Source organism: Geotrypetes seraphini, chromosome 7 (assembly GCF_902459505.1).
Source record: "Geotrypetes seraphini chromosome 7, aGeoSer1.1, whole genome shotgun sequence".
Taxonomy (NCBI): Eukaryota; Metazoa; Chordata; class Amphibia; order Gymnophiona; family Dermophiidae; genus Geotrypetes; species Geotrypetes seraphini.
The window spans coordinates 50,634,609-50,706,697 of record NC_047090.1 but is presented as its reverse complement, the minus strand read 5'-3'; the positions used below and the strand labels follow the sequence as shown (position 1 = coordinate 50,706,697).

The 72,089-nt window shown below is 42.7% G+C and overlaps 1 protein-coding gene across 1 annotated transcript; it reads left to right on the top strand.

Annotated features, from left to right (window-relative positions):
* Positions 1-32,925: 32,925 nt before the first annotated feature.
* On the top strand, positions 32,926-33,825 carry LOC117364034 (barrier-to-autointegration factor B-like). Its single transcript, XM_033952783.1, has one exon. The coding sequence runs from the start codon at positions 33,008-33,010 to the stop codon at positions 33,278-33,280; it is 273 nt and encodes a 90-aa protein (XP_033808674.1). The 5' UTR covers positions 32,926-33,007; the 3' UTR covers positions 33,281-33,825.
* The last annotated feature ends 38,264 nt before the right edge of the window (positions 33,826-72,089 follow it).

Here is a 72,089-nt window from a genome sequence, read left to right as displayed (position 1 = left end):
CCACAATATGGAGAGAGAGAGAATCCATCACCTCCAAGGGAAGTCGGTTTTCAGGAATAGTTCAAAATTAAATCACATTACAGAGTACAATTGGATTCAATTAACTAACGGCCTGGCTGAGAGACTCCATGGAAGCCTCTGAAGTTCTTCCAGTTGCCTTACCCTCAAAAAAAAAGTTCAACTGATCAGGTTCATAAAATATATATCTAATACTCTGATAGGTAATGCAGCATTTACAAGGAAAACGTAACTGAAAAGTTGCTCCCATACTCAAATTTGACTGATGATAAGCTAGGAATTTCTTCCGTCTGGCTTGCGTCCATTTTGAAACATCGGGAAACATTGAAATTTTAAATCCATGAAATTCCACATTATCAGTCCTGTAGAATAGACGGAGAATTGCCTCCTTATCAAGGTGAAAAATGAAGGTTAAACAATAAGTTAGCTCTAGTAACTATTTCTTCTTGGTGAGATGTTTCCAACATACCAGTGAGATCCAAATCTCCTGGTACTGTTCCTTTGCCTTTATCCTCTTTAGGAATATTCAAATAATATAACTTTTGTAATGGTGGCATATTATTTTCAGGAAATTTCAGTACTGATTTTAAGAAGGAATGAAATAGATCTCTCGGTGTTTGAAATCTGAAGACAGGAAAATTTAAAAGTCTAAGGTTCAAACTTCTATCTGCATTCTCCAAATTTTCCATTTTCCTAGTAAGCAAACACTTTTCCTTCAATTGTAAATTAGTGGAAACCTTCACTTCTGCCATTGATTTTTCTAAATTGTCCATTCTATCGGACTGTTTCTGGAATTTCTCTTCAAATGTTTAAAATTGAGTTTTAGTATTCTGTACTGAGGTAACATATTGGGAGCATACCTTATGAAGAGATTCCAAACCACTCCAAATCGTTTCCATGTCGATCACCTCAGATCTTGTTAAAGGAGCAGGAAAAAATATTACAGGAAATTCCCCAATGGGTTCCACCTCCTCCTTCCCTGCTTCAATGCAGGTTTCGGTTCCTCTGACCTCCGGTGTTGGCTGTGAAGAAGTCGGCAAGCTGTGGACCATATCCAGGGTCAGGGGTGAAATCTGCAATGCCGACAGAGACATCAACTCCGGTGCCTCCTGCGCTGCTGATGGCATCTCCGACATCATCCCAGGATGTGGAGGAACTCCATGCCCCAATGGGTTAAGCGACACCTCGCCCTCCAAGACCGAGGTCTGCCCACCTCGGTCAGCGGATATACCTACTCCAACCGGGACCGTGTAAGTTGTTATTGCCGCTGCAGCGTCAATGAAGTGGCAGAGGAGGCTGGAAGAACTCCCCTCTATTTGCCCCTGCGCTTAGGTATAGCAAAAGGTAAGAGTATTTGGTAGAAATGTAAAATCGCCAGTGAAGTACAGGAGCCACTTGCAGATGCGACTCACTCTGTCGCCATCTTAGGTCCTCTATCTTGGTTTACTTTTTTATCACATGGAGTCCTCCTTCATTCAAAGGGAGGTTTTTTTACCTCTCTCAATGGTGCGCGTTAGCGATTCTTAGAATTTTTGCATGTGTTTCCCATGTGCTAAGTCCATTCCTAGTGCAACCATCAAAATGTATTTTGTCCATTTTTTAGATTTCTTGCTGTGCACTGTTAGGATTTTTAAAAATTTAGGAGACGCTAAGGGGGAAATTCTGTATAGGACTCCGGTCTTAGCAGCCACCTATGAAGCTGCTGAAAATCACACACCAGTGTCCTAAACAGAATTGTGTCTGTCCTAAGGGACAGAAGCCTAACCCTGCCTAAACGTCCCAGTTCTCTAACCGCCATCCATGTCACAAGCGCCGGTTAGAGAATCTCTGAAGAATCCCTTGCAATGAGCTGATCACGGCAAGGAAATTCTTCTACTATGATTAGCTGAGCGGCAGCAGCAGAGAACCCCTGCCCCCACCCCACTGTAAGCTGGCAGGAGGGATGTTCACTCCCTCCTGCTCCAAAACCCCTCCTCCCTGCTGAAGACCACTAAACAAGTCCATTAGGAGAGATGCCTACTTCCTCATGCCGCCACCTCCTGAACCCTCAATATACTACGCAAAGCTAAAAAATCCTAAATACCCCTACAAGTTGAATGTTTAGCTGGAGGGATGCTCACACCCTCCGTCTGGCAGGCCCGCCACTCCAAAATGGCGGGCCTCCCTTCCCTGTACATTCTGGAATGCACTGGGGAGGGACCATGGTAGTGCCACAGGAACAGGAACCACTGCATGGTAATACCGCGGCAATGGGGACCCAAGGCAACCCCCCTCAATGCTGACCTGACCCCCCCTGTTCCATACCTTATTATCCCTGGTAGTCTAGTGGCTTCTTCACGAGCATTAAAGAGCTTAACTCTTTCCTGCCTCTGCCGCTGCTAGAACGCTGCCGGTCTGAAAATCTTCAAATTGGCTGCTGAGACTTCATGGGGCAGCCTTAAAAGACTTTGAGTTGGGCTCTTTCCTGATCCCAAAGAAGCCACTAGACCACCAGGGATGATAAGGTACAGCACAGGTGGGGTTAGATCAGAGTCGGGGTTGCACCACAGGGGGGTAAGCAGAAGAGACAGATGGTAAGGGAGGGGAAAGACAGATGGATGGCAAGGAGGAAGGGAGGGATGGTAGGCAGAGCAGAGGAAGTGAGGGCAGGGATGTAGCAATGGACAGGCCTGGCAACTCAACCACACGCCCGCCCAGCAGCAGAAAACATTGGGGAAGCAGACTTGTAAAATCCCTGGTGGTCCAGCAGTGAACTGGGGCAGGAGCGATCTTCATACGCTCCTGCTTTGTGCAGAGCCTCTAACTGAATGGCTACCGCAAATTCTCGTGGCAAGTATGAGATCATTGGAACTCACGTGGTTGCCATGAAAACTCATGGCAGCCATTCAGATAGTGGCTCTGCATGGTGCAGGAATGTACAAAGATTGCTCCTGCCCCGGTTCACCTATGGACCACAAGGGATTATAAAAGGTACCATTTTTACAATCAAGGAGGCAGGAGGGAGGTGAGAATTGTTAGAGTTGGCCGGGACAGGAGGCAGGAGGGACCCCTCCTGTCCTGGCCCACCAGGTCTTAAGGCAAGACCAGTGGAGGCCTGTAACAGGTCCAGGAGGGGGGAGTGAGAGGACACTAACCCGAATATAAACTGAGACCCCCTGTTTTGGGGCCATATTTTGGCCCCAAAATCTTGGTTTATATTCAAGTATAAAAATATAGAAACATGATGGCAGATAAAGGTCAAATGGCCCATCTTGTCTGCCCATCAGCAGTAACCGTTATTTCTTTCTCTCTGTGAGAGATCCTACGTGCCTATCCCACACCTTCTTGAATTCAGACCCAATCTCTGTCTCCACCACTTCTTCCAGGAGACTGTTCCATGCATCTACCACCCTTTCTCTAAAAAAGTATTTCCTTAGAGTTCTCCGAAGTCTATCACGTCTTAACTTCATCCTATGCCCTCTCATTCCAGAGCTTCCTTTCAATTGAAAGGTATACTCCCAGTCTACTAGAAAAAAAAAAAAAAAAGAAAACTTTCCCAACATTGGTTATAGTTAACAAAAATTGCTTAAGTTAAATTATGTAGCTTGGATCTCTTATATAAAGAAAATGCTGATGCCTGATCCTGTACCGTCCTGATGTTAAATGCAGAAGGTTTTCCTCACACAACAGTGGGTACAGAGCAGAATTAGAGTATATCCCCATAGAATTCACAATATACATGGCCTAAGTCACATATGCAGAAAACAAATAAATCTCCAAATACAGGATAAGTGAACACAAACTAAAAACAGAAATATGTAAATAAAAATTAACCTAAACCCCTAAGAAGCCAGACTCTGCATGCAGCACAATACCAGAGAGTTAGAAATAGATGCATTTCCTGCTGTATTGTGCAAAATATAAAAACAGCAGATGTCAATTCCCAAAACTGGCATATTTCAATCACTAACTGAAAAATAAAATTATTTTTTCTACCTTTGTCATCTGGTGATCTCATTTCTCTAATCATATTGGTCACAGTCTATGCTTCTTTCTCCCCACTATCCTCTTAGCTTCCTGTCCAGGTTCTCCTACCATTTGTCATATATTTTTTTGCTCTCATTTTGTCTTCACCTCCTTCATATTAGACATTGATCTTTCACACTTAGCATTCTTCTTTATATTTTTCTGCCTCTCAATCCACTCAAATTTCACCCCTCTCTCATCACCCAATCTTCAAACTTCCTCTTTTTACTGCTTCTGTCTATAGCTTTCCATCTTTTCCTTTCCCTTGTGCCCAGCAACTCCCCTCTCTTCCTTTTCTATCTCCTTATCATCTCCCTATTCCATCTTCCTGTGTTCAACATGTTCCCCAATCTCCTCTTCCATCTCCCTCTTTGGATAGTAGCCACCTTGGTAGGTGCCAGTGAGTGTTGAATACCCCCAACATTGAACATGGTTAATAATAATAATAATAACTTTATTCTTCTATACCGCCATAATCGTGAGACTTCTAGGCGGTTTACATTGAAGAGAGCTGGATAGTCAGCGAGTTACAATATGCAGATAGTCAGTGAATTACAGTATGCAGAATCTTTAAATGCAGCGAATTACAATATACAGATTTTTAAAAAAATTTCAGACTTATAAGCAGGGGTGGACATGTTAGAAATAATAGAATTTGATTTAGTGTTTGGTGTAGTTACTGTTTAGGTGATATATCTGTTGAATAAGGCAGTTTTTATGGCTTTTCTAAAAGCGTCATAGGTCAGTCTAGCTCCATTAATGTAGTTGTCTAGCCAGTGTTGTTGTGTGTTTGCTTGGTACATAAAAATTCTATCCAGAAAGTTTTTGTATTTACAGCCGGTAATGCTTGGGTATGCAAATAGATTGCAGTTTCTGGTTTGTCTTGTAGGGCTGTATAGTATGAAGTGAGGTAGCAGGTAGGTAGGAGCTAGTCCTCAAACCAGGAAAAGGAAACATTGCATTAAGTTTGGCATCACCAATCATTTGTAAATGGTGGCACCTATGATCCTGTGTCCAGCATCTCCCCATAAGCTCCCCTTCTACCTCCCCATGTCCAGTATCTCCCCTATAATCTCCCTTTCCACCTCCCCCTTGATTCAGCATCTCTCCTGATCTCCCATCTCTTTTTGAATCCAGTATTTCCTCTGATCGCCCACTTCTTCTAGGGTCCATTACAGAGGCATAGCCAGATCTCAAATTTTGGGTGGGCCAACTCAAAACATTAAATACCTGAGCTGGCAAGGATCTCCAAGCCTCACCAGCTAAAAACATACTTGAACATGACCAGGACTCTTTTCAACACAGCTCCACAAGCATTGGACAGGTGCCACTATCAGGTGGCAAGGGAAAGCTGCCACTAACTGTTGACGTATGTTGAAGAGGGTCTTGGCTTTATTTAAGGAGGTTTTCAAGTGGTAGGGCTTGGGAAACCCTACCATCTGCAGTAAACGTATACTGCCTCTGGGTGGACCTGAGTCCAAGTGGATGGGCCCCAGACAAACCAGGTCTATGCCACTGTTCCAATATCTTACCCAGTCTCCCTTTCCACTTCCTCCTTGGTCCAATAGCTTTCTCCAATTTCCCCTCTTCCTGGGGCCAACAGCTTTCTCTGATCTCCCCTTTCACCCATTCTGGGTCCTGCATTTGCCCCAGTCTTTCCCCTTCCATTTCCCCCAAGTCCAGCATATGTGCTTAATGCCCTTTCTGTGCCACTGCCACAATTAAAAAAATGCCCAGAAAGGGCCTTAGAACCCAAGCACATGCTCAATATCTTATGGTCTCTTCTCCTTTGACATGATTTCTTAGGTTAGAGGAAGAAGTATTGACAGCACATGGGTTTCAAAGTCCTTTGCTGCTATTTTCATATTGCTCCATCTCTGTCCATTTCTGGTTGGGGGATTGAGAGGAGAAATGGGTTTAAGCGGTAATTAACCAAGCCATTTAAAATCAATTAAAAACATTTTTAAAAAGTAGGTGCCACCATTTTTCTAGGCAACATTTTTCTAAGTTTGGGGCCCGTTGACATCTTATATTAATTTACTATAGTAGGTCTTTGGTTATGAGTCAGTTTTTGTTTATTTTAATACACAACCAGGGAAGGGTGGGGTGGGGGGCTATTTCTGTCCGAATTTTGACCTTTGAGTATTTACACCTGGGGTGGGAGGATATTATTAATCTGAATAGAGAAAGGTTATTAGAAAAATCTATATTTCTGTGTTTTATTGATTAATCATTGGGTGGGTGGGATAAAATGGTTGGTCATGTATATTTGTAAGATGAATGTGCTTTTATTGACTTATTATATTACTAGTCTTTAAGCCCGTTACATTAACGGGTGCTAGAACATATGTGTGTGTGTCTGTCTTTATTTCTTTCTCTCTCTCTCCTTAGCCGCTTTTTTTCTTTCTGCCTTTCTTTTTCCTTGGCTGTCCATCACCACCCCTTGCCTGCTCCCCCTGTCCATTTTCCCTTCCTTTTACCTCCCCTGTGTCCACCACCACCCCTTCACTGCTCTCCTTATGCAGCAGCAGCCCTTCTCCCTTTGTTTTACCTCCCCCCTGTCCAGCAGCACCTCTTTCCTTCTCCCCCTGTCCAACATTAGTCCTCCATTCCTTTTCTTCAACCCCCTGTCCATCAGCATCTCTTTCGTTCTCCCCCTGTGCAACGGGTGCTAGAGTAGACGACTGTTTTTTTTTTTTTCCTTTCTCTCTCTGTGCTTGGATGCTGTCTGTCTGTCTGTCATTCTTTCTGTGTGTGTCTCTGTCTTGCGCCCTGCCTGCCTGTATTTCTCCATTGCGCCATGCCTGCCTATCTCTCTGTGGCCCCCTTCTCTTCCCTGGCATGATTGGTGTGTGCCCCCAGAACACCCTTCCCCCCAAAGCAGCCCCGTTTCCCAATGCCCCTGCCCCCTTTTGTGCCATGCCTGCCTGCTCCGTGGCCCCCTTCTGTTTCCCCCCTATGATTGCTGTCTGGCCCAGCAAACCCCTCACCCCAAAGCAGCCCCCTTTCCCTCTCCCCTTGTTGAGCCATGCCTGCCTGTTATGTGATCCCCTGTCCATGACTGCTGTGTGCCCCCAGCACACCCCTACCCCCAAAGCAGCCCCTTTCCCTCTCCCCCTGCTTGCCTGCCATGCCTGCCTGCTCCCTGTGCATCAGCATCAGCATTTCCCTCCCCCTCACTTGTTCCTTCGTAGCAGCATGGAGATAAAACGGCTCCCTAAGTTCTATGCTGGATTTTTTTTTTTTTTTTAAGTTTAAAGATGCCTAAGCGGCTCCTCTCACGATCCGGCCTGCGTCGGAAACCTTCTCTGACACAGGCCAGGATCGTGATAGGAGCCACGGCGGCAGTTTTAAACTTAAAAAAAAAATCCAGCGAAGAACTAAGGGAGCCGTTTTCAAAGCCGCCACCGCGGTTGTGGTCGGAGTTGCTAGGCTGCAGCGGTGCGAGGTGGAGAGCAGGCTGTGGTGACGTTGTAGGCGTGCATCGCACTCGTTTTTCCGCGACGGGATCAGGGAACACGATTTTTTAATGCGCATGCATGGCCTATCATTTTAGTATATTAGATATAATAATAATAATAGTTTATATACCGCAGAACCATGAAGTTTTATGTGGTTTACAATTATTAAAAATGCTACAAATTGAGTAGAACTGACAAGTTAAAACTAGTGAATAGCGTCTGTAGAGATCAGTTAATGTTGGAAAGGTTGTACAAATCAGTTGCCTAAGTACTTCAGGAACAGATACGTTTTTAGGTGTCTCCTAAATTCCCCATAAGTATTAGCAAGCGTAAGTAATTGTTCCAGGTCTTTACCCCCTAATATTGCTTGATGTGAGAGAAGATGTTGATGATGACTTTTGAATTTACATCCTCTTACCGGTGGAGATACAAAATTCAAATGTGAGCTTCTCTTATGTCTGTTGGTTGGGAAGGAGAAAAGGTCAATTTTCTATTTGTGTCTTGCACTATTGACATTTGGAAAATCAATAAAGAATTAAAAAAAAAAAAAGAATATGGCTTTCAATCTGCAAAAATTGGATGTACAGAAAGCACATTGCAATATTTTTTAATGATAGAAAGCATTTTAGATTCTAAAGGAGTAAAACGCATTACATAGACTAAGCAGGTATCTTCAATTTCGTGATTCAATGAGGGTTTCAATAACCAAATTCTACCATTAAACATAGCACATCTCATTCTAGCAATTTATTCATGTTTCTTCGACTGATATTTGAATTCAGGCTTAGAAGAACAAATACGTCTATAGTTCAGCATTTGAGAAATTGACGGCTTACGTTGAGCATAGGCAGATGACAGCTCCCATAACTTAAAATTACATTAGAGATTACATTAGAGATTTCTATTCCGCCTGTGCCTTGCGGTTCTAGGCGGATTACAATATAGAAGATATCTGGGCATTTCCAGTAGAATTGCATTACAGGAGAAGAGTAAATTACAGGTAACAGTAAAGAATTACAATACATTCAAGATTACAGAATATGTTACATAACAACAGATTCAAGTTATATAATATAAAATATTTGTGGGTTTAGTGTAAGCAGTAGTGTTAAACCTGTCTTGATCCCAAAGTATTGCTACATCAAAAATAACTCTATATCAGTGCTGTGATAATGCATATCAAACTGACTGGATTTACTTTATGTGAAAACAGTTAGCTTAGCAGGGTTTTTAAAAAAAGTTTGTATAATTTCCCAAAAGAAAAGTTCATAAGCTGTTATTAAGATGGACTTGGGAAAATCCACTGCTTATTCCTAGGATAGGCAGCATAAAATCTGTTTTACTCCTTGGGATCCAGGTACTTGTGACCTGGTTTGGTCACTGTTGGAAACAAGTTATTGGGCTTGATGGATCTTCGGTCTGTCCCAGTATAGCAGCTCTTATGTTCTTATATGCATGTATATCACAACTACACATCCTTTAAATAGCACAAGCTAAGTCCAAAAGATTGCAAATAACTTAGCACTCTTTTCTATTGAGAACAGATAAGCTAGAGTGTAGTACTGGCCTCCGTAGTGGCTAATCATCCTATTTTTTGGCCCAAAATCTTTTGTAGGTAAGCCTCCATCCTCTTGGGATAAGAAAGGAGTGTTTAGATTTTGTCAATATTAATAGAAATTCCAAGAAGGCATCATTACACATTAGAAAGAACAGCATGTTCAACTGTTCCCTCTAATATGTAATCACTCCTTTCTGGAATTTAATTTCACAAAGACAGATGTGAATACCCCTGAGGTATCCATTATGCAAAAATAGGTAGCTAAATCACAGATCTGAAGACAACCATGATTTTAGTAAAGTTATGAAAAGTAGAACAACTCATCCAAATGCTTTTATATTCAGTAGGGATAGTACTTGCTGAATGCCTAGCCAAGCTTTAACACTATGCTACTAATAGCCTTTTTCACAACAAACCTTTGCAGCAGTAACAGTCATCAGACATTCAAATTCTGACGGAGATTTCAGCAGTTGGAACCCAAGCACAGTATCAGGTAGAGCTTTGGATTCTTGCCCAGAAATAGCTAAGAAGAAAAAATTTAAAAAAATTTAAATTGAATCAGGTTGGGCAGACTGGGTGGACCATTCGGGTCTTTATCTGCCATCATCTACTATGTTACTATGTAGGATAAGTACCTACTAACTCAGTACGGCAGAATAGCTGAAGCTTTTTCGAGTTGGCTGGGGATCATTTGTAGACTGCAGTCTTTAAGTCTTGTTATAGAATTTCTCTTGGATTTGTCTGTGCCACTAAAGCAGGGGAAGGGAAGTCCGGTCCTTGAGAGCCATATTCCAGTCGGGTTTTCAGGATTTCTCCAATGAATATGCATGAGATCTATTTGCATGCACTGCTTTCAATGCATATTCATTGGGGAAATCCTGAAAACCCGACTGGAATACGGCTCTCGAGGACTGGAGTTCCCTACCCCTGCACTAAAGGATATTCACTTCCTTCTTAGTGTGTCCCTCCATTGTTGTTTTTGCTTTGTTCTTCAGATTGATCAATGTTCTGCTGCAAATGAATTGTATCCCCAGTCCATGGTCTATGGCAGACTAGAAAGTTTCTCCAGGATCTGCCTGAACTTTGCACCATCCATCTTTCCCTTACACTTCATAAACCTCAATTTCCCTATTGCAGCAAAACACCTACATATTATAATGCTGCCACTACTAATCTTTACTGGTGTTACCAGAGTGATAGAAACATAGAATATGACAGCAGAAAAGGGCTGGCGGCCCAACAAGTCTTCCCAATCAAGATCCCTCCCACCCTCGAGAAACTATCCTCTATTATATCTTTGTAGCGACCCCATCTGCTTGTCCCATCATCTCTTGAACTCTAGCGTACTACTGGCCTCGACCACCAGACGTGGAAGACCATTCCATCTATCAATCACTCTCTTGGTAAAGAAGTACTTCCTGGTGTCCCCATGAAATCTTCTTCCCCTAAGTTTTAGCGGATGTCCTCTTGTCACTGTGGGACCTGTAAGAGTAAAGATTTCCTCCTCCTCCTCGATGCGGCCCGTTATGTATTTGAAGGTTTCTATCATGTCCCCCCTTTCTCTGCGCTCCTTGAGCGAGTATAAGCGCATCCTGCTCAGACGATCTTCATATGGAAGATTTTTGAGTCCTGAGACCATCCTTGTAGCCATTCTCTGAACCGACTCAATTCTTTTCACATCCTTTTGGTAGTGTGGCCTCCAAAATTGGACACAGTACTCCAGGTGCGGTCTCACCATGGATCTGTATAACGGCATTATAACTTCGGGCTTTCGGCTGCTAAAGCTTCTTCTGATGCAGCCAAGCATTTGTCTAGCCTTTGCTGAGGCTTTTTCCACCTGATTTGTAGCCTTCATGTCTTCATGGATGATTACTCCCAAGTCCATTTCTGCTTCAGTTCTTGTTAATTTTTCTCCATTTAAGGTGTATGTAGTGCAAGGATTCCAGCTGCCAAGATGCATCACCTTACATTTTTTGGCATTGAAATTTAGTTGCCAAGTACTGGCCCATTGTTCGAGTAAAAGTAGGTCTTGCTCCATAGTATTTTGCGCGGTTGCGCAGTTAGGTTCTGTTGCCCGGCCAACAATGTTACACGGTTTAGCATCGTCGGCAAATAACGTAATTTTGCCTCGAAGTCCTTGAGTCAGATCACTTACAAAGATGTTAAATAGCATCGGTCCCAAGACCAAGCCCTGCGGCACTCCACTGGTTACTCTTGATGTTTCTGAGAGAGTACCGTTTACCATTACCCTTTGAAGTCTGCCGCTGAGCCAATCTTCTACCCATGCAGTCAGCGTTTCTCCTAGTCCCATTGCGTTCATCTTGTTCAATAATCTGCGGTGTGGAACACTATCAAAAGCTTTACTGAAGTCCAAGTACACGATGTCAAGGGACTCCCCCCGTCCAGTTTTTGTTATCCAGTCAAAGAACCCTATCAGGTTAGACTGACAGGACCTATCCTTCATGAAGCCATGTTGGTGGGGGTCCCTTAATTTTTCCTCATCCAGAAACATGCCTAATCTGTTTTTGATCATCGTTTCCATTAGTTTACACACTATTGATGTGAGACTTACCGGTCTGTAGTTCTCAGCCTCTGACTTGCATCCCTTTTTGTGAAGCAGGATAACGTTGGCGATTTTCCAGTCCAAGGGAACTCTTCCCTTGCTAAGGGAAAGATTGAAAATCTCGGCTAACGGCTCTGCCAGGACATCCCTCAATTCTTGAAGCACTCTGGGGTGTAGATTATCCGGGCCCATAGCTTTGTTAACCTTTAATTTTGACAGTTCTTGGTAAACACTGCTCGAGGTAAATTCAAATTCCCGGAATGGATCCTCCAAGCTCCCCTTTGTCTGTAGCAGAGGTCCAGATCCTGGTGTTTCACAAGTGAAGACTGAGCAGAAGTAGTTATTGAACAGCTCTGCTTTATCTGCATCCGAGTCTGCAAAATTTCCGTCGGGTTTCTTTATGCACCCAATACTGTTTGTGTTCTTCTTCTTGTCGTTGACATACTTAAAAAAGGATTTATCCCCCTTTTTAACCCGCCTAGCTATATCTTCTTCCATCCGGAGTTTGGCCTCCCTGACCGACGTTTTGACTTTCCTAGATTTCGTCAAATATGTTTCTTTTGCTTCTGGTAGTTCTGACTGTTTGTAGGTCACGAAAGCTTTTTTCTTTTGTTTTACTAGTTCTGAAATTTCCTCGGAGAACCACTGTGGTTTAATTTTGCTGCGTCGCTTGCTCACGGTTTTTATATATATGTTGGTTGCTTCTTGTAGGGTTGATTTTAGGTCCGACCATAGTACCTCCACACTGTCCGTCTTGTTTTGGGTTTGTAGTTTTTTGCGGACATAGTCTCCCATGCTCTGAAAATCGGTTCTTTTAAAGTTTAGGACCTTAGTCGATGTATTTGATCTAGTGGCTCCTTTCTTCAGGTGGAATCACACCATGTTATGGTCGCTGGAGCCTAAGGTTTCTCCCAGCGCTAATTCTGTGACGCTGTCTCTGTTGGTGAGTAACAGGTCCAGGATTGCCCGATCCCTGGTGGGTTCTAGTACCAACTGCTTGAGGCTTGCTCCTCGCATGGAGTCTAGTAGCCTTTTGCTGCTGCTCGTTGTAGCGTTAAGTTTGTCCCAGTCTACATCAGGCATATTGAAATCTCCCAACAGCACCGTGTCCCCACGCAGTGTGATGTTCTCAATGTCTTCGACTAGTCCATCGTCCGCATCATCCCCTTGCCTTGGTGGTCTATATACAGCACCAAGATACAGGCATTTATTAGTGCCCCTGGCAAGGTTCACCCAGAGGGATTCTCCCTTATATTTGATGTCTGTGATTATAGTAACCTTAATGTCTTCTCTAATGTATAGAGCTACTCCATCTCCTGATTTGCCTTCCCTAAATTCAAACATCCAGGCACAGGAGTCGAACCCAGGACTCTTTGATACAAGGTAATAAAGCTTGTGACTCTAATATGAGGTATTTGCCTTTAATACGTATTAAAGTTTAATGATGTGCTATATTACTGTAATTCATGTTAATATTTTGTACTGCAGAATACATAGTAATGAAATTCAAAGTATGCATATGCATGCGAAATACCTCATTATTATGCAAACTGAATAATTTAGCTTGAACTGAATAATTTAGCTTGAACTGAATACTGCAAGCAATAATATTTTTGGAAAAATGCTACCAGGAAAAAGTTGGTAGTCATACCGGAAGTCACTGGCCATACAGCCATGGCTTGATGCTCCTAGATCTCTTCTTGAAGGGGCCAACAGTAGTATTTCCCTTCCCCTGATGGTTTCTCCATCCACTCCATTCTGAGAATCACCTCAAACACCCCCTCCAACTGATGGCTCTCCAACTGAGGCTCTCCTTGATAGCCCCATCTAAGCAGTCCACTTGATAGCTTTCGATGACCCATGTGTCTCGGCCAAGCGGTAGGCACAGCTGTGAGAGGAGGCAACGTACTGGCTCAGCTTGGCAACAATCCAGGTAAAACACACTCTCATAAGTTTGTTCACACTTCAATGCTTTAAAGAAAGCCGCTAAGTTTGGCTTCCAATGAGAGCTTCTAAAGTACCTTCCCACAACTACAGTATAGCTAGCAGCACAAAGGGATAAGCAACAGGAAAAATCCAATTCTCAGACTTACTGGATTTCCATGGACAATGGCTGGGTCTCAGTGCCTGCGTGGCTTGCCTGTACTTCCATCGCTTCTTCCTCTGGCTGCTCCAAAGGCTTCCTGGTAAGAGACAACTCCTCTGCCTCTGTCATAGGCCAGTCTGAGAGAGACTGATTCTCTCCAGCTTCCCACTCTCCTGAATGCCTCTCTCCTGTATGCCCCCTTCCTGTTCTCAGGAGCCACGTTATATCCTGTGGAGAACCACTCCCCCTCTGAGAAGGTGGGGGAAGGGTTTTCCACACACTAGCCTGTTTCCTGCTATTACAGGCAGGTTTCTCCCTAGTCCTGGTTTTAACCGGCTGTTCAAATTGATTCAGACTTTTGACAGGGGCAGGTCTGCATGGAGTGTAGCTTTTTCTCTTGATCTTATCCTGCCCTGTTTCTTCTACCTCCATATCTTTATCAGAGCAGAAGTCAGCTTGCTCAGTTAATTGGTTAGTCACCTGATCAGCTCTCCTGCATCTAGGTGCACTGTGTTTTCTCCTGCTCACTGGGGCAAATCCCAGAACAGATTCAGGTTTGTTATGAGAAAACCTGAAGTGGACCTGGGTTTGTCACAACAGACACACAAGGCCAGATCTCTATCTGCCAATGTATAGGTCCCTGTGGACCCTCCCTCCACCAGGATGTTTACTACTACAACAACCCCTCTTGCCAGGACTGGTCAGCCTGGCCACTCTATTCCAGGGCATTAGGTCCCACGTTAGCACCAGTCAGCAAGAGCCTTCCAGTTTTACCAGGAGTTAGGCCAAAGCCAGCATTCCTTTCCCCAAAGGCTCTTCTGGCTTTCTGAGCTCTCTGTGCTGAAAGCTGTTCTTTTCAGCACCACTATCCACTCAGGGTGAGTGGACAGCTCCCAGCAACACTTGCAGCTCTATGCAAATTAGCTTTCCACTCAAGCTCCAAGAACTCCACTTCTTGGGCTCCCTCCGCTGACCAGTGACTAAGGTGCCTAGGGAGTGTTTATATGTGATGGGTATACCACTTGGCCCTAACACATGGGTCACAGGGAGCTGGCCACCCTGTCATACCCCCCCAAATGATACTCCTACTAATGCCTCCCACCAACTGAAACCTTGAACTTCAGTTCAGAAAACCCTTGAACTTCCTTCCTTTCTCCCACTCTCCTGTAGGTCATTTGGCTATACTTACCAAAACCTGGGGTGTGTTTGAGAATGGAGAGAAATAATGAATTCAGAGGGGGGAATCTGAGTTGAAGGGCCAAGGGGATTCTCATTTGAGGGCTACTGGAAGAAACTTGAGTTGAAGTGGTCCTCAGGGAGTCTAAGTTGTGGGTGCATTTGGAGAGGAGAATAGTTCAGCTTGATCTAACAGTTCAGTCTGACTTTGAGGTCCAATGGACAGGGACCAGAAAAATTGTGCTACTTCTAAGGTTGATGACAAGCAGCATTATTCTTGTTTTGCAGGAGTGATCATGTTTCAAGTTTTCAAGTTTCAAGTTTATTAGGTGACTTGATTAATCGCTTAATCAAATTTCTAAGCGATGTCCCCTAACAAATTTACATTTGTTAGGGGACAACACAATACTTACAAATACTTAAATAAAACTAAATTGCACTCAGTTTAACATATTCTAAACATTGGGTAAGGAGGGATGAAATACAATTCATAAAGTAAAGAAGAAACATTAAGGGAAAATACAAAAGGGAAATAAATAAAAAAGGTATAATAAAGTAAAGTAGAGTAATAAGATAATAAAATTAGGTTGCAAAGGCATCTTTAAAAAGGAAAGTTTTTAAGTTACTTTTAAATTTCCCAAATTCCTTCTCCTCCCTTAAATCATCTGTGGTACAGACTGGTAACATACCTTTCCTCAGAGTGTGCCCCCATTTATTACTACCCGCTGCCTCCTTCCACTCAACTAGTTCCTAATCCACTCCGTCACTTTGGGGCCCAAATTGCAGCATTTCCCTCCCCACTCCACTTCCCTGTGCAGTAGCAGCAGAAGAATACCCTCCCCCTCCATTTTCCTGTGCAGCAGCAGCATTTCCTTCCTCCAACCCACTTCCCTGTGCAGCAGCACCTCTTCCGTGCTCTCCCTGACCCTCTTCCCTGCTCCCCTGGTCCCTCTTCCCTGCTCCCCCTGTCCAGCAGCACCTCTTACGTACTCCCCCTGCCCCTCATCCCTTCTCCCCCTGTCCAGCAGCACCTCTTCCCTTCTCCCCCGGTCCAGCAGCACCTTTTCCCTGCTCCCCTGGTCCAGCAGCACCTCTTCTTTGCTCCCCCTCACTGCCTTCCAGACTTTGTCCCACCCCCACCCTCTGAAGCCAGCTTGACTGCCTGCCTGCCATCCCCCTGTGCAGTAGAATTATCTTCCCCCCTCCCCCCACCAGCAGCACCTCTTCCCTGCTCCCCGGGCCCTCTTCACATATTTGTAAAATGGCCTAAAACAGAAGTCTGCCATATTGCATTGCAGTTACAAAATGATTTGCAGTGGATCTTTGTACCTGCCTGCCAGCCATCCCCCTATGCAGTAGAACTCTCTCCCCCACCCACCCACCCCCGCCACTATCGCCGCCGTGCAGCCGACCCCACTGAACCTCTCTCCGCGAGACGACTGTCAAATCTACTGGCTCCAGCAGTGGCTGCGTCACACGAAAGACGCTGCTTCATGGCCTTCCCATACTCTGATTTCCTCTGCCGGCGTCTCCGATGATGTCATCAGAAATGCGGCAGAGGAAATCAGAGCATGGGAAGGCCGCGAAGCAGCGTCTTTAGTGTGATGCGGCCGCTGCTGGAGTCGGGAGGTTTGTGCATCTCACGGTGGGAGGGTCAATGGGGGTTTGTGTGCGCGGGGAAAGGGTGCACGGGGGGAGGGGGCAATGACGGCGGCGATCTTACAGTGAGGGAGGGAGTCGTCGCGCGCATGCGCGCATGCGCCTGCCGCGGACCTACAGATTATGGAAAATGTAAAACGGAAGCACGCAGGTAAGAGTGCGCATGCGCACTTAGGGTTTTATTATATTATATATATATATGTTTTAAACAACTTCATTTGAGTTATATTTTAGAGACATTTCAGTAGTGGCAATGAGGCTTTCAAAAAAATATGCAAATCGATAGATTGGTGGCATTCCACGTTTTCTGCTGGAAAGTTCTCAGCCCAACTAAGAAAAGAATGATGTGGACCCATGAAACATGCAAGTTATTCCACACTTTTCTTGGCACTTTTTGTTTCATTTCATATCATTGAAACGAAAAGTGTCAAGAAAAGTGTGGAATAACTTGTAGGTTTCACAGCTCCACATCATTCTCTTCTTTGTTGGGCTGAGAACTCTTCAGCATAAAACTTGTATAAAACTAGCAACTGAAGATCTCTCCTGTCTATTAAGCAGATACCAAAATAAGTTCTGGTTGGTGATAGGGAGGCAATATACAGTAAGCTTGGGATGTTAATGAAGGTCAGGTCAGAATGTGAAAGAAGATGCACGATTCGAGGTTTGGGGAATGGGAGTATGGATTACTTTTTTTTATGGCCCATTTAAGAAGCTCCCTAGATTTTCCTTTTTGGTGGGCGAATTTATGCTCCAGTTATAAATATGAAAAAATGAATGCTGATGTATTGGGGCATAGCAATATATTTAAACTGGTTTGGGGCCCGCTGACATCTTTTATTACCTTATTATAGTTGTTTGTAAGTCTTAATTTTTATTTCCTCATACACATCCAGGGAAGGGGGGAGGGTGGGGGGGGGGCTTATTTATATCTTAGTTTTACACCTTTGATTACAAACATACAGTGTGGGTGGGAGGTGGGTGGGATTGCATTCTTATTCTGTATAAGGAAATGTTAGTGTATGATTATTTGTATTATATGTATTTGTGTTTTTATTGATTAGGCAGGTGGGTGGGTTAAGATGCTTGCTTATAGATGTTTAAAAGATAAATGTGCTCTTATTGTTTTATTAGATGTTAATTTGATTATTGTTTGCACTGTTCATATTCAGAAAATCAATAAAGTTTAATAAAAAAATTAAAAAAAGAAGCTCCCTAGACACATGCCATCTGGCTGTACATTAGCAACACAACACTTCTTAATGCTTTGAGATGGCATTATCTTTCAATGAGTAACACACTTGTGAAGTTCAAAGTAAGTTGTATAATTCAATTTTGCTTTGTGTGTATTTGCATGCTTTCTGTGTCATTTATTTTATTTGTTTGGATTTGTTTACCATCTTTTTGAAGAAAGTTGTCCAAGGCAGTGTATAGCAATAATAAGCCAGAGATCGTCATTATTTTGCTCATGTAACCTTAAACTAATGTGCTTTAATGACACATAGGGGTTCTTTCACTAAGGTGCGCTATCCAATTTAGCACGCGCTAAATGCTAACATGTCCAAAGAATATAATGGATGTGTTAACATTTAGCACGCACTAATCATTAGTGCGTGCTAAATTGATTAGCGTACCTTAGTAAAAGAGAGGGATAATGCAGACTCTTGCCATTTGAAGAGTTATTTGGCTAAAACTGTGCATTATTCTTTTAATAACCCTCTTTTATTGATTACTAAAGCATTAGTATATTTTTGAACATTGATTTCTATATCTTACATAGCTTTTAGGTAATTGGTTCACTTTTCAGCATAAACACAGAATAGAGAAGTAGGGATATGCTTTTGTTTCAAACAATATGGAAAATGTTAACAACATTTCTCTTGCTGTTTTATGTCATTTTTAACCCAAAATGACATTTTTTTTAAAAACCCTGAAACTACAGGATCTTCTTTTCTCTTGTATTATCAATAATGTGCACTATTTTTTTCAGCAGTGTGCAGAATTTGAGCAAAAAGGTTTTGCAATAACCAAATAAGAATGAAACTGAACTTGATGAAAAATTCCATAAACACAAGAAACTAAACAAAAATGTCTACCCTGCACACCCCTAGTTAGCTTAGGTAGGCTTACAGAAAGGTTTGGACAAGTCCCTTGAGGAAAGTCTATAAACCATTATTAAAGAAGACCTGGGAAAATCATTGCTTATCTCTATTGGTAAGTAGCATCAGATTTTTATTCCACTTTAGAATTTTGCCAGGTACTTGTGACCTGGATTGACCATGATTGTGTACAGGATACTGTGCTTCATGGGCCTTTTCTCTAACCCAGGATGACAGTTCTTATATGTTCTTAAGTAAAGTATCCAAAAGAGAAAAAAAAAACTACTTTGTTGAAAAATAAAAAACAGTGGAATGGCCTAAACAAGACCCTGATTACAATTATGGTAGTTTGATCAGTTGTCTTAGAATTTGTTATTGTTGTTCTTGATAGTCAAATATAAAAGATAGTGTGGATCCTCTGGTGGTGAAGCAGTGCAATTACTATTAAATACAAATATGATGGAAATGACATCTAGTAGGGTTTTGAAATAACCCCACACAACCAAGGGATTCAAAAAGAAAAGAAATTTTAAATTTTTTACATAGAAATAGGTGAAGAATGTTGGGTAAGCTCTTCAGGTAGGTACCAATTTGTATGGCTAGGTGGTATTTAGCAGGTGGTAAACAGGTAGAAGTTAAATACTATAAAATCAAAACCATTTTGCACATTTACACACATACTTAATTATTTCTTCATTTCCCTCAGTGGTCCGACTACTGGATCTTAATTCTGCAACCATCAACCTTTAGGACTATAGCATCAGATAAGTACACCGTTATTCTTCTTCACTTATAGAGTCTAGATCAGGGGTGGGGAACTCCAGTCCTCGAGGGCCAGAATCCAGTCGGGTTATCAGGATTTCCCCAATGAATATGCATTGAAAGCAGTGCATGCAAAAAGATCTCATGCATATTCATTGGGGAAATCCTAAAAACCTGACTGGATTCCAGCCCTCGAGGACCAAAGTTGCCCACCCCTGGTCTAGATCCTTGGCATTAAGACTATGATTCTTTGTCCTCATAAATTTTTTCTCTTCTTCCCCTACAGGTCTCAACAGGTTTACATTCAGGTAAGTATCATACAAAGAACTTCTACAGATAACTTGAGTACTCGGATCTGAGTGTGTTGTGTTGGAATGGATCTGGCCCAGTACCCTAAATCTGTGTGCACACTGTTACTGGTCTAGGAAAGTCTCTGAAAATGTTGCAACTGTTTACATATTGGGTTCCATGATCCTTCAGGGTCTACATCTCTGCAGGCAGGTGAAATCAGTTCACCCACTCAGGAACTCCAAGGTAACTACTGACCTAACTTAAACAAATCAATAAAACAAAACCCTAACTCCTGGTCCTCAGTCAGTGAAGAGGGTTTCTGGCAAAGGGTCCATGTAGAGCAGGGGTGTAAAATTCAATCACATAGGGGGCTGAAATCTAAAACATAGGCTAAGTCGCGGGCCAAATTGTTTTCATTAAAATACTTAGAGGTCTTTTTATTAAAGTACGCTAACCGATTTAGCGCATGCTAAATGATTAGAACACTTAAATAAAAGAACCCCTTAGTATCTTAATAAATAATTTGGCCCGCGCCTTAGCCTATGTTTTAGATTTTGGCCCCTTATGTGATTGAATGTGACACCCCTGCCCTACATGGTCCCTTTTCCAGAAACCCTCTTCACTGACTGAGGACCGGGGGGGTAGAAGTATAGGGTTACAACCTCTCCAACCCCATGCCGGCTCTGTGATGTAAACAAAATAAATAAAAAAGACTTTTCCTCTCTCTTTTAGGTCCTAGTTCACGCTTGCTTTCTAACACCAGCTCTGGCAGGATATACATTTCAAATCTGACATATTGTAATCACAAAACAGAAAATACAATTATTTTTTTCTACCTTTTGTTATTTGGTCATTATTCAAATCATGTTGGTCCCAGGCTCTGGTTGTCTTCTGATAACTCACTTGCCAGGGTCTCCTGCACATTTGTCATTTCCTTCTTTCTCCGTGCTAATCATCCATCTTCCATCTCTGTCCTCCCCTTCCATTTCCCTTCTCTCCCTTGAAGGTCTGGCATCTTTCCTGCAGCGATGGACCCCACCATCCCCAGATCCACCATCTCTCCTTTTCTCAACTACCCTTTCATCCAGCATCTCTCTCTCCCTTCCCCACCACCCCAGGGTCCACTATCTCTCCCTTTCTCTTCCCAACTACCCTCCTATCCAGTATCTCTATACCCCCTCCACAACATCCCTTGTGTCCAACTTCTTTCCCTTTATGCTCCTTCCTTCTCCCCATCACATTGTCCACCATCTCTCTCCCTTTCCTCTATTTTAGACCCATTATTTCTTCCCCTCCCCATCACCCTCAGTCCAGCATATGCACGTCTCTTTGGACCCCTCCCTCCTTCCCTCCCTCCATGTATTTCTACACCAGGGGGGCCTGCCCCCCCAAAGGCCTAGTATTCTCTGGCTTCCCAGTCTCACTTTCAAAGCAGTAAACACAATAAGGACTTAATACGTTGTCAATGAATTGAATATTAAGCAATCTCTTAGCTCTCAGATGCCTGCGTTAGCCTTAGCATGTTGTTTTAAGCTAACTTTTTTGCAGGAAGTATGCTATCTTTCATCGAGCTTAGAGTTCTTAAATCAAAAATATTTTTTAGGATTTTTAAATGCAAGTTAAAATATATAAAAGCAAAAACCGGCACTTAGCTTTGAATATGTTTTTTCATAGCCGGTATGCTGCTGTTGAACCAGACCCAACGGGCCCCGTTTTACCCAACTTTGGGCTTCCTCATGGGTCAAAACAAAATCTGAAAAATAAAAATTATAATGAGAATAATATAACATTCTTACTTAGACAAACTAAGAAGAAAGCCCATGGGTACTTACTGAGCTGTTAAAACCCAAACCTTCATTCAGAAAAAATGGCGCTGGCAGCCGCCGAACGCCACGCATGCGCTTTAAGTATCATTCACAGCTGATAAGGCAGCAAATCACGCATGCTCAAAATTGTGTCACAACGATCTCTTTTTCTATATATACAAATCCAATGATTGTGAATATGGAACACTTTAAGGAATCACTGCAGAACTATGATTCCAGAAATAATTAGAAAAATGATTAGAAAAATGAACTCCATTCAACTGTGGTGTTAAGTCCCTTGGGTTTCAAAGATCTTAAACGAAATATCCAGCGGGACTCTCTTTGTTGTAATCTGCGTTATCTGTCTCCTCCTCTTGGGTGTACATTCTCTTTGTCAATGCAGAAAAAACGGAGATCTAAAAAATCATGTTGTTTTATTGTGCAATGCTCAACTAAAGGTGCATTTTGCCTATTGCATTTGAGGCTTGATCTGTGTTCCGTCATTCTTACCCTAAAAGAACGGGTAGACATGCCCACATAAAACAAATTACATGGGCATGTAATCACATACACAATGTGATTGGAATCACAGGACAAAAAATGTCTGATATCATATTTCTTTCCATCTTGTGGATTAGTGAACATCTTTTGAGTTGTTGTTTGATGACAAATACTGCAATGTCCGCATTTATAAAAACCCAAAGGTAACACTCTAAGAGGCTTCTCCACCTTAGTTGTAATTGTGGGAGATAAAATATCCTTGAAATTACTTCCACGTATTAATTCCCTCCATGTATTTCTACACCAGGGGGGCCTGCCCCCCCAAAGGCCTAGTATTCTCTGGCTTCCCAGTCTCACTTTCAAAGCAGCCTTCAGAGGACCTCTGGTAAGCTTTAGTGATCCTAGCAGGCTGTCGTCGGCCTCTGCAGCATGTTCCTCCACGGTCCCGCCCCTCCTCTGACGTACAGGACCTTGGCAGAGGGAACGTGCTGTGAAGGCTACGGCAGCCTGCTAGAATCATTACAGCCGACCAACAATCCTCTGCAGGCTGTTTTAAAAGTGAGACCGGGAAGCAGGGAGAGAGATAGTGGACAATGAGATGGAGGGAGGGAAGGAATAGGGTATTTTCTTGGCCCATGGGCCTAAGTTTGACAACCCTGATTTAGTCTGTGCTTCCAGGATGGTATTTTTAAATAACATCCATTCCTGATGCATATTTTTGACCTTTGCAGCTGCACCTCTTTCTTTTTTACCATTTGCCTCATGTTATTATAGTCTCCTTTTTTAAAGTTAAGTGTTATTGTATTAGATTTCCTGTATAATCTTATTCCAGGTATTTTATCAAATCTGATCATGTCATGATCCCTGTTATCAAGCGGTCCCAGCACCATTACCTCCCTCGCCAATTCATGTGCTCCACTATTACTTGGGATCTAGCTAGGTACTTGGGACCTGGGTTGGCCACTTTTGGAAACAGGAAACTGGGGTTGATGGACCCTCAGTCTGTCTCAGTACAGCAATTCTTATTCCAGATGGGGCCTCACCAATGACCTGTACAAGGGCATCAACACCTTCTTTCTTCTGCTGGTTATGCCTCTTTCTATACAGCCCAGCGTCTTTCTGACAACAGCCATGACTATGTCACACTGTTTCACAGCCTTAAGATCTTAACACCCCTAGGTCCCTCTTCTCATCCATGCATATCAGCATCTCACCTCAGCACATATGGTTCCCTCGGATTTCTACTCCCCAAATGCATCACTCTGCACTTCTTCGCATTGAATTTTAATTGCTAAATATTAGATCATTCTTCTAACTTTTGCAGATCATTTTTCAAGTTTTCTACTCCCTCTGGGGTGTCCACTCTGTTACAAAGACACAAAGGCAAACCTTACCTTCTAACCCTTCAGCAATGTTGCTCACAAATATATTGAACAGAATCGGACCCAACACCAATCTTTGTGGCACTCCACTACTCATCTTTCCTTCCTCTGAGTGAATTCTATTAATCACTACCCTCTGGTTTCAGTCCATCAACTAATTTCTAATCCAGTTGACCATTTTGGGTCCTAAATTCTGCCTGTCAAGTTTATTCAAGAGCCTCCTATGAGGAACTGTGCCATAGGCTTTGCTGAAATCTAAGCAAATTATATCTAATGCATAACCTCAATCCAATTCTCTAGTTGCCCAGGCATAAAATTCAATCAGATTTGTTTAACACAATTTACCTTAAATAAGGCCATGTTGTCTCAGATCTTGTAACCCATTGGTTTATAGGAAATTCACTATTCTTTCCTTCAGCAATACTTCCATTATTTTTCCAACAACTGAAGTGAGGCTTACTAGCCCACTTCATCTTTACGACCACTTTTGTGAAAAGGGACCACATCCACTCTTTAACAATCCTGCGGAATCTCTCCCTTTTATAAGGAGTTATGAACAAATCTTTTAGAGGACCTACCAGAACCTTGCTGAGCTCCCTCAATATCCTGAGATGGATGTCGTCCTGTCCCATGGCTTTGTTCACCTTCAGTTTTTCAAGTTGTTCATAAACACTTTCTTCTGTGAGCAACACGGTGTCCACTCCATTCTCACACATAATTTTGCCATCCACTTGCAGTCCTTCTCCAGGATTTTCTTCTGTGAACATAGCGCAGAAGTATTTATTTAGCAGGTTGGCATTTCCTCATCAGTCTTCACATAGCAATTTGAAGCTTCTTTCAGTCTCACAATTCCATTTTTTGCCTTCCTCCTTTCATAAAAAACATAAGAATAGTCTTACTGGGTCAGACCAATGGTCCATCAAGCCCAGTAGCCTGTTCTCACGGTGGCCAATCCAGGTCACTAATACCTGGCCAAAATCCAAGGAGTAGCAATATTCCATTCTTGTTGATTAAGAACTAGTTGAAAGATAGAAAGCAGAGAGTAGGGTTAAATGGCCAATATTCTCAGTGGAGAAGGGTAAATACTGGGATTCAAGCTCACAATACAAGCACTGCAATGTAGCATAATTGATCATGTGCCACTGATGACCGGGGGTGGGGGGCGCGATAGGAAGTTGCCTTTCCTTAGAAGAGAACAGAACTGGATTTACCACATGAAGACTGAGGAACTAGGTGGATTGAACTTGAAAGTTGATTGGCATCTCTTTTTTTTTTTTTAAAGCAAATGAGTCAAGTGGAGCCCGCAGGAGTATGATTTGCAAGGAGTATGATCTGGAGAGAGTTTTCATAATGGAGAGGAGCTAATGGAATGGACGCGCAGCAGTATGCAATTTATGTATGACAAGAACAATTCAGTAAAGTAGAGTGCAGTTTTCTGTACTGATATTTGGTTATAGTTAATTCACAGATGAAGTTTGAGATTTAACCCGGCCGAAGTGATTTTTTTTACGTCACCCGCGGGTTCAAAGTGAGGTTGCTGAGCTGTGCGGCCAGGTTTGCTGCATTATTGAACATAGAGACAAGTGCCATCGAGCAGCAAGTATGATTATACCATGAAGACTAAGACCATGAGTAAAGTCTGCTTGTTAAGTAAAACTATCGGCCTCTTTTACAAAGCCACGCTAGCGGCTGCGCTGCGCTAACGGCCCTGAAGCCCAAAGAGATTTATAGGGCTTCGGGGCTGTTATCGCGCGGCAGCCACTAGCACGACTTTGTAAAAGAGGCTGTATGTCTTGTTACAGATATCCAGGCCCATTTCCCTGACACAACTATCAGCGAAATGCTGGCTGGTTACTGTTGGTAGATGCAGTGGAACACACAGTTCTAAGGGAACACATCACAACGGTCGATATTAAGCAGCAAGATAGGTTTGAATGCATTTGCGTGTATTTATACGAACTTCAACTGTTATGAGTTTGAATTTATGAGTATATCGGTGAACTGTGTAAATATAAGTTTTCTGGTTAACTTTAATACAACGGAGACTTGAAAGTGGCTTAAATTAATAAGGTGGGGGCACAAGGAGGTTTTTTTTTAAAAGCTGATGAGGTTGTTACCCTTTCTAGCGCCACTTTGAAAACCTGTTGAGTGTTTGTTCATGGTTAATTTAAGATAAAAACTTAAAAAGAGGGTTAAATGTCTATTGAGACGTGATTTGGATAGATAAATATTGGGGGTCCCAAGGGGTTTGTGCTGGAACTGCTGCTTTTTAAAACATATGTATCAATGATCTAGAGATGGGAATAACTAGTGAGATAATTAGTTTGCTGATGACACAAAGTTGTTAACTCACAAGAACATTGGGAAAAATTGCAACAGGACCTTGGGAGATTAGGTATCAAAATGGCAGATAACATTTAATGTGAACAAGTGCAACGTGGTGCATGTAGGAAAAAGGAACCCATATTATAGCTATGTGATGTAGGATTCCACTTTAGGAGTCACCACCCGGGGAAAGGATCTAGGTGTCATCACTGAGGGTACCCCCAGCTAAGTATGCAGCGGTGGCTAGGAAAGCAAATAGAATGCAGCCACACCTCGAATACTGTGTGCAATTCTGGTTGCTGCATCTCAAAAAAGAGAATTAGAAAAGGTACAGCGAAGGGCAACAAAATGATAAAAGGGATGGGACAACTTCCCTATGAGGAAAGGCTAAAGCACCTAGGGCTCTTCAGCCTAGAGAAGAGACATCTCAGGGGAGATGTGATAAAGGTCTGTACAATACTGAGGGCCAGATTCTCGAATATCGCCGGTAAAATCTGTTGGGTCGCTTTAGTGCTGACAAATTGACCGATTTCAAATGGCGATCGATGTTGGAAAAATTTTGCATGCAAAATGAGTTTTACAGAAATCTGCCATAATCCTATCCAATCAGTTGCTGGAAAAGCGACTAACACTTGTGCAGAGTCGGAAGCCTGAAAGCTGAGCGGCAGGGAAACCCCAAAGCAATCTCCTGCCTCTCAGCTGTTGGGGCAGCAAGATTTTCTTTTTTCTTTTTTTAATGCTTGTGTTACACAGGCACAATATCTGTCCCCATTAAGAAAAAAGTCATGCCCCCTCACTCCCCCACTCCCGATGATGACCCCATCCTGATGACAGCCCCAAACAAAACAAAAAAAATTGGCAGGCCACCTGACCCCCCCCTTGAATATCAGCAGGAGGGATGCCTACTCCTTCCTGTCTTGACCACCCAGAACCCCGCCCCCATGCCCCAGGCCCACACCTCACCTTTTATTCTGAAGATCAGCAGGAGGGATGCCCACTCCCTCCTTTCAGCAGACCTGCCTTTTCAAAATGGCAGGCCTACCCCTTTCCAATGCATTTTCTTTAAAGCAACTAAGAACCACTTATGCTGTATACATCACAATTATCTCCTCTCAGAACTGAGGTGCATCATAGTCTGAATTCAGTTATATTTTATCTTTGCAGACATTCATGTAAGAAAATTGTCTACAGTGTGACAGCAAACTACTGAACAGTGCTCTAGCATACTTAGGGGATCCTTTTACAAACCAGCACTAAAAAGTGGCCTTAGTGTGCCAAGGCCTTTTATAGCACAGAGGTAAGATGGCCAATTTTCAAATTTTTGCATTTATGGCCAATGCAATTAGCACATGAGCATTAAAATAGATTAGCATGTAAGCCCTTAACACTACCTATTTTGTAGGCAGTAAGGCCCGGATTCTATAAACAGTGCTGTCAGCGGTGGCCACCGAAGAAATGACCACCGATCGCGTGTCAATCACACAATGGCGCTGTTTATAGAATTGTGGCTTCGTGAAAGGTAGGCACTGGAAATGTAGGCCAGGATTTTCAAGGTCTACATTTCCGGCACCTACCTTTCACATGAATCATGGCTCTGGAGGTACTTTATGATGCCTAAAGCCACTTCTGACATTAGTAATATGACCATACGTTTTGAATGAGACTTTCCCATTTTTAGATCACCTGTCCCATTGTCCCCACACACAGCTTTGGGACGCCAAAATGTCTCGTTTTCAGAAACAGCGTCCCAAAGCTGTGCATGGGGACAATGGGACAGGCGATCACAGAGCCTGGGATTTCTCCCTACTTCTCCAACGCTGACGCAGCAACAGATCAAGGGAGGTGGAGGATTCCTGTCCCATTTTGAGGGAAAAAATAAATGGTCACTTTAGACATTAGCCATTCCTAGAGTAGCTTTAGATGTCATAAAGCATCTCCACAGCTTTGATTCAGGTGCCTTTTTTTAGGTGCCAACTGGCACCTATATATTTTTTAGATGTTGTTTTCCACATAAGTTAAGCACCAGTATGGCACCTACAGTGCCATTTATAGAATATGGGCTTTAGGGTTCACACAATAATTGGTTAGTGTGCAGCACTGATTACCTTATACTGTACACGCCCCCGCTGTAGTAAAATATAAATAATTTAAGCATGTTTGTATATGTGCACTAAACTAGAACTTACCACAGGATGCCTGAGTATACCCCATGAAGAGCCCTTTTAAGCTGTGGCAAGCACTCACTAGTGTTTACTGCAGCTTGTAAAAGGACCCCTTACTGTCTTGCCTTTTTGATTCTCAATCATGCTTGTGTAGATATATGTTATCTTAATCTTTGAATCATGTTTATTTTCTGGGCAGGGGAAGCTAGATAAATGCTCTACATTTACAAAGCTTAATGGCCTCTGAATCCATTAAAAACATTTATTTGTTCAAAGAGTAATGAATTGTGTGCAATTACTGTGGCACATTTCTGTCCTACTATCGAAAATCTCTTTTGATTAAAAGAGCTGTCTTCCACATTATAGGTCTAAAAGAATCATTTTTTTTGTGGGAGGGATGAGAAAGTGAGACTGCAGGTCTGTGCAGATTTATGAATGAAATGAGCACACATCTACAGAAACTGCAGGTGAGATCAGCAGAATGTTACATGGAATTCTGATTCTGAAGAATTTTTATTTCAGACGTTGCCTACTTAATTACAATCTGACTTTGAGGAGGGATGGACTAGAGCATTTCTTAAATGCACAGATGAACAAAGAGGGCAAGGCCCTGAATAAACACACTTGAAAAACCTATTAAGGAAATCAGTGCTGACCCATCTGGACCGGACTGAGTGCCACTCTACAGAGAATAATAAATAGTGTCCATTTATAATGTACATAGACTATCCTCTGATATTCTCCTGTGCCCTTGGAATTATCTTCTTCACTGGACAGTGCGCCAACATGTTGGTTATTTCTTTATTTGCAAAACATAGTTCACAAAAGAAAAAACACCTTGATATGCTTGTTCTGAGCATGTCTGTGGCAGACTTCTTGACGTTGTTTCTCATACCCTTTTTACTTGTTTCCACAATCCAATCTACCTGGAGTTTGGGTGATATCTTCTGTAAGATTTTCCATTTTTTTCTTGCCTTTTCACTGGCAGCCAGTATTTATTCCTTATGTGCTGTCTCTATTACTAGGGCACAGATTATCTTAAGACCTTTCCGATCTCCAGCAAGGGCTTTCATGGTCTTGATACTCGCTTTAGTTTGGGCTCTCAGTTTTCTCAGCAGTTTGCCATTACGAATCCATGCTACCACAGAAATTAAGATTATGCTAAATACAACATTATGCTTACCAGCTCTGTACCAGGAGCATTACCAGATTGTTCTTATTCAATTTATTCTTTATTATCTAATTCCTTTGTTGGTGATCACCTTCAATTACATTCGCCTTCTTCTTGCCCTACAGAAAAGTCCTATGATGTCTTTGGCGAGCTTTAGGAACACAAGAAAAGCCTCGGTAATGATTTTTTGTGCAATCATTACCTTTTCAGTGTGCTGGCTTCCTGTGTACTTCTTGGAGTTGTGTATTTACTTGGGGATCTACCGTCACAACTATGCATGGGACACTTTCTATTTCATCTGCAACATTCTTCAGTATGTGCATCCTTGTGTCAACCCTGTGCTATATGTTTTTGTATCTAAACGATATAGAAATGGTAAAACAAAATTGTTCCTTTGCTGTACAGATCTTAAAGTGCACCCACAGCTCCACTGTTCAACAAAAATATCCTGCCCTGTTTCTGCAGTGTCATCTTAAAATCAATTGGAAAGAGCATGAACGGTTTGGAATAAATAATGAATTTGCAGGATATTAGATTAATTTTTGGATGTGTATGTGAACAATTATTCCCCACCATTTTTTTTTTTTTTAGCCGTTGGTAATGCAGATGCCCCCTATTAATATGGTAGAAAATAATTGAAGCAAAAGTTAAGAAATCTTTGGGAATGTTAAAGAAAGCTGCAAGATTCAGCTTTGAATGCTAAAAAAAAAAGCCTTTTATGCAAAATGTTGGATTGTATATTGTGATACTTTTTATTGGAACATCTAAAGAATATTCTAAAGCTGTAGTAGATGTACGACTACACCTATTTTGATTCAATAAGAAGAATCACAACCTAGAAATGCTTGCTTTTCTTCTAAACTAAGGTCTGCATGCAAAACAAAGGTCAGATATTAACAGTTTGGCATCTAGGTGAAAATATATATTTATAAAATTTGCAAAAATATCCAATATTTCAGAATCACTCAGTCTATGAGCATTAGTTTTACTTTTATTCATCTTATACAATAATGACATTTGCTTTATGACTATTTGGGTTTCTGCTAGGTACTTGAATCTTATATTGTCCACTGTGGAAATAGAATACTGAGCTAGATGAACCATTGGTCTGATCCAGTTTGGCTATTCTTAAATTCTTATGTTCCTGTTTTCTAATTGACTGTGGGGAAAAATGAGACATTAGAAATTGTTAGGTTGATAATCAAAGTGATTTAACTGGTGAGAAACGGTTCCTGGTCGGTTAAATCACCTGTTTGGGGCTAACCACTAATTTTCAGTAGCACTTTATTGCTGCTGAAAATAACCGGATCAGTGCCAAACTGAAAACCGGCTATTTTAGGTGCATTCTAGGGCTAGACATGGCCCAGTATTGAATTTCTAGATTTAACACCAGCAGCAGTCAGCAAAATGCTGGTTAACACTGGCTGAATATTGAGCCCAGTGTGTTTAGAGAAGAAAAAGGGTTTTGAACTGTTCAACATTTATGAATATAACTTTGAAGAAACTCTGTATGGCAAAACTATTTGGAGAGGAGTTTAGGGTACAGAACACTGGGGATTATTATGACACGTAAAGAACAAAGAATATAAAAGATAATTTTTTTTCTTATATAGACCATTGATGTGTTGCATAGTCATAGGTTTAGCATCATTGAATGAACATAATAGCCTTACTGGGTCAAACCAATGGTCCATCAACCTCAGTTCGCACGGTGGCCAATCCACGTCACTAGTATCTGGCCAAAATCCAAGGTGTAGCAATATTCCATGCTACCGATACAGGCTTCCCCATGTCTTTCTCAAAAACCTTTCTTAAAACCAGTTACGCTATCCGCTCTTACCACATCCTCTGGCAATGGATAGCTGGTTTTAAGAAAGGTTTGGACAAGTTCCTGGAGGAAAAGTCCATAGTCTGTTATTGAGAAAGCCACTGCTTGCCTTGTATTGGTAGCATGGAATATTGCTACACCTTGGGTTTTGGCATTGACATTGAGGTCTTTTTCCCTCCATTATTTTATTATTTTGTTAATATCATCCAAATTCATGTGGACCACATATTAACCACATAATATGGAAGAATACATTGAATGTATGGGGAATGATAGGGGGGATTTTGCCGCACAGTTTACAGTGAGGTAGTAACCATTCATTAACTGTTAACTGTCATCGTTAACATAATAATCATAATAATAATAATAATAATTTATTTCTTATATACCACAATACCAGAAGTTCGAAGCGGTGTACAACAAAATTATATACAATCAATTTAAAATACAAACTGAAGAGAGGTTTACAATCTTAAGAGTAATAAAGTCTATAAAATTACATCTTTTAAAATCAAAAGTTAAAGTAATAACATAGTTTAAATGAAACAGTGGCAATTAAAGCAGGGCCATTGATAAAATCGTAGTAAATTAAGGCTGTAGAAATTCCAAAAAAGTTATGGCCAGAGACATGATTTAGGATTGAAACTTGTCAAACAGATGTGTCTTCAGTTGTTTTCTAAAATCAGCATAAAGGCAGCTTCAGCTATGAGTTTACCAAACTATATACAGTGGAACCTTGGTTTACGACCATAATTTGTTCCAGAAGCATGCTCATAAACCAAAATACTCGTATATCAAAGCAAGTTTCCCCATAGGAAATAATTGAAACTCGCTTGATACGTTCCCCCTCCCCCCCCCCTCGGCCAGTGGCACTGCTCCCCCTCGCTCGCAAAGCCCCCCCCCCACGCAAAACAGCACCCCCCACCCAAACAACTTGAAACTTACCCCCCCCCCCCGTCTGACATCGGCACGCAACCCACAGGATGTGCCCGTGCCGCTTGAAGAATCTCGGCGAGAGGGAGAATTAGAAGGCCTTGAGCATGCGCAGATGCATGCTTAAGGCCCGGCAGAGGCAGAAAGTTCTTCAAGCGGCACCGGCACGTCCTGTTGGCTGCGTGCCTGTGCCAGAATGGGGGTAAATTTCAAGTTGTTCGAGTGGGGGGCCTTTGCGAACGGGGGGGGGGGAGCGATGCCGGTTCTCGGGGGGGGGGGGAGGGTGCTCGCAAATCGAGTCAACACTCAGTTTGCGAGACAAGTTTTGCTAGAATGTTTTGCTCGTCTTGCAAAACACTCGCAAACCGGGTTACTTGCAAACCTGGTTACTTGCAAACCGAGGTTTGACTGTATTCAGTTTACCTGCCTGGAATGTTACAGTTCTATCAAGAAACTTCTTATATTGGCATGATTTCAGGGTGTTTCTAATTGCCTCCTGTTATCTACCTACCCCCTACACCTGATTCCCAGATTTTGCAGTTACTGTTATCACTTTGGCAATTATTACCTGCAACAGCAAAAGCTTTCTGCACTTCAGTAAATAAGCCACTATTAGAGAAGTTATTTTAGAAGTGCTCTATAGCATCTACATGTGTAAATAATGGCATTTAGCATTTTCATGTAAATATCAATTTTACAATGATGCTATTTCCATGTGTAGATGCTGGGGGGGGGGGGACATATGAGGGCATTTTCAAAAAGAAAATAGAGTTGTCCAGTTCATAGCATGCAAAATGGATGTCCATCTCGCATGTTCTGTATTTTTCAACCGGACGTCCAGCATGAACAGCCATGTTACAAACTAGAAAGTCTCAAATCTACACTTTCACAGGAGCAAAAAAATGAATAAATCATGTGTCAGTGGACAGTGCTGCCTCAGTTCAAGTGAAGAGGAGTTTCAAAAAATGGAGGAAAAAGCCTCAGACTGGAGCCCTCCCACCACCACAATGGTGGTCCAAGGTGGTTAGACAATAACCTCACTGGCAAAAAACCTCCATTTGCACTCCCCATACATAAAAACTTTAGGCAGGGCTGTTTGTGCATACAAAGAAGATAGTAGAGATTGTCTTCGAAGATAATCGCAGTCCGCTCGACTGTTGGCGGGAGTGGCAGTTACGTACGGTAGTAGACGAAGCAGTTGTGGATACGAGTACAATTGACCAACATGTCATCCACATCCCAGAAACATCGGGACTTCATGGCAGAGCCCATGGGGGATAAGCCAGTGCGTTGCCTGGCTGGCATTGGTGATGCATTAGGCAAGAAGCTGGAAGATAAAGGCTTTGACAAGACCTATGTTGTCCTGGGCCAGTTTTTAGTCCTGAAGAAGGATGAAGAGCTCTTTCGGGAATGGCTAAAGGATGTATGCGGAGCCAACATTAAACAAGCAAGAGACTGCTTCGGTTGCCTGAAGGAGTGGTGCGATGCATTTTTGTAAACCTGGACCTCATCACTGCTGCCTACCATCAGTATCATTAGGGCTTCTACAGTTATTATAGCAAAATGCTCACCTAAATCTTGCATATAAATGACATTTCTATATTTGGCAGTCATTCACAGTTGAAAACCAAAGGACTAATTTATTTCTCATTTGGTATTGGGACTTGCACATCCTGTGCTATTTGACCGAAATCTAGAGAGAGTGTATTTTCTCACTGCATTTGTAACTACCCTTTATGTGTATGCTATCAGCCCTAGCTTGTGGCTTTTAATAGTTTCCCTACTCTGTATTTCAGTTAGCCACCTCAAGCCTTAATGATATGCATATCTGCAGTAGAGTGCAGAAAACTTCAAATATAGTTATTAAACAAGAAGTCTTTTCCAGTCAAGTTACCAGGCAGAAAACAATGCTGCCGTTTTTGAATAATGTTTTCAAGTTTTTCTCTCTGGCATGCACCTAGAATGATTTGAATATAAATTATAAACTAAACTATTAAAATTTTGTCTGTGAGGTGGGATTGTGGCTGTGCTACCTGGGTTTTGGAAAGAGAACTGAAGTCCATTTTTAAAAAATAAAAAGTTCTGATGCTTAAAAAAAAAAAATAAATAAATAAAGTCTACAGCTCCGACCACTAGGTTAATCCTCAGACTTGTTTCCTGTTTTGCTAAACATGCCTATAAAACCTAAAGTATTCTCTTTCAGTTTCAGCTTCAGTTTCATTTTATTTATTTATTTATTTTATTATTTAGATCGGGGTGCCCACACTTTTTTGGCTTGCGAGCTACTTTTAAAATGACCAAGTCAAAATGATCTACGTCAATTCTAACAGAGGAGGAAGTTCCAGGCCAGCCAGGCAGCGATTGGCTGGCCCAGAACTTCCTCTCCGATGTTAGAATTCATGTCGGAGGTGAAGTCTTGTGAATCCGGCGCTTGTACGTGCCAGGCCTGGCTTGGGAGAACAGCAGGGAGAAAAAGATTGCAAAGGCAACGCAATCGACTTGCGTTGCCTTTGCGATCTACTGGTCAATCGTGATCGACCATTTGGGCACCCCTGATTTAGACTTATGTCCTAAGTGGTTTTACATTCAGGTACTTTATCATGTTTCCCTATCTCTCCCAGTGGGCACAAACTCTATCTAATGTACCCCCAGAGTACAGTGTCTTTGTTTGACTTCCAAGCATCAGAATTTAATTCTATGTTATTGTGCTGGCCCAGCAGACGGTGGCTCCCTTAGCTGAGACCAGCACACTTTCTCTGACCTTTGTTCACCGCCACTGGATACTCGGAGGATGTCATCCTTTGGTGAGAACTTCTGGCATATTTTATGATTTGGCATTGTAATTTTGGACAATGATTCATTTTATCAAATAGTGACTACCTGGACTCCTAATGCAGGCTCATGAGGCCGAAACACGGCTCGTGTCGAGTCCAATGTATGTGTAGTTGATACTTTACATATGCTATATTGGTTACTATTAAAGTGTGATTCATTTGAAGACCTGACTTGCTCTGCTCTTTCTTTTGGATTCATGATTTTCCAACACTGGTTACATTTAAGGAAGTGATGATTTCATTTGTAAGAACTTTTAAAACTTTAGGAGTATATTTAAATACTTCTTTGAAGATGAAAGAGCATGTTTCTTATATTGTTTAATAAAAAAATCTTTAAGCTGAAGCATTTACACCCTTTGAAGTCAGTGGTAGCCGATTCTAATTTTCATCTGGTTATTCAAAGTCTGATTTTTCCACATTTTGACTATTGAAATTCCTTGTTAATTGGTGTTCTAAAGAAATATTTGAGATCTTTACAGATTGCTCAGAACTTTGTGGCAAAGTTAATAACTGGAACTTCTAGATTTGAACACATCACTCCTGTTCTTAAAAGAATTGCACTGGTTGCCAATTGAGCATCATATTTGTTATAAACTTTGGATGGCAGGAAATCTCCAGCTTTGTCAAACTTATGTTCCTTGAACAGTAATATCCTGGTAGGCCCATCTGTTTGTGAAATTCACCGCAAGGAACATAGGAAAACTATATTTTACGCATGTGGACCACAGTTATGGAAGCAATTACCTGAGCAACTGCGAGGGGTTGGTGATGTTCAGTATTTCAAGATTCTGTTGAAAACGATGGTTTTGTTTAGGGAGGTAGATTCAAGGCTGACTTTCTAAATATTTTTAAGGGCTCCTTTTACTATGCTGCATTAGCGTTTTTAGCGCATGCAGCATTTTAGTGCATACTAAGCCTGCGCTACGCGGCTAGAACTAACGCCAACTCAGTGCTGGCGTTAAGGTCTAGTGCACATGGCAATTTAGCGTGTGCTATTCTACGCGTTCAAGCCCTAAAGTGGCTTAGTAAAAGGAGCCCTAAGTGTTTTGAAGTGTATTAAATAATTGTTGTTTTACTGTATTTGTTATAAATTATGTATGTTTGTTGAAATCCGCCTAAAAATGTTAATAGAGTGGAATATAAATTTTCTAAATATAATATAAAAATATTTGCAAAAAAAAAAAACCCCAGTCACTATCTATAGACCTTTTGTTTGAAAAAAAAAAAATATGTGCTCTATATCTATTTATCTGGATTGTCTTTTATACCAGGCACTAAGGACTCAACTCAGAAGCAATAACAAAAAAAGCCACAGAGTTGTTGTCTCTAGTCTATAGTTGTCTTGATTTACTTTTACTTTATCAATCAGAATGAAATGTAAATTAGGCTTCTAGATGGCGGTACACCAGCTAAAACAAAAAAGTATATTGTTATAAGGTCAATTCACATTTGGTTTGAACTCAGTTTCTTTCATCCAAGTAGAGAAACAAAAACATGTAACTTTGAGTAACCCCTGATTGATATGTAAATGAACTCTTAACAGCTGAAAGTCTCTGTCTCTCTCTCTACTCCCAAAGGTTACTCCAAAAACATCTATCTTTAAAGAAATACAAATAAACTTTGTTTCAAAGCAATACTACCATCACATCTTTGGGTTAGGTAATGTTCCTTATAAAGTTCAAAGCCCTCCACAAGCCAAGTCTTATTGTTCCGCTCTTGACTATTTTTTTTCCGTGCTTAAGGCTGGCTAGATTAAACAAACAGCTTGAAATAGAATAGGCCTTAAACAGCCCTCCCCACAAGGCAGTTGTAATCTAGCAAATATGCACTATCCTCCACACCTCTGACTGTTGGTGTACTGGAAAATAAAAGGAAAACATTTACCTAGTTTCTCGCTTTTACATTCAGCTCCTTCAAGCAGTGCTTTGCTAATGCTCTAGGTCCAAATCTTACATCGTTGCAGTTTATTAATTTATCTGTCAGAAATTCTGATCCAGCGTCTAAGGATTTCTTGGTTCTACATTATCCAAATCTGAAGAAAATTGTTTATTAAAAAATTTTCCGCAAGATTTTCTTTTTTTTTTTTTTTGTAAATCTTTATATTTACAATAAGTGTGATAATACATAAACACATTTGCACATTGAGAATATCACTTAATATTCAGCAATAATAGCAATCATAAAATCTTATCTCCCTCCCTTTCCACCCCTTCATAGTGGACTTCTATGGTTGTCTGAGCTTTTACCGCAGTGGCCTGCAATAATAAACCCTAATGCAGCTTGATAAAAAGGGGCCTAAATTGATTCTTAACTTAAAAATTATGGGCTCCTTTTACTAAGCTGCGGTAGTGTTTTTAGCGCACACTGCAGATTAGCGCACGCTAACCCCTACGCTACGCAGAAAAACTAACGCCAGCTCAATGGAGGTGTTAGCGTCTAGCACATGTGGCAGATTAGCTAGCGCAACTTAGTAAAAGGAGCCCTATGTGTTGGGAGCTCTCCTGTCTTGCTAACTTTATTGTCAATTCTATATTTCCCTAACTCCTCCTACATTTCATCAATGTATCCTTTTAGCTGAATCTTATTATTTTTTTTTATCTTTTAATTTTTCAAACTGAAGAAAAAGTGCATACAGATAAACATACAGATATGAACAATAAATAGCACTTACAATTGCATAAATATAAAAAAAAATACCTTACACCCTCCCCCTCCCTCCCCCCCCATCTAGATGTGTGTGGAAAAATAAATAAAATCCACAAATTAAGGATCGTTTCAATTAACCAATCTACAATTTAATAAATGTTTCCAACGGACCCCAGATTTCATCAAATTTTTTTATTATTTCCTACTTTTTCCGCATATATACTCTCATATCTATAATCTAATCTAATGCTTGGCTTTGTATACTGAGACTTCAATCCAGGAAAGCTCGTCTCGGTTTACAATAATTAGTTTAGGCTAAAAAGGACTAAGAGAGGGGAAATCAAAAAGGAGTTAGTTACCAAAATGCTTAGAGGGGCCTAAGGCTCCCGGGCCTATTCTGATTGGCCCAGACGCCTTAGGCCCCACCTGTGGGCGGGGCTTTGGGATGGCTGGGCCAATCTGCCCTCATTCTGCCGGTGGCTGCCTGCCGGACAGGCGGGTTTGGCTCCCGTCTGTCCGGCCAACTGAAACGAAGGTACGGGGAAGGGGGGTGGGGGGGTCGGCCGGGGGGGTCGCGGGTCAGCTGGGGGGGCGGTCGGGGGTTTTGGGGGGCGGGCGTTGGGGGGAGGGGGGTTGCGTCGAGGGCAGGAGGGCCTGGGATCCCTCCTGCCCGTAATGTAGAGCAGGGTGGGGGTAGAGGGTCGCTGTGGCCAGGAGGGTTTGGGCTCCCTCCTAGCCCATTCAAGTAGCAGCGGGGGGGGGGGGTCGCCACGGGCCAGGAAAGCCTGGGCTCTCTCCTGGCCCACTCGATTCGGGGGTCGCCTGGGCCATGAGGGCTTGGGCTCCCTCTTGCCCTGATATGTCGGGGGTGCCGCGGTTAGCCGGGGCAAGAGGGCTTGAGCTCCCTCTTGCCCCAATGTTAATTGCGAGGGGGGGTGATGGATCGCGGCAGGAGAGATGTATCATCTCCCCTACCGCGATGCCATCACTCCTCTACCGAAACTGCTGCAGGTCGCGGCAGTTCGGGTAGTAGAGTGATGGCATCGCGGTAGGGGAGATGAGGCATCTCTCCTGCCGCGATGGTTAGGTTGCCAGGCCGCTGAACTGATGGCGCCAGCGGCCATCAGCTCAGCGGCCCCTTTTTCGGCACTTAGACCTGGTTTTATTTTGTCTAAGTTAAAAAGGTCTAAGTGCCGACTAAACTGTTTTGGTTATGCCTGTTGTACGCCTAGGTGTAGGTCGGCCCACCTCCCGCCCACCGCCCACCCTTTTCCCTCCTCTAAACACGCCTCTTTTCTCTCCGTGCGTTTAGAGGCAGGGGAAAGGCCTAAGCTGTTTTTAGATACGTCTAAAAACCAGCTTTGGTTATGGGTACTTGGACGATCAGGCTTTTTGATCGTCCAAGTAGCCATTTACGACACTTTTTAGACTTTTTTTTTAAAATTATTATTATTACCCCCATAGTGAACAGGATAGTTTTCAAAGATTTACAAAAAAGAAAGGGAGACGGAACTTCTTAAAAAGAGTGGGAGATTATTCCAGAGTTGAGGAAACTTAAAAAACAAAAAGTGACCAAAGATCTTAGCTCCTTTGATATCTTTACTAGAAGGATAGGATAGTTTGAGTTGTTGGTCACCCCTTACAAAAGAGAATCTATAAAGATTCCAAGATAAAAGGACTAGGAGAGTGAAAATGCCATGAAGAATTTTAAAGATGACACAAGCACATTTGAACTGGACTCTGAAATACACAGGGAGCCAATGAAGATTATGAAGCAATGGTGTCACATGATCGAACTTATGCTTCTTGAAAATCAATTTAGCAGCAGTGTTCTGGACCAATTGCAGTCTAGAAAGACAGGTTTTTGCAATACTAAGATAAATGACATTACAATAGTCCAAGATGAGATAAAATGATTGACTGAACTAGGATGGAGAAGTGATGATGAAAAAGGTGTCTAACCTTCCTCAACATACGCAAATTGAAAAAACATTTCTTAATCACAGAATTGATCTGATCCTTGAAAGAAACCTGGGTTTGGTCCATGTGCCTAAGGCCCTGCCCACAGGAGGGGCCTAAGGCTACTGGGCCGATTCCGGTTGGCCCAGGCACCTCAGGCCTCACCTATGGGCGGGGTTTGAGCCACCTGGGCCAATCAGGCCTGCCATTCGAGGGATGGCTGGCCTGCTAGACAGACGGGCTTAGGACCTGTCCATCCGTCCAATGCTTTTCAGGTACGGGGGGGTGTCGGGGGTGGGATTGGGGTCGCAGGGTCATCGGGGAGGATTTTGCGGGTCAGCGAGTGGGGTAGGTTTTTGGTGGGCCAATTGGGGGTTCGGGTGACGGTCATGGGGGGGTTGCGTCGGGGCAGGAGGGCCTGGGATCGGTCCTGCCCGGACCTTAGTGGGGAGTGGGGGGGATATGGGATTGTTTTCTGTAATGATTGCTTTATTGTAAAACTGAGCCTACCTGGCTGACTGTGTTCACTGTATCTTTGCTTTATTATTGCTACTACTACTTATCACTTATAAAGTGCTGAAAGGCGTACGCAGCACTGTAGATTTTGACATTTAAAGACAGTCCCTACTTGGAAGAGCTTACAATCTAACTTGGACAGACAGACAGAACATATATTGTTGGGGGATGCAGAACCCAAGGTGAAAGGAGTTAGGAGTTGAAAGTACTCTCAAAGACATGGGCTTTTAAGTGGGCTTTGAACACTGCCAGAGCCACAGCCTGCCATAGGTATTTGGGCAGCTTGTTACAAGCATACAATGCAGCAAGGCAAAAAGGATGGAGTCTGGAGTTGGCAGTTGAAGAGAATAATAATAAAATCATAACTATTTGAGGCTTGTGCGGAAGGGATCAGATGGTTTGTGGGGACAGGGCAGGGACTGAGATTGAGCTCATGGGGACCAAGCTTGCAGAGACAGGGCAGGAACGAGGATAGAGCTCATGAGTAAGGGGACAAATTTTTTCCCTGCATCATTCTCTAAGCTGCCCTTCATATACAAATACACAGCACTGATAAATTTTAAACTCTAAGCTTATCTTTCTGGGAAATAGATGCACCTCTTAACTCCTCACTTCAGTGCATATTTGCCCAGGCTACACTCTTGTTTAATTGAGGGAATCATTTGGGGTGTCCTCACCCTAAATTCCTTCATAGCTTTGATTTAAAAATCAGTACCAGATGATGGAAAATATAGGCTGGAACACTCAGTTTCAAATGACATGGGTGGCCAGCCCATGGCACTGTATGAGAGATCAGCAGATGACAACCTGCAACTCAAATGGCAAACTGATTTTAACACACACATCCCATCTCCCTAAATTAGGAGAGGCCTCTCTGTATTCACCTCCCAAGGAGTTTGCCTTGTTGTTACCAAACTCTCACATGTTATCAGTACCATACATGAAAAATACTTTAACTCCTATAGTGTTCCTCTGGGTTAGAGAAAAGTACCTCCTGAAATGTAAAATTACTGGTTACAAGTCTGAGAAATGTAATAATAAAAAAAAGAATGGTAATGATTCCAGATAGGTATTATAATGGATTGTGGTTTGACTTTTGAGAACCAAGTTAATGAATTGAGTAAGAGGGTTTTAAGAGTGTTTTGTTTTGTTTTGTTTTGTTTTTCCAATTACGTCAACTATGTACAATACATTCTGTCCTTTCTGCTAATAGTTTTCAAACAATAGTTAGGGCATATTTTACTGTGGTATTACACCTGAAGTTGAAAAATAGGTTACAATTGCTTCAGAGCACAGGGGCGAATGATATTCAAAGGTAAGAAATATGGTTGAGTGACTCCATTTTAAATCAATTGCATTAGTTGACGGTTGAGAAGAGAATACATTTTAAAATTGATTCTGGATGAGATCAAACAAGCTATGTCACTCGAAGCCCAAATGATGAAATTCCACCTGTTTTATTTTGGTCACACTGTCAGAAGAGAAAGATCATTGGAGAAGGACATCATGTTTGGGAAGATCGAAGGAACCAGGCACAGAGGATGACCTGCAATCAGATGGCTGGTCGAATTGAAAACAACCATGGGGATGACACTGGAGAACCTTACCGGACTAGTACAAAACCAATTTCTTTTTAGATCTGCAATTCATCAAGTCACTAGGACTCAAACATGAATTGATGGCACCTAACTAACTAAGCATATGCTGGAACACCAAAGGGCTGGAGATGTATATCTGTCAGGCATATATTTAAAAATGTTACATCATCTAGTCTACCATCTTTTTGTGTCCATATCAAATCCCAATATATATTCTGTCATAGTACCCAACTAAAAAGGTGCTGGTATACATACAAATCACTCAAAATATGTGCAAAGGAGATTTCACTTGGCTCCATTGATGCCTTTGGTGTCATTGACTTAAAAATGGCAAAGGTTGGGCAAGGCTCCCCTTTTCTACTTCTGCTTTAGGGACACTTAACATTGCTTAAATACAAATATTAGATGGGCCTGAGCCCAAAGTGGGAGGGTAGAAGGTGAGGGTGGAAAGAAAATTTATGGCCTCTTTTACAAAGCTGCTCTAGCAGCTGCACTGCGCTAATGGCCCCGAAGCCTATAGAGATTTAAAGGGCTTTGGGGCTGTTGCCACACAGCTTTGTAAAAGAGGCTTTTAGTGTCTTCCTACTTTGGGTTTAGGTCTACCTAACATTGGTTGTCTGGTTATGCCACCACTTGCAGATAAAGTCTAAGCTCTGGGTTTGTTCACCCAGCTTATTTATTACCACAATGTTGTCTTTTACATAGGCTCTGTTTCAGAAAATTATGCAATTAATCATAAGGTCCTTAATTATTCATAAAGCTGTATGGGTGCATAATCAAATAATTTCTGGGGTGTAAACAGTGTAGCATGCTCTCTTCCATGTATTATTTATCCTGCACATATTAAGATCTAAAATTGAATACATGCCCTTGGAGTTGTTCTTAAAGTTTTTACTCATTTACTATCTAAAAGATTCAGCTATCAGGGTATGTATTAGATCCTTCCTGGACTCATGGAGAGTCTTCCGGATTGGCTGATTTTAGAGTCACCTCATGTCCCCATTACTTTTGAGCCACATTTTGAGTATCAAGCTGCTCAGAATATACATTAAAATTCATTAATAATTTATCACCTGCTCCAATCCACCAATCCACGTGTCAGTCCCTATGGTTGAACTCCAAGATGCAAATGGGCGAGTCTAAGGTCCTCTGGAAACATTGACTGCAGGCAGGCATACGTACTTTGGAAGATGTAATTTCTAATGGGATAAAGGTAAATTTATTACAATTGCAACAATCATTTGGCATATTAAAGTCTCAAGGATTTAAATGGTTGTTTTTGAAACAGGCCATTCAGAAAAGGTACCCTGATTGGCGAAATTTAAAAAATCAGTACAGCTTGCCGGGCCTATGTTTCCAGACAGATTGGCAGGGACATCAGGCCGCCAAGTGGTACAAATTAATATCTGAATAAGAAACCTAAAACAAGTTTAAAAGAGATCTGGAGCATTGAGATAAAGCAGCAGATTTCTGCTGCTCAATAGCCATGGCTTTGGACTTGGAGAATCAGATGTACAGCGTCAGCATCTATGAGACAAATTTGGGTTTTTTTCTGTTTATATAGAATTCTTTGGACCCCTGTTCATTTATAAAACTTGGATAGTTCAAAGTCTAATAGATGCTGGCACTGTCATCTTGAAGCAGGGACACTGGATCATTTGTTGTTTTATTGTCCCTTGATACTCAATTTCTGGAAATCGATATGGGGAAAGATTATTAGGATACTTGGAAGGGCATAATAAAGAAAAAACGTCTTAAGTCCCCATTTGAGCTAAGGCCTTAAACGTTAAAAGTAGAAGCAGGGAAAATGTCCATTATCACAAAAAGTCCAAAAGGAGTTTTTTTAAAATAATGCCCCACCTCTACGTTCAGCTGTTTAAACGCCCAGACCCCCACTACATCTACACTAACAACATATAATCAACCAAAAACAGCCTAAGTCCCAAACGCCCAAAACTAGAGCTTTTAGGCGAAGGCGGAGCCAGTCTTGCACATACGATCCGCGACCCCCTCACTGCTGATTACGATTGGGCCAGGAGGGAGCCCCAAGACCTCCTGGCCACACGACCCCCCTCTATAAGATTGGGCAGGAGGGAGCCCAACCCCTCCTACACCTTCAGAGATACAGCACTTATTGACACAGCGAAATCGCGGGTTATTTTTCATGAGCTTTCACCTCCATTGTAACTACTTTTGCTGTCGGTTCCCTGACTCAGGGTCGAAACGTGGCACGTCGGAACCAGCTACATTCTGAAGTTAAGTTTTTCAAACTATTTTTCAAATACTTGTTACTTGGATGAGAAGCTCAAAGCATAGCTGTAATAGCTAGCAATATAATAGTTAAAGCAAGGCTACATTTTCTGAACACTGCAATGATTGGGTGGTAAGGCGGAACAAATTGCCTTCATGTCTCTGAGCAGAGTTCAAACAGATGCTGTATGAACAACATAGCAACATAGTTGTGATTATGATGTAGTGACTTTCATTCATGAGCTAGGCACAATAAGCATAGTATAAAGACTTATCCTCCCCATCAAAGACAGGAGAAACGCTTGCCAGAACCGTAATTTTGGGGACAACGAAAGAAACAAGGGGTCTACATTTAATGAATACAACATCATCAAGTAACGAGTAATGAGAACATCCACATATTTAAGATGTGAAGTGGCACACTGCAAAAGAAATGTCCCAGGCTATGCATCAGGCTCCACCTCAGAGGAGAGCATAGCAAAGGACTTGGCAAGATTATGAGAACAGAGAAAAAGCCATATTTCGCGTTAAGATCCAACGCAATCGGTAAAGAAGTTTCAGGCTGAGTAAGAATAAAAAATAATCGGCAAACTCTAGTGTTTTAAAGTTCCTGAGCAACCACATGAAGACCACTCACCTCAGCAAATTGTCTCAAGGTACAGAGTAAAGGTTCCAAGGTGAGGATAAATAAAAGCGGGGAAAGAGGGCAGCCCTGTCTGGTACCACAGAGGATTGAAAAGGAGTCAGTGCGAGTACCATTAACTAGCAGCGAGGATCTAGGGTTAGAATAGAGAGACTGGATAGCAGACAGATAAAAAACAAAAACAATGTCAAGATATTCTAGAGTGTGAAACAGAACCAGTGAACACTGTTTGTTTTTTTTGTTTTATTTTATTTATAACCTGCTCACAATTTAACATACATAATAAAAACATAAAATACATATAAAACAAACAATGTAAGCGACCAGCACTTTCACAAATGCAAGTTTCTGAATGCCCATATTTCATCTTGCAAAATAAATGCCCCTTTAGTAATTTCTTAAACGCCTCGATAACCAATTCCATTCCTGCGGACCCCTACAGGAAAACATAGGCCTTCTTTTATTAAACTGCGCTAGCAGTTTTTAGCATGGGGAGCCATGCTGAATGCCTTGCACTGCTCCCAATGCTCATAGGAATTCTGAGCATCGGGAGCAGTGCGGGGCATTCAGCATGGCTCCCCGCACTAAAAACTGCTAACACAGTTTAATAAGAGGGTAATACTATTAGTATGATTGTTTACTGATAAAAGTATACACTTTTCTTAATTAGTGCACACTTTCGCATAGGACTGGATTCTGCAAATGGCATTATCGGTGGCCACCTACTGTATAAAACAGCAACTGCTTTCGTCAAAGGTAGGCACTGGAAATGTAGGCCAGTGTTTTAAAAGCCTACATTTCTGGTGCCTACTTCTGATGAGAATCGCATCTATGGAGGTGCCTTGGAATGCCTAAGGCATTAACCACGTCTACTTTGTATGTTCATTAAATTTTATTAACATTTTCAAATATCAACCACCATCATGACAAAATAGTTCATAGAAATGAATTAGCAAAACAGATTTGATACAATAATCAGTATACAAAAACTAATAACATTAACACTAAACATACATTAACACAAGAAAACTAACAGCATGGATGCACATTACCATAAAGGAAAAAAATATATATACAGTATATTCATTTTAAAATTGATATGTCACTAAATTTTATTGTAGTTTTCCAAATTTTTTTGGAAAATGTGCAAACATCCCTTTTTTCCCGCAAATACTCTTTCAAATTTAGCAGTTAAACTTAAATTCCACCATTCCATATATTCAACTTTTCTGAAGTCCTTCCAGTGGGCAAGAATTATTTTAAATGCTAAATTGAGCAAGATTCGTACATGTTTGGCTTGTTCATCTGTAATTGACGTAATCATGCAGTCGGCCCAACAAAATGATATTTATGGTCAACGGCTCTAACATTAATCAGTGAGCATATGGAATCCCAAACTTTTTGCCAATAGAACTGTAGTAAATCACATTGGAAGAGTAAATGAACCAAAGTACCCATCTCCTTATTGCAAGACCAATACTTATTTGACTTATTGGGTCTTATTTTGCTCAGTTTGTACTGTGTCCATGTTGCCTTATGTAAAATAAAATATATAGATTGAATAGTGGTAGAAGATTTCAAAGCTTTATGTACAGACAACCAACTTGCTCCCATTGTTTATCAGATATTACAATTTTTTGCTCATGGGCCTACATAGACTCAGTCCCAACAGGTCTACAGAATTTGTTGTTCCTTAACACCTTGTACCAGCTGATGCAGCCCCTTTCTTGAAAGAAATTTTATTCATATATTCTAATAAACTTGAGCCTCCTTTTACGAAACTGTGATAGCAGTTTCTAGCATGGGGAGCCATGCTGAATGGCCCATTCAGTGAGGCTCCCCGCACTAGAAACTACTATTGCAGTTTTGTAAAAGAGGCGGTTGGTGTCTTACTAGTGAGCTGTGATATTGTGAAAAAGGATCTTAAATGTTGGAGTTGCATCCATTTAAAACTTTTACAACTCCAGCAGAGATAAGTACCCTCTCTGTTTTCTCTTGATGTTTATTCAAAGCTTTTGTCTATTGAGCTTGAGTTGTTTTAGAGGTAGGAAGGGAGGAGTGCTATGATGTACATAGGCCTGAACTGGCAGAGTCCCGTGCTCTTGGAGTTCGTATTGGCTATCACTGAGCACTAATAATTATTTATTTATATATTTATTTAGTATATTTTTTTAGAGTTAGGAATTTTCTTTTTGAGGAATAATCAATTCATGAAATCATTTCATCCAAACCGACTGGCCTTTCCGTTTCAAAAAGTTGACTGCTTTCAAAAAGTTGACCAGTCGCTTTACATCCTCGCTGACTATTCCTGCCTAGCAACTGCCGCGTGCATGTTAAGAACCCCATTAAAAATATATCTACCCTGCAAAAAATCCAAAATCTATCTAAACTTTAAATATATGTAAACTTTCATGTACATAAACATTAGAAATATATATATATATATTTTTATTTTTTTTTTGGAATGTGCATAGTGAGCGCGGGAATGAATCTCAGATTTGTAATGCGCACGGTGAGAAAATAGCAGATTAACCCCATGCTCTCCTTGTGCATTGTACATTTCATATATCAATGCCAAATTAAAAAAAAAAATCAAAAATAAACTTAAGGGCCAGCAATCCCTCCCCCCCCCTTCCTTCCAGCTATATTGTCTCGTGCATCCTGTTAATCCCATCATAAAGAAGAATGATTCCAAAAACATCTACCAAAGGTACAGGGGGGGCGGGGGGGTTGGGGAGCATCCAGTGGCAGGAAGGAGTGGGCATCCCTCCTTCCATTACCAGGGTATTTGGCCAGGCAAGAGGGAGTAGGCATCCTTTATGCCATTTTCGCTGCCATTGGGAGGTCATGGTGCTGATTTATGGGGGAGGGTCATTGGGGAGGGTTTTTTTCTTTTTTTTTTTTATTAAATGGGCAGATTGTGCATGTGTAATATCTGTGACATTAAAAAAAAGAAGCCCTAACAGCAGTGACAGGAGGCTGTTTCCCCTGTCACTGTTAGCGCTCTGCACATGTGTCGGGCATGCAGGCAAATGATTTGTACCTCCATGAAAATCATTTGCATGCAGTCTTGGTAGTGCATTGATCGCTTGGCCAGAATCAGTCAGAAAATTGACAAACAGCGATCCAGTTGGTATTACCGACTGACTTTAGTGCATCTAGCCCAAGGGTTGGCAACTCTGGTCCTCGATGACCGGAATCCAGCTTGGTTTTCAGGATTTCCCCAATGAATATGCATGAGATCTATTTGCATGCACTGCTTTCAATGCATAGTCATTGGGGCAATCCAGAAAACCCGGCTGGATTCTGGCCCTCGAGGACCGGGGTTGTCCACCCCTGATCTAGCCCACAGGCAGCTTGTTTTCCCTGGGAACGGGGTGTGAGGAGAGAGTTTAGTCCCAGGCATAGTGAAACCTAAAAGCTGGGGTGGATTACCTAGAATAGATCCACAGGGAAGTAGCATTATGCTCAAAAAATTGGTATGATAAATACAAATAGTAAGGAACTATTGAAACTAGTCAATGATTTGTTTAATATGGAATATAAAACTAGGGCCAAAACGGAGAGTCCACCCTCACCGGAAGTACTTGCTGACTTTTTTTAAATTAAATTAGCAAATTGAGAGCACTGACTCTTTACCAAATAAAGATTTTGATGTAACTACTAATCAATTATATTACGGATCGATTTAATGCTCCAGATTGGACAATATTCTGTAAGCTATTTACTAAATATGCCAAATCCAATTGTCATCTCGATAACTGTCCATCTAATTTAAAGAGGCATGCTTCTTTCACTTTGAAATCTACCGTATTTTCTCGCATATAACGCGCGCGTTATACGTGGTTTTTACGTACCGCGCATACCCTCGTACGTTATACGCGTGAGCGCGTTGTACAAAATTTTTTTTACATAGTTCCCCCCCCCCGACGTCCGATTCACCCCCCGCAGGACCGCTCGCACCCCACCCCGAGGGACCGCTTTCACGCACCCCCACCCCGAAGGACCGCTCGCATGCACTCCCACCCGCACCCGCACCCCCACAGCCTCCCGACCCCCCCCCCCATCATGTAGAAGCTCCTACCGGTGTTCTGCTGCTTCCTCTTGGCGGTCCCGACACCCGACACGATCGGGGCAAGAGGGAGCTCAAGCCCTCTTGCCCCAGCCAACCGCGGCACCCCCGACACGATCGGGGCAAGAGTGAGCTCAAGCCCTCTTTCCCCCCCCCCGACTCCCCGACACGATCGGGGCAAAAGGGAGCCCAAGCCCTCTTGCCCCGCCGACTCCCCAACTCACCGACAATATCGGGCCAGGAGGGAGCCCAAGTCCTCCTGGCCTTGGTGAACCCCCCCCCCCTAGTTGTTCGGGCCAGGAGGGAGCCCAAACCCTCCTGGCCACGGTGACCCCCTACCCCCACCCCGCACTACATTACGGGCAGGAGGGATCCCAGGCCCTCCTGCCCTCGACGCAAACCCCCCTCCCCCCAATGACCGCCCCCCCAAGAACCTCCGACCGTCCCCCCCAGCCGACCCGCGACCCCCCTGGCCGACCCCCATGACACCCCCACCCCCCTTCCCCGTACCTTTGTGTAGTTGGCCGGACAGACGGAGTCAAACTCGCCTGTCCGGCAGGCAGCCAACGACGGAATGAGGCCGGATTGGCCCATCCGTCCCAAAGCTCCGCCTACTGGTGGGGCCTAAGGCGCCTGGGCCAATCAGAATAGGCCCGGGAGCCTTAGGTCCCACCTGGGGGCGGGGCCTGAGGCACATGGGCCTAACCCGACCATGTGCCCAAGGCCCCGCCCCCAGGAGGGACCTAAGGCTCCCGGGCCTATTCTGATTGGCCCAGGCGCCTTAGGCCCCACCAGTAGGCGGAGCTTTTGGACGGATGGGCCAATCCGGCCTCATTCCGTTGTTGGCTGCCTGCCGGACAGGCAGGTTTGGCTCCCGTCTGTCCGGCCAACTACACAAAGGTACGGGGAAGGGGGGTGGGGGTGTCGTGGGGGTCGGCCAGGGGGGTCGCGGGTCGGCTGGGGGGACAGTCGGAGGTTCTTGGGGGGGCGGTCGTTGGGAGGGGGGTTTGCGTTGAGGGCAGAAGGGCCTGGGATCCCTCCTGCCCGTAATGTAGTGCGGTGTGGGGGTAGGGGGTCGCGTGGCCAGGAGGGTTTGGGCTCCCTCCTGGCCCGAACAACTAGCGGGGGGGTGGGGTCGCCAGGGCCAGGAGGACTTGGGCTCCCTCCTGGCCCGATATTGTCGGGGAGTTGGCGGGGCAAGAGGGCTTGGGCTCCCTTTTGCCCCGATCGTGTCGGGGAGTCGGGGGGGGCAAGAGGGCTTGAGCTCCCTCTTACCCCCATCGTGTCGGGGGGTGCCGCGGTTGGCTGGGGCAAGAGGGCTTGAGCTCCCTCTTGCCCCAATCGTGTCGGGTGTGCCGCGGTTGGCTGGGGCAAGAGGGCTTGAGCTCCCTCTTACCCCGATCGTGTCGGGGGTGCCGCGGTTGGCTGGGGCAAGAGGGCTTGAGCTCCCTCTTGCCCCAATCATGTCGGGGAGTCGGGACCGCCAAGAGGAAGCAGCAGGACACCGGTAGGAGCTTCTACATGATGGGGGGGGGGGTCGGGAGCCTGTGGGGGTGCGAGCGGTCCTTCAGGGTGGGGGTGCGGGTGCGGGTGCGTGCGAGCGGTCCTTCGCGGTGGGGGTGCGAGCGGTCCTGCGGGGGGGGGGGGTGAATCGTACGTCGGGGGGGGCATCAGGCTTTCAGGGTGGGGACAGAACTTCAAGGGGGAGAGGAGAGTTGGGGCGGGCGAAAGGAGAGTCGGGGTGGCCAGAGGAGAGTCGGGGCGGGCGAAAGGAGAGTCGTGCGACGACGGGAGAGTCAGGCAGCATGCGCGGTATACGGGTGTGCGCGGTATATAAAAATTTCTGTACATAGATTTGTGTTTTTCGCGCGCTATACCCGTGTGCGCGTTTTACACGGGTGCGCGTTATCTACGTGAAAATACGGTAATCTTTTTTAATGTATTGCCTTCTCATTGAAAGCAGGATAGTTCATGAAGGAAATAGGTCAGAGCTTGATTACCCCTATTGTAAAGAATCATACAAAGCCTATTACTTGTAATTCTAATTTCAGGCCCAATGCCACTATGCCACTATTTGCAAAGCTTATGGAAGGACTAGTAAATGCTGAACTCGTTAACTATTTAGATAAATTTGAAATTCTCCATAGTTTTCAATCAGGATTTCACTCAGAATTTAGCACAGAAACCCTATTAGCTTCATTGATTGATCATGTTCATGGCCTATTTCGTTTGGGGATTAGTGTATCGATTCTCCAGTTGGATTTGAGTAGTGCTTTTGATTTAATAGACCATGAGATACTGTTAGATTTCCTAGATTCAGTTGGAATCTCGGGAAATGTATGGAATTGGTTCCAAGGTTTTTTGAAAAATAGGTAATACCAAGTATTTAGTGCTGGTGAATATTCATCTTCGTGGATGAACCCGTGTGGTGTCTCACAGGGTTCACCACTTTCACCTACACTATTTAATGTCTATCTAGCATCATTGGGAAATTTATTATACAGTTTACAGGTTAAATTCTACATTTATGCCGATACTTATTCCTCTAACATCTTTTATGATCGAAGTAAAAAAAAAAAAAAAAAAAAAAAAAATCAGAAATCATTTTTTCAGGCACAAATAGAACTGAAGCTCAATCCAGAAAAAATAGTTTTTCCTTGCTAGCCACAATGATAAAATCAGATAGCGTGTCAAAGCAGCTCCTGATTGGTGTAGCCTGACTTTAGTTCCCGGAAGAGGTGGTCAGAAAATACCACGAAAGACTGAGTCCGTGTTTAACAAACCACAAATTTGCAGGGGAGTACTGTATTCCTGAAAATATATGTTTTTCTATCTGTTCTTGTTTTCCCCTTTTGAGTAAGGTTTTGGTTTTTCAATTGCCAGAAAGCTTCTTTTGACTGTGGGCACCCTGCTTGGTGCAGATATCTTGCCTATCGTTTGTGGCTGGGTGAAGGAAATTTATAGGTGGGTGGGGTGAGTTGCACTTGTTCCCATTGGAACTAGTTTCCTAAGTTCAGTAGGGCAGCATGAAGCCTGGATTTATGAAGGATTCATTTCTCTAATTATCAGTGTATTGTTTTGCTGAAAAGAAGCTATGAACTGCTAATGTTTGTGCTCTCAATATGGACATTGTATGAGTTCTAGCCTTGGCATGGACTGTTCTGGGCACTGAACTTTATCTTAAAATACTGAATTTACAGTTTAAGTAAGTCTTTTATACTGTTAATCAATGACATGCAGAAAACAGCGGTGTACAATTACTTAAAAATAAAAGAGGAAAAGAATGCCAGTAAAAATAGGACAGATGTTAATCATGCCAAGTAGGCTGGGAAGAGAATGGGAAAGTAAGGCAATAATGAGATTACTGGGGTAAAGAAAGAGGGGCTGAGGGAGGACAGAAAAAGAGAAAAAAAAGATAGGAAGATAATGACCAAAATGATAAAAGAGATGAAACTCCTCTGGTATGAAGAAAGACTAAAGAGGTTAGAGCTCTTTAGTTTAGTGGGGGAAGAGGAAGGAGATGGGGAGGGAAGCACTCCATCTTGAAGTTGTTGGGAGGCCGATGACTCCTTTGGCATCCCCCCCATACAAACCAACAATGTACATTTTGTATCGGTGGATAGCCTAGCTTGCCAGCTCTCTTTAAACTTGCTCTGGACAGCAGAAGCAGTATGTACAAACGAAGATAGAAGATAGGCCTACCCAGAGAGGCACTGATGAGCACACATTCTGGTGTTCAGAGCAAGTTTAAAGAGAGCTGGCAGGTCAGGCCGTCCATAAGCTAGAAGCCACAAAGCGAAGAAAGAAGACCTAGGGCAGTTAGTTTTGAGTGACAAAGCAGAGGCAAACCATATTTTGAGGGTGGCAATTGCCACTCTATAGCAACTCATAATGAACCCTCTGTTTTGATACAGTTCTTGACCCCCTAAACCCAACTGGCCCATGTGTTCCAGTGGATGCAGATGGTCTATAGTGTCAAACACACCTGACAAATGCAGTAGGACCAATAGAGAATACCTACCTCTATCTAATTCATTAAAACTTAAAAACGCCTGCTGGTGTTCCTGCTGAAGATAGCCTTAAACCCTTTTTGGAAATCAACTGACTTCCCCTCTCCTCCAAATAGGCCTGTCACATGGTAACCATCATTCTGATTAATTTGGTAAACACTGAGGCTCGGATTCTGCAAAGTGCATCCCGATTTTAGGCAGCTGTAGGCCGCCCACCCAACACCCCCGATCGCCGGCAAGAAAGTGCCCAACCCCTCTTGTCAGAGGACGTCCCCCCTAGACCCTTCCAACTAACCTCTAAAATGTTGGCCAGATGGGTCTTGCTGCCGTCCGGCCAGCCTCATCAAAATGAGACAGGCCAGCCCCTTCCCGGCCCATCCTCGCTAAGCCTAACGCCTGATTGGTCCAGGCTTCTAAAGCCAGGGCCAATCAGGCCTTCGTCTTAGCGGGGGTGGGCTGGGAAGGGGCTGGCCCGTCTCATTTTGATGAGGCCATATGGCCACCTGCCATATGGTGCCACCTGCCATATGGTGCCACAGCTGCAAAGTCAGTGAGAGAGTGTTCAAAAGAACCTGCCGCTATATCACTCATTCCTTCAAACCCTCATTTTCCTGTTTCTCACCCTTATCTCCTCCTATTGACCTGATAAGCTATATATTCACAGGGTAATTCTATAACAGTGCACCTATTCTATAAAGGAAAGTTGGGGCCTACTTTCTTTTATAGAATACTAGGGTACCAGGTGATATATGTGCCTGATTAATGGTATGAAGTAGAGCTAGAGGTTGTTGGCTCACTTCAAAGGCACATTAGAAATGCTTCTATGTGCCATCTGAGGTGTTTCTCCTTTGCCATCTTTTCTGTGGGTTGTTGTGCAATTATTAGTGCATACATACCAGTTATACTGGAGTGTGGTTCATTGTGCTTTACAATCCTAAATTTATAAGCAAAACTTTTAATCTCCTAAATAAGGTGGCTTCAATACCTTCTCCCACCACAATCTCAATTCTCCCCCTCCTTTTGAAGTCCATTTTATCTATCTATTCACTACCCTACCTCTCTGAGTAGGAGTCATCTACCAACCTCCCCAATATGTCTCATTCTTCCTTCCTCACTGACTGACTCTTGGCTCTCCTTCTTCCTTGAACCTTCATCCCCTTCCCTCATCCTTGGTGACTTCAACATCCATGTCAATGACCCCTCCAACTCCTTTGCCTCCAGATTCTTTGCCCTAACGTCCTCATTCTATTTTCAGCGGTGCTCCACAACCCCTACACATCAGATAGGATGCTGCTAATCCTTTCCTCCAACTGCTCAACCACCAAACTCTACAATACCACCCTTCTTCCCCTCTCTGACCATCATCAGTTAATATTCACAATTCATCACCCCCCCCCCCCCCAACCCAGCCAATTGCCACCAATATGTTCAGGGACTTTTAGGCTATTGACCCTGGAGTCTCATCCTTCTTCTCAACTACTATATCACACAAGACTGTCAACAAAGCCATCCTCTCCTATAATACCATTCTCTCCTCTGTTCTAGATACCCTTGCTCCTCCAATTTCACACCCTATTAGGTTTGCCAAACCCCAGCCCTGTCTGACTCCCCCCCACCTCTGCTACCAGCGCTCCTGTGCCCATTCTGCTGAACGTCTCTGGCTTAAATCCAGTGCGCATGCTGATTTCATACACTTCAAAGTTATGCTGCCATCAGTCCAGTCTGCCCTCTCACTGGCCAAACAAGAATACTATACCCATTTAACCACCTCTCTTAGCTTTAACCCTCACCATCTCTTTAGCACATTAAACTCCCTACTCAAAGTACCCTCACTGCCTATCCACCACTTCAATTTCTCCTCAGATTATGGCAGAGTTCTTCTACAATAAAATCCAGAAGATTTACCTTGAGCTCTCAACCAGACTGCCTCCTCCCTCGCTCCACCTGTCCCTTCTGCTGACATCCTCTCCTCCTTTTCCATTATCACCAAGGAAGAAACCATCTACTCATCTTCCAAACCTGCTCCTCTAATCCGATTCCCACTCATCTACTTAGTTTCATCTCGCCCATTATCATCCCTCCTATCTGTCACATTCTCAATCTATCACTCTCCACTGCAACTGTCCCTGATACCATTGTCACACCCCTCCTCAAACTCACTGGATTCCACATACCCTTCCAACTATCACCTCATCTCCCTCTTCCCCTTCTTATTCAAGTTACTTTGATACTGCTAACTTTGATACTGTTGTTCACCGCCTACTCCTTGATGGGATTCCAGAGTTCTGCTCTCTCCTGGTTCTCTTCTTATCTCTCCCATCACACCTTCAGTGTATGCAACAGTAGTTCCTCCTCCACAGCCATTCTGTTATCAATTAGTGTACCTCAAGGCTTTGTCATGGGACCATTCTTTTTCTCAAATCTATACTTGCTTAATCGGAGTGCTGATCTCCTCCCATGGCTTCCAATATCACCTCTATGCTGATGACTCCCAGATCTACCTCTCCACACCAGATATCTCTACTGAAACCCAGATCAAAGTCCCAGCCTGCATGTCCAACATTGCTGCCTGGATGTCTCATCGCCATCTAAAACTAAATATAGCTAAAACAGAGCTGCTCATTTTCCCGCCTAAACCCAACTCCCCACTTCTCCTGTTCTCTGTGGATAACATTCTCATCCTCCCTATTTTATCTGTTCACAATCTCGGGGTCATCTTTGATTTCTCTCTCTTTCTCTGCCTAGATACAACATATCACCCTTATTCAAACCCTCATCACCTCATGCTTAGATTAATGCAATTCACTACACTCAGGTCTTCCGCTCAACCATCTCTCTCTCTCCCTACCCCCCTTCAATCCATCCAGAATTTGGCTGCATGACTCATATTCCATGAGAGCAGCTATACTCACCCCTCTCCTAAAGTCACTTCATTGGCTTTCCATCTGTTTCTGAATAAAATTCAAACTTCTCTTACTGACCTACAAATACATTCACTCAGCTGCTCCTCACTATCTCTCTTCACTTAACTCCTCCTGGGTGCTCTGCTTAGCTGGTAAGTCCCTTCTATCTGTGCCCTTCTCCTCCTCTGTCAACTCTAAACTCCATTCCTTCTATCTTACTGCACTGTATGTTTGGAACAAACTGCCTGAATCCCTATGGTGGGCTTCATCTCTGGCAATGTTCAAGGCCAGGTTAAGAGCCCACCTCTTCAAGACTGCTTTCAGCTCCTAATTCCTCTCTCACCTTGTGTTCTGCATCCCCAACACTGTAATATCTGTCTGTCCTTGTTAGATTGTAAGCTCTTCTGAGCAGGGACCGTCTATTAAATGTCAAATTGTATAGCACTGCATATGCCTTTCAGCGCTATATAAGTGATAAATAGTAGTAGTAATTTTTCAGATGAAAATTTAAGATCTTAAATTTGGCTAAAAATAGGGTACACATTTAGGGACCTAGCTTACAGTTAGGAGTTCAGCTTTTTTTTTGAAAATCAGGTCTTTTTGTTTTTAGGAAGTTGTATACAAATGCTATATAAAGCAAGGAATAGGAGTCAGAGATTGGATGATGCACAATAAAGGCAGGTGCATGACCAAATGAACTGATGTTTCACCTCACTTAAGAACAAACTGACCACATTCTGGAGCTGATAATGGAAAAGTACAGTGTAATCTTGGAAGAAAGTCTAAAAGAAAATTCCTGGCAGCACGTTTTGAAAAAGAATAGCATCAGATGTCAGTCACTAGTTGTTAGTTATCCACAAGCTGTATTTTATATATTTTGCATCCTTTGTTTGTCATTTGTATAGCCCCTTTTCTGAGTACAGTTTATAGACCAGAAGCTTGGACCCAGGGCCATGTTCCATAGACTGTCTGCAAACCCCAATTTATATTCTTCAACAGATTCTCCACTTCAAGACACAAGGCAGGTCAATAAAGTTCAAGGAGATACTTCAGACATACTAGTGTTGTTCCAAAATAAGTCTTTACTAGGAAAATTTACTTCAGAGTGAGTACAGTCAATGGTAACAGGTTCATATGCAGTTTAACAGCATAAGTAAAATATAATAGGATTATAATCCCTTCTTCCACATACTTTTCAGACACTTTCCTTTGGACCTAGGGTTTGCTTTGGACTTCTATTGTGCTCCCTGACTCTCCCAAAGTCCCTTAAGATAAATTTCAACTTCTTTCTTCCTCTGGACTTCTAGATAAAGCTCTGATTTGGCAGCTCTCTCCTATTCCCTTTCCACATGACTGAAACCCTCAAGAACAGATATTTCTATGAAATGTTAGAAATATCACCACAGATAGTTCATTACATGGCCCTCTGTTTCTACCACAGAATATCAGAGAAAGGAAGCAGCTCCAAAGACAATTAAAAAAAAGCGACTGACCTTCTTCCTGGCTTCAACACCTTTTTGGAAGAAACAGATTCTCCCTTTCACAGTCCAAATCCTCTGAGTAGAATCCTGAGGCTAATTCTTGTCCAGACCCTAGACCAGTGGTCTCAAACTCAAACCCTTTGCGGGGCCACATTTTGGATTTGTAGGTACTTGGAGGGCCGCAGAAAAAATAGTTAATGTCTTATTAAAGAAATGACAATTTTGCATGAGGTAAAACTCTTTATAGTTTATAAAACTTTCCTTTAACAGTTAAAAGAAATATAAACTATAAAGAGTTTTACCTTATGCAAAATTGTCATTTCTTTAATAAGACATTAACTATTTTTTTCTGTGGCCCTCCAAGTACTCTATTTTTTTTTGCAGTCCTCACATTTAAAGTTTAGTATCTTTTCTTTCTCAAAACAGACACATTTCAATCACTATATTGAAAATAAAATCATTTTCCCTACCTTTGTTGGCTGGTGACTTTAGTTTTCTGTGCTTTTAACTGTTTCCAGGGCCTTCTTGTCATTTGACTATTTTTCTCTCTGTCTTCACTTTCTGCTTTGCATCCATCTTTGGCATTAACTTAATATTCAATTTTTCTGTTTTCTTTTCAAAATCTACGTTTCCATGTCTTCCCTTCCTATCTCTCTCTTCTTCCGTCCTATTTCCATGGTCTGACATCGCTTTCCTTCCTTTCTCTCCCTCCCTCCCTCCTTCCTTCCTTTCCCCTGGTCTGGCATCTGTCTCCTTCCCTGCCCCCATGTCCTGGCATCTCTCCCTCCCCCTCCATGGTCTGGTATCTCCTTTCCTTCCCTCCCTCCCATGAACTTGGCACCTCTTGTTCCTCTCCTCTCCCTTGTCTTCCTTCTCCTTCCTTCCCTCTCTTTCCCCAATTGGGTGCAGCAGCAACAGAAACAGCATTTCCTTTCCCTGTGCAGAAAAGGCATTTCTCTTCCCCCTTCCCTCCCTCTCCCTTTCCCTGTACAGCAACAGCAGCAGCAGCGCAGCATTTCCCTTTCCCCTTTCCTGTGCAGCAGAGGCATTTCTCTTCCACCTACCCTCCCTCTCCCTGTGCAGCAGCAGCAACAGCATGTCTCTTCCCCCTTCCCTCCCTCTCCCTTTCCCTGTACAGCAGCAGCATTTCCCTAGGGACCCCCTTTCCTATGCAGAAGCATTTCTCTTCCCCCTTCCCTTCCTTGTGGAGCAGCATCGTGTCTGGCCGGCTCAGTAGATTGTTCCGTTCAAAGCCGCGGGTGGCGGCTCCTTGTGAGATCTGCGCCTGCGTCTGAAGCCTCTCTGATGTTGTGACGTCAGCGAGGCTTCCGATGCGGCAGTGGATAGCGCAAGGAGCCGCCACCCGCGGCTTTGAATTGAACGGTCGACTGAGCCGGCCAGACACACTGCAGCTCCACAAGGAAGGGAAGGGGGAAGGGAAATGCTGATGTGGATGGTGCCAGGAGCCGCCTCCGGCTGCAGCTTTGACCGGAAAAATCAACTGCAGCAAGGGAGCAGTTGATTATCACATCCAGACCGCGGGCCGCAAAATAGCACCTGGAGAGCCGCATGCGGCCTGTGGGCCGCGTGTTTGAGACTGCTGCCCTAGACTGTACTATTGTTTCACTACTGGAGGGGAACATCGTAACAAAATGATTCAGTCCATTCCATATGCTGCCCACTGAGAATAATATACAAAAGGATCTAAACACCCCTTTATACATATTAAAATCTTTCAAAGATTACTTTCTTGTCTGGCTTATATCCATTATAAATTCATCTTTAATGGAAGGTTGAGTCTTTAATGGTCCTAAACAATCTATGGTGTTCCCAGGGCTTAAGATCCCAAACCTGATCGGCAACACTATCTGTGAGTTATAGGCTTGTATCCAGTCTCTCAGGCCCGGATTCTGCAAAGTACATCCCGATTTTTAGGCAGCTGTAGGCATCCTACAGCTGTCTAATCAGCCAATTGGGACACTTATTTTTAATGCTCATCAGGCAGGCCCACAAGAACCTTGGCGGCCCTTCGCATAGCAGAGGGAGAGACGCTTACAATGTAGGCCAGCAAAATGCTGGTCTACGTTGTAAGTAGACGCAGCCGCTATACTTATCACTACAAGGGATCTCCCTGCTGCAATAAGTATAGAGGCTGAGTTAGAGGAGTGGGGCTGAAGCTGGGAGGTGGTTAATGACCTGGAGCAGAGTGGATTAGAGAGAAAAAGGATGAGGTCTTCAGGAGAAGCCCCAAGCAAGGCTCCTTCCAAGGAGTTCTGGATTAGCAGTACCTGAGGAGAGTTACAGAGAAGAGAAATGACTAGATCAGACCCATGCATTCTTATATGATAAGAAGTCTTAAGTCTATGTCTTCAGGGATTCCAAGGTTGTGTGATTACATATGAGGTAACTGAAAACTGCCAAGGTAGGCTCCCTTGGATACGGAAACTGTGGTTATGATGAAGTTATTGCATACTGAAATGTGTAATCAAGCCAGGGGCAGGCTACTAGAATTGGGACTGTGTTTGAGAGACTAATTGGAAATACCAGTCCTATGAGGAAACAGGACAGATACTTTTATTTATGTGTGACCCCCTGAAAAATGCCTCTGCCATAAAGGCAATGGTGTATCTTTCAGGGGGTCTGTGACTGGATGTATGAAACCCTGCCACTTCCCTGGCTGGGCACGCTGCTCAAACTCAGAATAAACCACAGCAGCACCGAGAGTTTCACCCAGGAAGGGGGGGAGGGGAAAAGTAGGAAACCAGGAAGTGACTCAGGGGAACTTAAAAGGCTAAGCCAGACCCAGGAGGAAAGATGTGGTAGAGGGAACTTAGGAGCTAGAGAAGCCGGTTGAAGGGCCTGGCTCAGACAGTTTATAGGAGGTAAGACTACTGCTTTTAAAAACCCTACCTTTGTTCTAGTGCCTGCTATGACCTGGGACCAACTGCTGCCTAACTGTTTCCTGCACATAGAATAAATATGGTGACCATACGTCCCGTTTTGAATGGGACTGTCCTGTTTTTAGATCCCCTGTCTCGTTATCCCTGCACACAGTTTCGGGATGCCAAAATGTCCCAGTTTCAGGGACAGCGTCCCGAAGCTGTGTGCGGGGCCAATGGGACAGGCGATTACTACCCCTACCTCCCTGCCGTGCCAAAGCCAGCCTCCCACCCTCGCCCGATTCAACCCCCCCCCCCCTGGGTCCGCAGTCGCTGCTGCTTGCCAGCCTCTTACCTCTCTCCAGTGCCGATTCAACCACTCCCCCCCAGTTTGCTGCTGCTACTGCTTGCCGCCCAGAAGCCTTCTTCCCGATGTCAATTCTGACGTCGGAGAAGAAGTTCCGGGACAGCCAGGTAGCGATTGGCCCTGTGCACTGAGGAAGACCCCTTTTGAACCTGCTGAGTGCTAATACATCTGAAGTATAAATAGCTCTTCATTTAACTTGAGTTTGTGCTGAATAAAAGTTCCAGTTATTCAATGCACCTTGGATTAGGCTGATTCCTTCAGCATGAAAGCAGTTTCCAGTCTGAATGAGGTGATAGAGATCTGGGATTATTCATCTTCTCCAGCCTACCAGAGTTTTCCGGTCCCGGTCTATGCCCATGCTCAATAAGAACTGCGAGACTGTGCGTGCATAGCAGTGACTGATATTAACTTCTTGTGAGTCCTGGTTGTGGGTCCCTGGCCCAATAAGCTGGTCAAAGCCCACGGGGTGACAGGGCCAGGGCTAAATAATTTTGACTTTCTACATGCAACCTGTGCAGGTATAGATATAAGTGAATGAAGAGACAAAAAAGAGACGAACGGAGAGAAAAAAAAAAAAAGAGAGACAAAATCAATGTCAGATGTGTAGAGGTTTGATGTATAGAATCTGTCTTTGTAAGGTTTTGTTTTACTTCACAAAATGTTTCCAATAGATGAGTGTGTTCCCAAAATGATACTAAAGTTTTAATATATGTTTTTGTATGTTAAATTATAAAAGGTCTTAGCTTCATTTTTGGGGAATGGGGAATATGTTATAGAACTGGTAGTGACAGTTTATATTGAGATTCTGTTCCATCCTCTTTAGCAGGGGTAAGCAACCACCATTCCTGAGGGCCTCAACCCAGTTGGATTTTCAAGATTTCTGTAATGAATTTGCATGAGACTGATTTACATGTGTTGCTTCTATTATATAAATAGATCTCATGAATATTTATTATGGAAATCGTGAACATTTATCTAGTTTGTGGCCCTTAAGGACTGTTTGCCTATTCCTCATATATGGAAGAATTCATTGAATGGTACTGTGTGACTGAAACTGGATTTAGGGGTTTCTCTAATGCCAAGTACCTTCTTTGGGACTTCTTTAGGTATCTTTTACAAACACATAGCGCATGTTTCAGCACTGGCAGCAGTGGTAACTGCTCCGATGCTCATATGAATTCTATGAGTGTCAGAGCAGTTACCGTCGCTGCCGGCACTAAAACCTGCACTATGCATTCATAAAAGAGGGGGCTAGCTAATTTAAAGATGGGGTTGGGAGGTGTTTGATATGCAGAAATGTCACTTTGATTTTCCTCCTCTGTGCCCTTCCCAAATATTTTTGTCTAGTGACAACACTGCAGCCTTAGCATCTTCCAGATATGAACATGGATTAAGATCAATGTAGGAAACAGCAGCATATGTATGTATTTTGGAAAACACAAAATCAAAAAAGAAAAAACCCACTGAAAAATAAAAAATGATAAACAGCAAAAAATGTGGGGTGAAACAACTATTGCCAAAGATCATAAATAATTCATTAATCAATACTGAAAAGAGTGGTAAGGCTGAGCTTTCATTCATAATATAAAACCTATTTGTGATGAGACCTCAGAAATTCATTCCCCAACTCATTATAGGGCAGCCTAAGCTGATCCATTCGGGGAATTAATTTATCCATCACTGGTCAATCACCACTCACCAACCTTAATGCAAAATTTTATCGTGTTAACAATAATTATAAATATCATAAATATTCTTTGAACGTTAAGTGTTGAACTTAGCTTCAAACAGCAATGAAACTTCACAATCCTGATCTCAACGGGGCCCGTTTCGCCCGTGGCTTCGTCAGGAGATCAAGAGAAATGACTATAACTGAACATGTTCCAACCACATTTAACATCCAGTGGCCTGGAAGACAGAAAGAAGATCAGCCTCCCATCTTCATAAACATTCAACTCCTTTTACATGCACATCCAAACATTACTAAACATACTATAAGTACTAAACAATGCCTGCAACACTGGAGGACCGGGTCAAAATTTACTCCAAGTTATAACCTGCATTGTGAATCCTCACACAGAAAGAACCCATACTATGTGGGCCCCGCCGACGACTCCGCCCACATAGCATTACCGGTAGTCCTCCCTATATATTTCCCTGCTTTGCGGCGCACGCCTATTGCTTTCTCTATTTGCTTGCTGTTTGCTGTTTGCTGACTCACTACACTCTCCTGAATTACCTTTACAGACGACTACAGACTATTTACCAGGAAATCAGCTTTATATTTTGATTTTAAGTCTAATTCTTTTATATATTCACTTGTTTTAACCAGTTAAGTATTGCTTTGATCTGCTTTTATAAGTTTTTACCTGTTTTATTTGTTAAACCTGTTTAATTTATTTTTTAACTTTCAACTCTTCACTCTTCACTTTTAAATTATAGATGTAATATCCTCTTAGCTCACCTCGTCTTTTCCAGTAACCTAAGTTTGTTTCTTGTCTTTCTTCATGTTTTTAATGTCTGTCTTCTTTAATTTTTATAGGCCTCTCTGCCTCTCCAAGGATCCGCCGCCGCGAAGCGGCGGCCCCGCCGACGACTCCGCCCACATAGCATTACCGGTAGTCCTCCCTATATATTTCCCTGCTTTGCGGCGCACGCCGCAAAGGCGCGCGCCTGTGGCGCGCGCCAAAGGAGCGCACCTAAGGAGCAGGTCCTGCTCCTTTATGCGCTCCTTCATGCAGCTACTTCACTTCTTTACTTCTCTTCTTTCTAACACTTCCTTTACTATAACACTTGCTAACTCTTTCTCTCAGCTCAGATTCTTTCTTCCTATACATTACTTCTTTATCTTCTCTCTTCTAATCTCTTCTACTCTTATTCTCAGTCTTTCTCCCCCCACACTCACTAGTATAGATTCAATGTCTTCCATCCCCACCATTTGGGGGCGCCGACCCCCCAAATATATATCCAACTTTACCCATAATACAAGACAATCCAGACACTTCATCACTATCCCAACACACTCACCTCTTAATCCTCCTCTTAATTTACCTAATCCCCCTCTTAAACTTAACATAGGCCTACTAAATGTACGCTCCATAAAAAACAAATACCATTTGGTTTACGATCTTATCACCCAACATAATCTACAGATCATATGTCTTACGGAAATCTGGCTATCACAGGGCGAAGAAGCATACATTACTCAAGCCTGCCCTCTAAACTATACAGCTTTCTTCCAACCTCGCCTTAACAAAAAAGGCGGCGGCACAGCTATTATCTATCATTCTTCTATTTCTCTACAACCTAATACTACTAATTCATTCTCTATTCACCCAATCGAAACTCTTCACTTCACCTTGAAATACTCTTCTTCTCTTAACTTTCTCCTAGTCTATCTTCCTCCGCCTGTATCTATAACTTCACTTTCAACACTTACTTCTATTATATCTGACTTCAATATAGCACATCCTGATTCTATAATTCTTGGAGATTTTAATATTCATTTTAACTCTCCTAATCATCCTATCACTTCTGAACTCCTTACCCTTACTTCTGACCTATCTTTATCACCTCTTATTTCTATGCCTACACACTCCGCTGGTAATACTCTTGACATGATCTTCTGTCCTATCTCAATTAATCACTTTTTTCTCAATGTCCATCATCATTCAATTCCATGGTCAGACCACACTCTCATCACTTTGTTACTTGATCTTCAAGTCCACTCTAGCCATATACAACAGTATAAAAATTCTCAAAGCACTCATAATGTTAATAACATATCTCTCTCTACCATACAGTCCACATTTAATCTAAATCTCAAAGAATTCTCATCTCTCTCAATAACAGAACAAACTTCATTATGGGAAATATCCACAAAAACATTATCGGATTCTCTGGCATCCAAATCAGAACAAAAAATAAAAAATCCCGCTTCCATCATATCCTCAAAGAGACACCAACCATGGTACAATGACAAACTAATTCTTCTCCGCCGACAACTTCGTTCATCTGAAAATAAATGGCGAAAAACACACCTTAATATTCATCTTATTCAATTCAAAGAAAAAGCTATTCACTACAAAACTACTATTCAACAAACAAAAAAAGAATATTATTCAAAACTTATCTCCTCTACTCGTAACTCTTCTACTCTTTTCAATATCGCCCATTCTCTTTCAAAATATTCCAAAAATAAAAAACAAAACTCTCATACTTTAACTTCTCCTTCTGCAGACGAACTATCTCTATTCTTCGATACAAAAATTAAAGACATTAGATCTCACCTCGGATCATCTATACTTACCCCCCCCACTCAAACTATCAACCCTTCTACCCAACTTTCTTTTAGCTCTCTCAGTCATTTCAAGATGCCCTCACTATCACAACTTTTTCTTACACTACAATCTTTAAACTCTCCTAATAACCTCTTAGAGAGCATTCCCCCGTTCTTACTTAAAAAATTCTATTCCTTCTTCGGCCCTTTCATCTGGGAAATGATTTCAAAATCTCTTTCAGAAAGCATAGTACCCAATACTTGGAAATCTGCACTCGTATTCCCAAAACTTAAACAATACAACTCAGATCCTTCTCTCCCTAAAAACTATCGCCCTATCGCTAATCTTCCCTTACTCTCCAAAATTACGGAAAAAATCATTCACTCCCAATTAACCGACTTTCTCGAAAAAACTCATGCATTACACCCTTGTCAAACAGGCTTTCGCTCTTCACATTCCACAGAACTATCTTTACTTGGCCTTATTTCAACCATACAATACTACCATGAACACCAAAAATCTGTCATTCTAATCTCTCTAGACCTCTCCTCAGCTTTTGACACTATCGATCATTCTCTTCTTATCTCAAGATTAAAAGATTGCCGCATTTCAGGTTCAGCACTTTCCTGGTTCATATCTTACTTTCAGAAACGCAGCTCTAAAGTCTGGGTAAAAAACGAAATTTCTTCAACTATATTTCAAACTTTCGGAGTGCCACAAGGTTCAATATTATCACCATTATTATTCAATGTATTCCTCTCTCCTCTCCTTACATTAGCCCAATCGATAGGATTCACCATCTTTGCCTATGCAGACGATATTCAACTTCTTCACCCTATTAATATCACTAACACCTCTGACATAAAAGACATAAATAATAAACTGGATAACATAAACGAATGGCTATACACAAATAAACTTTCACTTAACATTGACAAATCTTGTGGGCTACTACTCCCGATCAAAAAATCTGAATCACTACCAGGAACTATCTCTATCAAATCTGTCCCACTACACATGGAAACTAAAATTAAACTACTTGGCGTTATCATCGATAGAGATCTCTCTTTTCACGAACATATTAGCTCCGTAGTAAAAGTCTGCTTCTATAAACTTCGCATTATCAGATCATTAATATCCATTCTAAATACTGACTCTATTACCATATTAACCCACTCTTTAGTAATTTCTCACTTAGACTACTGCAACTCGCTCCTCAATGGCCTTCCACAAAAAGAATTACGACGCCTTCAACTGATACAAAATACCGCAATAAAACTTATCTACAAAAAAACCAAATACGATCATGTCACTCCTCTCCTAAAGGAAGCCCACTGGCTTCCAATTTCTTATCGTATCACTTACAAAATTATTCTACTCACTTTCAAAATCAGACTCTTACATCAACCTACATTCCTCGATAAACTTCTTATTCCTCAAAGTTCCACTCGTACATTACGATCATCCGACCAAAAACTTCTCTATATTCCATCTCTCAAAGATTTTTATTATACACGCAAATCAAACTTCGCTATAACAGCCCCTACCTTATGGAACTCACTTCCACAATACCTCCGCGACGAACAACAACTAGTCAAATTCAAGATCAATCTAAAGACTTTCTTGTTTCGAGATGCTTTTAATCAAACCTAAAAGCATCTTCTCTCTCTTCCTTCGGTCAGCATACTTCCATTATCTTAATGTTTCCCTCCCTTTTGTTCAATCCTCCCCCCCACTCTCTCCTTTTCATCTATACAATGTAACTTTTTCCCCTTCCGCTGTTACTGCCCTCACACTCCAGTTCGTCAAGTCTTTGTCATTTATGTTTAACTTAAGACATCTTTTTGCACATACTGCTACTTTTAATGCTTGGTTTTTTTTTTTTTTTTTTATTATAATTTTATTGTAAACCGGCCAGACAATTGTTTGATGGTCGGGATATTAAAAACCAATAAACTTGGAAACTTGGAAACTTTCCAGTAACATGTCTGGTTTTCATAATACACAACTTCAATATTCACAAACCTCTTACAAAACTGTCTTACCAATTGGCAATCATCCTCACTAGGACTTGTGCTCCATAACTTCTGCCCTGTAATGGCTTCAGCCTTACCATTCTTTTCAGTATTGATTAATTAATTTTTTATGATCTTTGGCAATAGTTATTTGAACTAAGGCCAGTACTGGGCAAACTTGCACAGTCTGTGTCTGTATATGGCCGTTTGGTGGAGGATGGGCTGGGGAGGGCTTCAATGGCTGGGAGGGTGTAGATGGGCTGGAGTAAGTCTTAACAGAGATTTCAGCAGTTGGAACCCAAGCACAGTACTGAGTAAAGCTTTGGATTCTTGCCCAGAAATAGCTAAGAAGAAAATTTTAAAATTTAAATTGAATCAGGTTGGGCAGACTGGATGGACCATTCGGGTCTTTATCTGCCGTCATCTACTATGTTACCCTACATTTTTGCTGTTTATCATTTTTGTATAATACATGTGTATGTATTGGAACATAGACATGTGACATTTTTGAAATCTAAATGTTTGTTACAGAGCCCAATTTTATTTTCTAGTATTGCTCCGAGAGGGGGTGGAGGGACAAAAACACTGGAGGACTAATGAAATCCCCTAATCCCACCTATAGAATGCTGCACAAAACAAACTTTAAATAGCCTAGATATCCCTGAGAGAAGATGTAAATCCTGACATTGATCTCAGAGGACATAAACATATGGGGAATATATGTATATTATTTAGCCCCGCCCTAGTCCCACCCAAAACACACTTAGACCACACCCCTTTGCTAAGTACTAAAATGAATACCTAATTGCAACTTTACAGTTTTCTGCTGGAAGAGCAGGTAAAATTCTCTGTAAAGTTAAAAAAAAAAACTTCTGTAAAAGTATTCTAACATGATATCAAAAAGGTGCACAGTTTTATATGACTCACAGGTAAACATGTTCAGGAGCACAGTTTGGATGAGCACAGGGTTGAATGGCAATATATTTTGTTTATAAAATGATGTACATTGTCACCGTGCATCATCAGACCGGGCCACACCCAAATCAGGGTAGCTGAAAGAGCCCAGAGCACACGGCACCGACAGAGCGGTTAATCAGTTCCCATTGGAATGGTGGATCAAATGATGAAAACACCTGGTTAGTTCAAAACTTAAATCACTTTTTTCTTCAGGGACTCAATATTTCAACAGTTCAAAATTAGTATTGCTGGAATTCTTCTTTTCCAACATCAAACAAAAATATAGTACTTGTGCCCCAAAATTCCCTTTGCAAACAGGCTTTTATATCTTCTCATTGTTCAACTCACACTTCATAAGTTTCACAAGAAAACACAGCTTCCAAAACGCATTTCAATATGGCCTCCCTTAGGCCTGTGCCTACCCCAGAGGCAGGTCTTCTCTTTAGTTCTGCTCCCCTGGACAACAATAAATGCTTCTTACACCAGAATACTCTTGCAGCTTAGAACTACCATTTTCTATTTCAAACATTTTCAAAATCTAAAAATTCTCACTGGCAGTGTCAGACTGGATTTTGTTTCTGAGCTCTTCTGACAGCTGAGCTCAGGGCAGAAAGGGACCTCCTCCCACAGCCACAGTAGGTTTTGGTCCCTCCCCAATAAGACCCACAATCCAGCAAAAGAAAAAGGCAAATATTCAAAAACTCACTGCCAGGGCTGCGCAGCACTCCTGCCACAGCCTGAAAAAAACACAGTCTTAAAGTGTTGCAAAAACTTATATTAAAGCCTTCAAACTTTTCAGTAAACTTTCAATTCAAAGTTTACTGGGACAGCCAGTCCCCTTTCTCAACAAACCTTAGTAAACAATTCCAGCATAACTTCCAGTTTAAACCATTTCAGTATCCATGGCATGTAGGCCACTTTCAAAATCCCCCTCATAAAAGTCCATGGCTCCTTCTGAGGCCAAACACTCCCTGTTCTCAGAAATGTCATAAGCACTTCATCTAGCATTTCAAAATCATTATGAGTGGATCTGACCTGTATGTTTGGTTGAGATAATTGGCTTCTTTACAGGGTTTCCCTCTCTAGCTTGGGTTGATTCAGTGGCTTCCTTCCTTATGAGCACTGCTGCTGGCCCTTATAAACCTCCTGATAACAAGCTGCAGGTGTGGCTTGTTTCTGGCTAAACTGGTGCCTAGAATGTTCCTGGTATTGCTCTAAACTGGGTCCCCCCATGAATGTTGTGAGCTACCCCATAAACATTCCCCCCTAGGAACCATATTCCCAGCACTATTGGTTCCACCTGCCTCTTGTTCCCCATTCCATAACATAGGTGAAAACAAACAGGTATTCTGCTGCTCCTTACTGGACCTTCCCTGACTGGTTCTGGTTCTGGTTCTGGGCTGAGGTGTCGGCAGTGTATTTTCATTTTGGGTCTGCATTTGCCTAGCACTTGGCATAGGCGTTTTCCTACTACCCTTCTCGGTCATAAGGTCCACCCTGTGACAACATGTATAGTTAATACTTTATCTTCACCTGCTTCAGTGTGTGTGTAAATGTCCGTGGCTTCAATCTATGTGTGATTTCTGCTGCTTTGTCTCTGTGTCTTTTATATGACAGCACCCTCAACATGTATTGCGGGATTCCCCCTGATTGCATCAAGAATCTGTGGGACTATCTTTTAGCCAAAGGACTGATGTAACTTTTTCCTGGCCATGGCTGAGGAATGTCAATCAGGTAGGCGTTCATCTCCTTGCCAAGTGTTGATTTAGCTGCATGCTCACAGAGTCTGATCCCATGGTACTGAAACACAGATCTATGGGTCTGCTGCTGGTCCCAGAAGTCGCAAGCCCTTTCACTTGACATGAAATTATTTGTATGGACTTCATGGACATATAATTTTTGCTCGTTTTAACTGCAAACACATTTACAGATAATTTAATAACCCTTGAAAGCATATTTTAAAGCTTTTTTTCTTTGAAATTTATATAAAACAATAGGATATTTTTAAAAGAATTAACATTTTGCTGATCCCTGCCAGCATTAAACCTGAAAATGCAATGCTGGGCCATGTCTGGGAACCAGCATTGAATTTCTAGCTATGGATTGCTGCATAAAGATATACTTATGTGGTTAACCTGAATATCAACACTTACCCCCCCCCCCCCCACACACACACACACCTTTTTACTAAGCCATGGTAGAAGTTTTAACTCAGCCCATAGTGCTAAATGCTCCAACACTCATAGAATTCCTATGAGTGCCGAAGCAGCATCAGAGCATTTGTTGCTCTGGACTAGAGAATAACATGGGGAAAAAATCTGTCCCCATCACTGCCCCGTCCTCGGACCACCGTCCCCTTCCGCCCCGTCCCCGCCATCCCCTTCACCACCCTGATTCCGCCCCGCCGTCCCCTTTACTGCCCCATCCCCGCCATCCCCTTTACCACCCCATCCCCTCTATCCCCGCCGTCCCCTTCACAACCCCCTCCCCATCCCCGCAGCATCCATACAAGCCTCAGTACTGCAATATTTAACTTATTTCTTCCTTATAAATCAAAGTTCTGGCTGCTGAACCAGAGAAAGAAATTTTCAGCTGGCAGGGCTTTGTTTATAAATTTTTATCAACATAATTAATATACTCCTTTATCCTAAAGCAAAGAAAAAGAAATATAATTTTTTTTTCTACCTTTGTTGTCTAGTTTCTGCTTTCCTCATGTTCTCATTCAATTCCTTCCATCCACTGTCTCTCTTCTCTCTGCATCTTCCATTTTCTCTGTTACTGTACCTCTCCCTTTCTCCCCCCCCCCCTCAATTGGTCTAGCACCCTTATTCTTCCCTCCGCTCCCCCCATAGTCTGGCATCTCTGTCTTTTTCCCTGACAGCATCTTCTCCCCACTCTCTCTTCCCCATTTCCCTTCAGCGTCTTCTCCCAATATCTCTTCCCCATTTCCCTTCAGCATCTTCTCCCCTCTCTCTTCCCCATTTCCCTTCGGTGTCTTCTCCCCACTCTCTGTTCCCCATTTCCCTTCAGCGTCTTCTCCCAATCTCTCTTCCCCATTTACCTTCAGCGTCTTCTCCCAATCTCTCTTCCCCATTTACCTTCAGCGTCTTTTCCCCACTGTCTTCCCCAAATCTTTTCAGCGTCTTCTCCCCACTGTCTTCCCCATGTCCTTTCAGCATCTTCTCCCCACTCTGTCTACCCATTTCCCTTCAGCATCTGTTCCTCTCCACCCCACTTTTTCTCCCTCCCTGCCTCTTACCTTTGTGGCGCTTTCACCGCCCCCTGCAGCAAGAACACCTCTTAGCCGCTTCCGCCATGTACCCGCGCACCCCCCCCCAGACAACAGGTCCCGGTCCGACAGGCAGAAGAAGTGTTTCCTGCTTGCAGTGTACAACTGTGCTGACAAACCTCCATGCCCCTTACCTTCGTGGCTGGCGATTTCTAAACTGCCTTCTTACAGCAGCCGGATTGTTGAAGTTGCATATGGCTGCCGGAAAGTTCGTCTTCTTACAGCAGCTTCAACGTTCAGGTTGCTGTAAGAAGGCAGTTTAGAAATCACGGCCACAAAGGTAAGGGGCAGGGAGGGAGTAGGGAGATGTTGGGAGTGGGCGGCGGCAGCAGCAGCAGCGATCAGTAAGGAGTGTGATAGGTGACCACGCGCGTTCCCTCCCTTAACTGCGGTGACAAGGCCATTTACCGCTCCATGGGGCGGTGAATGGCCTTGTCCCCATAGCCACGGTGAACACAGTTTTTTCCCCAACGTTTTGGCGGGGTACCTGCGGATACCCGCGGGTAACAGCCACCGTGTCATTCTCTACCCTGGACCGTGGTAGAAACCTCTATCATGGCTAGTAAAAGATGGCCTTAACAGGCTAAGTGCTGACTCTACCTCCAGTAGGCCCCCCAAATAACTGATTAAGTACTACTGAAAATTAGTGGTTAGTATCAAACAGGTAATTTAACCTGCCAGGAATGGTTTCTAGCTGGTTAAATTGTGTTATCAACCCCATGTTTTCCTAGCCTTTGTTGTGTTTCTGATAAATTATATTATCTCTTCCTTCTACTCTTTCATATTCTGGTTTTCACATCCATCTCTTCTATAGTAATTTTATATTTGTTCACTTCTTCTTCTTTTTCTTCCCATGCCATCCTTGCCTTTTCTGCTATAATCCATCCATCACTGATCCAGCCAAATGTCTTTCCTTGACCATCCTTTTATGTTCCTCTCCCTGGTGAGACATGGAAAATACTTGTTTGAACTTTTCTTTTTGATTATCCCTCCATCTTCTCATTTTGACTCTGAAAGGAGCTGGATATCCCCTTCTTCAATCCCTGTGTGAGTTCTGTGCTAAATGATCACAGATGTTGAATAATGGCAGCCTAGACAACTGTTGTAGAATATATATCAAACAATCTTTTTCCAGATATGGGAAGGACATCTATCTATGTCATACTTACAAAAGCCAAAAACAATTTGTGTTTTCTCATCACAGAAGATGCTCATAATTTATGGTTTTCAAATCTGACAAATTCAAAGATATCATTCTTTAAATATTAATTGTATAGCTCATTTTTAGCTCCTTTAAAAATATGTATCTATATCTATGTACAGCATATATATATATAATTAACTGCAACTGCTCAAACTGTGCGTCAGACACTAAATGCATTTGCTCACACAGTGCCTCAGTTGAACGCTGCACCCGCTCCACAACCTGGGAGAGAAGCTTACGGATGCCAGCATTCCACTCATCCTGCTGTTGCCACATCTGGCACAGCTCAGATGGTAGCACTCTGAATAATATAGGCCTTGTCTTCCCTGGGGCCACTTGTGGTACTTCCCTCAGTTAATTTCAGCTACAGAGTGGCACCACTGAAAACTTTGCTCCCAGCACCA

Bases quoted from the DNA above. Each gene is read 5' to 3' on its own strand.
- LOC117364034 (XM_033952783.1), top strand. From the start codon at position 33,008: ATGTCATCCACATCCCAGAAACATCGGGACTTCATGGCAGAGCCCATG.